Source organism: Bubalus kerabau, chromosome X (assembly GCF_029407905.1).
Source record: "Bubalus kerabau isolate K-KA32 ecotype Philippines breed swamp buffalo chromosome X, PCC_UOA_SB_1v2, whole genome shotgun sequence".
Lineage (NCBI taxonomy): Eukaryota > Metazoa > Chordata > Mammalia > Artiodactyla > Bovidae > Bubalus > Bubalus kerabau.
This window is the reverse complement of record NC_073647.1, coordinates 31234929-31307017: the sequence shown is the minus strand read 5'-3', so window position 1 is coordinate 31307017 and position 72089 is coordinate 31234929.

The window sequence follows — 72089 nt, the reverse complement described above, 5'->3', positions numbered from 1 at the left end:
AGTTTTGCCAAATATCAAAATGAATCCGCCACAGGTATACATGTGTTCCCCATCCCAAACCCCCCTCCCTCCTCCCTCCCCATTCCATCATCAAGCTGTCTTTTATGGCCCAGAATGTAGTCTTGTGAGTGCTCACATGAGCTTGAGAAGAATGTGTATTCTGCTGTGGTTGAGTACTGTGTCAATGTCATTAGACAGTATTGATTAATAATGATGTTCAGGTAAATTCTATCCTTACTGATTTTCTGCCTGTCTGATCTATCAATTATCTATCAGTTTTTGCCTCATATATTTTGTTGTCCTTTGTTAGACGCATGCACGTTAAAGACTGTTACATCTTCCTGGAGAATAGATTCCCTTTATGCTTTTCTTTATCCCTGATAATTTTCCTTGTTCCAAAATCTACTTTGTCTGAAATTAATAGTTATTCCAGTTTTTTTTTAATTAATGAAAGTATAGTGCATCTTTATTTACCCTTTTACTTTTAAAATTTATTTATTTGACTGTGCCAGGTCTTAGTTCAGCACATGAACTCTTAGTTGTGGCATGTGACCTCTCAGCTGCTGCATGTGGGATCTAGTTCCCTGACCAGGGATCAAACTCAGGCCCCCTGCACAGGGAGTGCAGAGTCTTAGCCAGGGAAGTTCCCACCCTTTTACTTTTAGTCTATCTTTGTCTTTAAACTAAGTTTCCTGGAGATAATATGTAGTTAAGGTAATGTTGTTATTGTTTCACTCTGCTGATAATCACCGTCTTTTTGTTATTGGGTTTTGTTCATTTTTTGTTTTTTGTTTTTTTAATTGAAGGATAAATGCTTTACAGAATTTTGCTGTTTTCTGTCAAATCTCAACATGAATCAGCCATAGGTATACATATATCCCCTCCCTTTTGAACCTGCCTCCCATCTCCCTCCCCATCCCACCTCTCTAGGTTGATACAGAGCCCCTGTTTCACTTTCCTGAGCCATACAGCAAATTCCCATTGGCTAGATATGGTAATGTAAGTTTCCATGTTATTCTTTCCATACATCTCACCCTCTCCTCCCTTCTCCCCATGTCCATAATTTTATTCTTTGTGTCTGTTTCTCCATTGTTGCCCTGTAAGTAAATTCTTCGGTACTATTTTTCTAGATTCTATACATATGTGTTAGAATACGGTATTTATCTTTTTCTTTCTGACTCACTTCACTCTGTATAATAGGTTCTAGATTCACCCACCTCATTAGAACTGACTCAAATGCATTCTTTGTATGGCTGAGTAATATTCCATTGTGTATATATACCACAACTTATTTATCCATTAATCTCTCAATGGACTATGTTGCTTCCATGTTCTAGCTACTGTAAATAGTGCTGTAATGAAAAATGGGATACATGTGTCTCTTTCTGTTTTGGTTTCCTCAGGGTATATGCCTAGGAGTGGGATTGCTGGGTCATATGGTGGTTTTATTCCTGGTTCTTTAAGGAATCTCCATACTGTCTTCCATAGTAGCTGTATCAGTTTACATTCCCACCAACAGTGCAAGAGGGCAAGAGGGTTCCCTTTTCTCCACACCCTTTCCAGCATTTATTGTTTGTAGACTTTTTGATGATGGCCATTCTGACTAGTGTGAGGTGGTATCTCATTGTAGTTTTGCTTTGCATTTCTCTAATAATGAGTGATGTTGAGCATCTTTTCATGTGTTTGTTAGCCATCTGTATGTCTTCTTTGGAGAAATGTCTGTTTAGGTCCTTTTCCCACTTTTTGATTGAGTTGTTTGTTTTTCTGGTATTGAGATGTATGAACTGCTTGTATATTTTGGAAATTAATCCTTTGTCAGTTGTTTCAGTTGCTATTATTTTATCCCATTCAGAAGGTTGTCTTTTCACCATGCTTATCATTTCCTTTGCTGTCCAAAAGCTTTTAAGTTTAATCAGGTCCCGCTTGTTTACTTTTGTTTTTATTTCCATTACTCTAGGAGGTGGGTCATAGAGGATCTTGCTTTGATTTATGTCATCAAGTGTTCTGCCTATGTTTTCCTCCAAGAGTTTTATAGTTTCTGGTCTTACATTTAGGTCTTTAATCCATTTTGAGTTTATCTTAGTGTATGGTGTTTGGAAGTGTTCTAATTTCATTCTTTTACATGTAGCTGTCCAGTTTTCCCAGCACCATTTATTGAAGTGGCTGTCTTTAACCCATTGTATATTCTTGCCTCCTTTGTCAAAAGTAAGATACCCATAGGTGCACAGGTTTATTTCTGGGCTTTCTACCTTGTTGCATAAGTCTATATTTCTGTTTTTGTGCCAGTACCATACTGTCCTGATAACTGTAGCTTTGTAGTATAACCTGAAGTCAGGAATCTTGATTCCTCCAGCTCCATTCTTCTTTCTCAAGACAGCTTTGGCTATTCGGAGTCTTTTGCATTTCCATATGAATTGTGAAATTTTTTGTTCTAGTTCTGTGAAAAATATCATTGGTAATTTGATAGGGATTGCATTAAATCTGTGGATTGCATTTGGTAGTATAGTCATTTTCACAATATTGATTCTTCTTACCCAGGAACATGGGTAAGAAGAATCTCCATCTGTTTATGTCATCTTTGATTTCTTTCATTAGTGTCTTATAATTTTCTGTGTACAGTTCTTTTGTCTCCTTAGGTAAGTTTATTCCTAGATATTTAATTCTTTTTGTTGCAATGGTGAATGGGATTGATTCCTTAATTGCTCTTTCTGAATTTTCATTGTTAGTATAGAGAAATGCAAGTGATCTCTGTGTATTAATTTTGTATCCTGCAACTTTGCTAAATTCACTGATTAGCTCTAGTAATTTTCTGATACTATCTTTAGGGTTTTCTATGTACAGTATCATGTCATCTGCAAACAGTGAGAGCTTTACTTCTTCTTTACCAATCTGGATTCCTTTTCTTTCTTTTTCTTCTCTGATTGCTGTAGCTAGGACTTCCAGAACTATGTTGAATAATAGTGGGGAACGTGGACACCCTTGTCTTATTCCTGATCTTAGGGGGAATGTTTTCAATTTTTCACCATTGAGAATAATGTTTGCTGTAGTCTTATCATATATGGCCTTTACTATGTTGAGGTAGGTTCCTTCTATGCCCACTTTTTGAAGAGTTTTGATCATAAATAGGTACTGAATTTTGTCAAAGGCTTTTTCTGCATCTATTGAGATGATCACATGGTTTTATCTTTCAATTTGTTAATATGGTGTATCACATTGTTTGATTTCCATTATATTGAAGAATCCTTGCATCCCTGGAATAAACCCAATGTGATCATGGTGTATGAGCTTTTTGATGTGTTGCTGAATTCTGTTAATCACTGTTTTTTAATGGCTGTATTTAGATTATTCACATTTAAAGTGATTAATGACACATACTAGTTCGAATATTTATTCCATGTGTAGCTCTTTTCTACTTTTTGCCCTCCTAATATGTGCTTTAAGTCTAATCACATTGTCCATTCATTATTAATGGTGAATTGATATTTACTATATCACATATATTTCTTAAAAATTTTTTTTGTAGTGGTTGCCCTCAGTTCAGTTCAGAAGCTCAGTCGGTTCTGACTCTTTGTGACCCCATGAATCACAGCACGGCAGGCCTCCCTGTCCATCACCATCTCCTGGAGTTCACTCAAACTCACGTCCATCAAGTCGGTGATGCCATCCAGCCATCTCATCCTCTGTCGTCCCCTTCTCCTCCTGCCCCCAATCCGTCCCACCATCAGTGTCTTTTCCAATGAGTCAACTCTTTGCATGATGTGGCCAAAGTACTGGAGTTTCAGCTTTAGCATCATTCCTTCCAAAAACCACCCAGGGCTGATCTCCTTTAGAATGGACTAGTTGGATCTCCTTGCAGTCCAAGGGACTCTCAAGAGTCTTCTCCAACACCACAGTTCAAAAGAATCAATTCTTCGGTGCCCAGCTTTCTTCACAGTCCAACTCTCACATCCATACTCGACCACTGGAAAAACCATAGCCTTGACTAGACGGACCTTTGTTGGCAAAGTAATGTCTCTGCTTTTCAATATGCTATCTAGGTTGGTCATAACTTTTCTTCCAAGGAGTAAGCATATTTTAATTTCATGGCTGAAATCACCATCTGCAGTGATTTTGGAGCCCCCAAAAATAAAGTCTGACACTGTTTCCCCATCTATTTCCCATGAAGTGATGGGACCAGATGCCATGATCTTCATTTTCTGCATGAGGAGCTTTAAGCCAGCTTTTTCACTCTCCTCTTTCACTTTCATCAAGAGGCTTTTTAGTTCTTCTTCACTTTCTGCCATAAGGGTGGTGTCATCTGCGTATCTGAGGTTATTGATATTTCTCCCTGTAATCTTGATTCCAGCTTGTGCTTCTTCTAGCCCAGCGTTTCTCATGATGTACTCTGCATATAAGTTAAATAAGCAGGGTGACAATATACAGCCTTGACATACTCCTTTTCCTATTGGAATCAATCTGTTGATCCATGTCCAGTTCTAACTGTTGCTTTCTGACCTGCATATAGGTTTCTTAAGAGGCAGGCCAGGAGGTCTGGTATTCCCATCTCTTTCAGAATTTTCCACAGTTTATTGTGATCCACACAGTTAAAGGCTTTGGCATAGTCAATAAAGCAGAAATAGATGTTTTTCTGGAACTCTCTTGCTTTTTCCATGAACCAGCGGATGTTGGCAATTTGATCTCTTGTTCCTCTGCCTTTTCTAAAATCAGCTTGAGCATCTGGAAGTTCACGGTTCATGGATTGCTGAAGCCTGGCTTGGAAAATTTTGAGCATTACTTTCATAGCATATGAGATGAGTGCAATTGTGCAGTAGTTTGATAATTGCCTTTCTTTGGGATTGGAATGAAAACTGACCTTTTCCAGTCCTGTGGCCACTGCTGAGTTTTCCAAATTTGCTGGGATATAGAGTGCAGCACTTTCGCAGCATCATCTTTCAGGATTTGAAATAGCTCAACTGGAATTCCATCACCTCCACTAGCTTTGTTCGTAGTGATGCTTTCTAAGGCCCACTTGACTTCACATTCCAGGATGTCTGGCTCTAGGTGAGTGATCACACCATCGTGATTATCTTGGTCGTGAAGATCTTTGTACAGTTCTTCTGTGTATTCTTGCCACCTCTTCTTAATATCTTCTGCTTCTGTTAGGTCCATACCATTTCTGTCCTTTATCGAGCCCATCTTTGCATGAAATGTTCCCTTGGTATCTCTAATTTTCTTGAAGAGATCTCTAGTCTTTCCCATTCTGTTGTTTTCCTCCATTTCTTTGCACTGATCGCTGAGGAAGTCTTTCTTATCTCTCCTTGCTATTCTTTGGAACTCTGCATTCAGATGTTTATGTCTTTCCTTTTCTCCTTTGCTTTTCACTTCTCTTCTTTTCACAGCTATTTGTAAGGCCTCCCCAGACAGCCATTTTGCTTTTTCACATTTCTTTTCCATGGGGATGGTCTTGATCCCTGTCTCCTGTACAATGTCATGAACCTCAGTCCATAGTTCATCAGGCACTCTATCTATCAGATCTAGTCCCTTCAATCTATTTCTCACTTCCTCTGTATAATCATAAGGGATTTGATTTAGGTCATACCTGAATGGTCTGGTAGTTTTCCCTACTTTCTTCAATTTAAGTCTGGAATATGGCAATAAAGAGCTCATGATCTGAGCACAGTCAGCTCCCAGTCTTGTTTTTGCTGACTGTATAGAGCTTCTCCATCTTTGGCTGCAGAAAATATAATCAATCTGATTTTGGTGTTGATCATCCAGTCAACAAAAAGATATTGCAATCTAACTCCACCTTCTAACTAATCTAACTCCACCTTCAATACATTATATGGACTCGTGTATAGTGCAGATAACTTATAACCGAAATCTAAATTCTTCCTTCCTGTGCCTTATAAAATTCATTTCACTTACACATGTGCTACAATTGCACAAGAGGTTGTTGCCATTATTAACAGGCATCTATTACAATAACTAAGAAGAAATAGAAAGGTTTTATTTTACCTTCATTTATTCCTTCTCCCATGAAGATTTTGTTTTAAAATTCTGTCCAGGAGAAGTCCACTGGAGTTCTGTCACATGTCTGTTTTATTTTGTTTTTTTGGCTGAAGGGACTATTTATTCCTTCTTCATTTTTAAAAGATAATTTAAGTTGATATAGAACTCTAGGTTATGTTTATGGTTTTCCTTTCATCACTTTAAATATCTTACACAACCCTTTAACTGCTTGCATGGTTTCTAAAAAGAAGCACACTGTCATTCTTATGCTTTTTCCTCATAGATAAGGTGTTTTTCCCCTTTGACTAAAAATGTGTCTTTGCCTTTGTTTTCCTGCAATTTAAATACGATATACTTAGGTATAGATTATTTGATATTTATTCTGCTGGTGTTCTCTGATCTTCCTGAATCTGTGTTTGGGGATCTCGTTAATTTTGGAAAGTTCTTGGCTAATTCTGCTTGAAATATTTTTGTACTTTTCTCTCTCTTCCTTCTCCTCTGGTAATCCAATTACACATTTACATGTTTTGAAATTATAACTACAGATGTTGGTTATTCTGCTGTTTTCACTCTCTTAACCTTATATTTCAGTTTGAGAATTTTCCATTGACGTATCTTTGACTTTGCTCACTCTATTTTTAACTGTGCCCAGGCCATCAAAAGCATTCTTTGTTATCTGTTCAATTTTAGAGTTTTTCCCTCTCTCCTTATATCACCCATCTGTTTGTGTATATTATTTCCTTTTTCCATTAGAGCCTTTCACGTATTAGTCATAGTTAAAGTCTCTGTCAGAAATTGCAACATGTGTGTCATATCTGAGTCTCATTCTGATGATCACTATCTCTCTTTGAATCGTATGTTTTCTTGTTTTTACAGCATGCCTTGTAATTTTTGTTGTTGTTGTTAGAATGCCAGACAATATGAACCAGGTAACAGAAGCTGAGGTAAACATGCCTTTAGTATAAAGTTTTGTGTTCACTTGGCTAGGATTTGGGTTATATTTGCTATAGTTATAGGTACCAGAGCTTTTAAATACCTCTTTGTCTTATTCCCTCTGTCATCTTTCAGATTCTCCTAAAAACTCCTTCACAATGTCTAAGTCTTGCAGCTCTTTCAGGTGCAACTCACTGATATTATACTGCAGCTCCGTTGATATGAGAGGCAGCCAACATTTTACATTGTTTGATTAAATTTCAGTTTTTTAGTGATACATGAATACCTGGGCTGGAGCCTTCAGAGGTGTTTCTTAGCCTTTTATCTTCTCTAGAAAGCCTAGAGGGCCCTAGATTTGGCTAACTGCCCTGCCCCTAAGTTGCATAAAGTCCGATAAAGCCTTTTATCTTGCAGAGTAGATGTTTGAAATATATCCAGAGTATCCAACATAACAACGTTTTTACTTTTCCTGTAACCCTGCCAGGACATGAAGGCACTATTTTCTTCATCTTCATCATGAGAACATGACGGGTTTCCTGCAGCAAAGACCCTTGAAAGTGTCAATATTGGACCCCAGGAGTTTACTTCTCTCATGTTGCTCCATACAAATCCTCCAGCAATTCATTAATATTATCATTTATGATTCTAATATCTTCTGATTCAGACAAGCTCATCTCAGATATGATCCTCTGTATTTACCCATCTCTCCAGATTTCAGGATAGCAGTTAAAGTCTCTTCCACTTCTCAAATGGATGCAAGAATGTCATTGATTTTCAGTTTTCTCAGCTTTTTTCTGTTCCTGTTCTAAGAGTAGGAGTGACAACTTTTAAGCTCCTTAAATGTTGGAGCTGAAACAAGAAGTCCTAATAAAGCTAATATTAGTTTGCATGATTCAAATTTATATTACTGGGTATATACAAATTCATAAATATCTTTTTGGCAGTGTTCATGTGTATCCATATTAATGCCTTTAACTTAAAATTTTTTGAAAATAATGCCACACTACTTTTCATTGGCTATACATTGGTTGGAATGTGTTTGTCTTTTTCTTAACTTTTATGTACGATTTTGCTTTAAGTGCATTTCTTTTAAGAAGAACGTTTCCCACTCATCTGTCATGTAATAGATGAAGTGAAGCATTTTCATTTAATGTGATTAGATATAACTCATTTCTGACTTTCTGATTTTTCTAGTTGTTATCCTTTTCCTTTCTTCTTTATCATCTTCTAGTGAATTTATTAGACTTTCTTTACTTTTGCATTTTGCTCAGTACTACTTTTGAAGTGACCCATTTTATTCTAAATTTGTAGTGATTGTGCTTAGCTTTTCTGGTGTGGTTGTGCTAGTGATTTTTTTGTAGTGTCCTGCCCTTTTTAACATGTATATTTACATTTAGAAAAACTAAAGTTAATATCACTCTCTTCCTCAAAATACACAGACCATAGAAATATTTCAATATAATCAGTCATCTTGGCCTATTCCCACTCACATTTTTTATGATGTAGTTTAGCATTTTTCATACCTTTAGTTCTGGCTTTTGAGGACATGCATTTTCAAAGCCCTTCCTTGCTTTGTGAGCTCATAGCTTGGTAGTGAATCATTATTCATAGAAATTTGATAAGGCAAATATACCCTCCTCATAGTTTGTGGGATTTTGCTCTATGTCCAAGACCCCAATACATACCCTTAACCTAAAGAGGACCATGGCATTAATCAAAATCATTCAATGGTTAAGTAATTCATTTCAGCAAAGTGCAATACAGCAGATTTTCCTGCAGTCCTAGAGATTGTATGCTGACAGAAATTTGGAATATTTCAGGACTTTCTGAATGTGTAATAAGGAATACACTTGATCCTACTTCAATTAAAGACTTCTTTGAGATCCAAGGCAGAGTGTATTTAACTCAGAGTGAAAGTAAAAAAGAGAACACACTGTTCAGAATTAAAAATAAAATGAGTTTGGGGAGATGTTTAAGTTTCTCTGACCTGGAAATGGAATATTATTTATTGGTTCTATTGAATGAAATTGTACTCTTGGTGTGTTTTATGTATTGGGATATGCTTACAGTATGAACTTTCAATAGAACTTGTTTCTACCCTGAGCTGTACTGTGTATTAGTATTTTGACCTCAAGTGCAATATTTAACCTTGCTTTAGCTTAGTTTCTTTTATATGCCAAAAGGTGACAATCCTTGCCCTAGGTACCTTCATAGCATTGCTGTGAGAGTCAAAAAGAATAGTGAAAAATAGTGCTTTCTGGATTATAAAAAAACATTACACAAATATAAAGGATTGCTTAGAAACAGGAAAATATTTGAAAAGTGCTTTATGGGATATAAAATATTATGCAAATATAAAGGATTGTTCAGAAAAAAAAATACTGGAAAATTGTATGTGACTTTTGTCATGGTACTGGTGAGTCATTTTGTCAGGAAAGCAGAATTCTTATAAAATCATAGGATTCTGAAGATGTTTGGTGTCTTCCAAACATAACATATTTGAAGTAGAATAGTAATAAAAGCTGAAAAATACCAATGTACCAAAGATGCTAGGTCATTTCTGACTGCTTTATAATTTATGTCTGACATAAAATGCTGAGCATGAAACGTATTTCATTATAGACTGCAAATCTAGACAGATGAAAGATCTGGGGGAAATCTAAATTTAGGATAATTCTTTTTTATGTTGAAAGAATGAGAGGGAAGGTTTTCTCTAATGTGGTGCCACTTAAGAAATGAGATACAAAGAAAATTGGGTCAAACACAGTGATCAAACAACAGTGGTGCATACAGCAAGCAGAAGCAGGACCTTGACCACTCCAATCTGAGCCACTGAGTAGTTCCTTAGTTTTCCGGGACTCTGATTCAGTGATTAAATGGGTTGTTAAGGATTTTTTTTTTCCTCGTATGCATCTCTTATACCCTTTTCTCCTGCCTTTCACCACAGGGCTAAATATAGCAGAATCCTTTCTTATTTTTGAGCAATAGAAGACACATACATTTAGTGAGGAAGAGCTTCCTCACTAAAGTATCTTCACCCACAGTATCTCATTTCATCTCCTGAACAATCATATCAAGTAGGCATTATTATTCTCACTTTGCCTGTAAGGAAGGTAAGACTCAAAGAAGTTCAATAACCTTCCCAGGATCATACCTTCACTTATAATGCTTAAATTTAAACCCATGTCTATCTGATGCAAAATCTTCTCATTCTACAACTGAGAGACTTCAACAGAAAGATGAGGACTTGTTCAAGGACATATGTGTTTTATACACATGGAATATGAACAGCTATCTATATGGCATGGTTTCAGAGGGAATGACTTTGTTTCCAAACACCTATATCAGCTGTACTTCCTAAAGCCCCAAAAAGTTTGATTCAGGCAGCCAATACATTTCAGTTTAAACATCAATTCAAATTAGTGAGCAGTCACTTCTTGAAGCACTGTTTTAAGAAAGAATCTAAGGAGAATGTTTCCTGTTCAGAAGCAAAGAGTATTATAATCAATCAGCAATAATTATACAGAAGTGGGAGGAAAGAGGTGGTGGCCCAAGTGCAAGTTTCTGTCATCATGGAACTAGACATGTTTTATCTTGATTTAAGTGAAGTGAGCTTCGGCTATTAGTCTTCTAGTTCCCTTGGGAGGAGGCCCACATTCCTCATTTCTCACACCTTACTTTGTGAGAAACTCAATGGATTCTTAAGAGAAATATTTGCCAGTCAGAAGGGAAAGGAGATTGTGGGCTCCATGCATTTATGTGGAAGAAGGACAGAAGCTTTGTGGAGAATGGTGGGAAAAGCCAGGCATGTCAGTAAGCTCTGTCTATTTCATGAATGTGTCCAAAGAAATGTTGTTTAGAATCACTAAAGGTTAATCACAAAGCTATCTTGGATAGTTTCATTGTTGGTTCATTGGTATTGTTTAGTGGTTTATAGGTACTTATAGTCTCATAAAACTGAAAATTAGCATATTAATTAGAATTAGTTTCCATTTGAGAAAAAAATCACTTTATAGTCTGCTAGGATTGGTAGGAATGAATCTGAACAGTGATATCTTGCTATAGGAAAATTATAAAACTCTGTCTTGTTTTCATGAGATGGGGTGGGGAAGAAGGAAATCTATTCTAGGCGGAAAGGGTACCAAAATGAGTTTAAAGCAGTTAGTTAGTATGGATCAGAGAGCACCTCTTAATGACAGTGCAGGAGAAAAATAGGTGACTTGGAGTGAAAGCCAAGGACAGTGACTGGAGATCAGGATAAAAGCAAATATCAATTAAGAGCCAATCAAGGAAATAAATGTACCTACTGGCTGTTTTATTCACATTTAAGGACTGACAAACCAGACACTATCAGTTCAGCCAACTTTGTCTGCATATCTGTTGCTTCAATTAGAAAGCAGGTTAGACTGACATTTTCCGCTAGCTGATGGACTGGGATGAAGGCAACATTGACCTGGATTTGATCCCCGCACAGCCTAAGTCACGCTGTAAATCTTAATTTGCTGCTTGTCTTCATTTTCTAGTGCTAATAGCATTTCACATTTGAAAATTATGTTTTCAATAGAATCATTCAAATAATTCACATAAGCAAAATTAAACTTGATATGATTTCCCATGGGAAATAAGAATATGAAGTGAGCTACCATATACTCACTTCCACTGTATAATCATAAGGGATTTGACTTAGGTCATACCTCAATGGTCTAGTGGTTTTCCCCACTTTCTTCAATTTAAGTCTGAATTTGGCAATAAGGAGTTCATGATCTGAGCCACAGTCAATTCCCAGTCTTGTTTTTGATGACTGTATAGAGCTTCTCCATCTTTGGCTGCAAAGAATATAATCAATCTGATTTCAGTGTTGACCATCTGGTGATGTCCATGTGTTGAGTCTTCCCTTGTGTTGTTGGAAGAGGGTGTTTGTTATGACCAGTGCATTACCTTGGCAAAACTCTATTAACCTTTGCCCTGCTTCATTCTGTATTCCAAGGCCAAATTTGCCTGTTACCCTAGGTGTTTCGTGACTTCCTAGTTTTGCATTCCAGTCCCCTATAATGAAAAGGACATCTTTTGGGGGCATTAGTTCTAAAAGGTCTTGTAGGTCTTCATAGAACCGTTCAACTTCAGCTTCTTCAGCGTTACTGGTTGGGGCATAGACTTGGATTACTGTGATATTGAACAATTTGCCTTGGAAACGAAGAGAGATCATTATGTCGTTTTTGAGATTGCATCCAAGTACTGCATTTTGGACACTTTTGTTGACCACGATGGCCACTCCATTTCTTCTGAGGGATTCCTGCCTGCAGTAGTAGATACAATGGTCATCTGAGTTAAATTCACCCATTCCAGTCCATTTTAGTAGGCTGATTCCTATAATGTCAACATTCACTCTTGCTATCTCCTGTTTGACCACTTCCAATTTGCCTTGATTCATGGACCAGACATTCCAGGTTCCTATGCAATATTGCTCTTTACAGCATCGGACCTTGCTTCTATCACCAGTCACATCGTCAACTGGGTATTGTTTTTGCTTTAGCTCCATCCCTTCATTCTTTCTGGAGTTATTTCTCCACTGATCTCCAGTAGCATATTGAGCACCTACTGACCTGGGGAGTTCTTCTTTCAGTATCCTATCATTTTGCCTTTTCATACTGTTCATGGGGTTCTCAAGGCAAGAATACTGAAGTGGTTTGCCATTCCCTTCTCTGGTGGACCACATTCTGTCAGACCTCTCCACCATGACCTGCCCATCTTGTGTGGCCCCACACAGCATGGCTTAGTTTCATTGAGTTAGACAAGGCTGTGGTCCGTGTGATGAGACTGACTAGTTTTCTGTGAGTATGGTTTCAGTGTGTCTGCCCTCTGATGCCCTCTTGTAACACTTACCATCTTACTTGGGTTTCTCTTACCTTGGATGAGGGGTATCTCTTCACGGCTGCTCCAGCAAAGTGCAGCCGCTACTCCTTACCTTGGATGAGGGGTATCTCCTCACTGCTGCCCCTCTTGACTTTGAACGTGGAGTAGCTCCTCTTGGCCCTCCTGCTCCCATGCACCCAATGCTCCTTGGATGTAGGGCTGCTCAGTGGAAGTGAGGAATAGATTTAAGGGACTAGATCTGATAGATAGAGTGCCTGATGAACTATGGACTGAGGTTCATGACATTCTACAGAAGACAGTGATTTTGGAGCCCAGAAAATAAAGTCTGACACTGTTTCCACTGTTTCCCCATCTATTTTTCATGAAGTGATGGGACCAGATGCCATGACCTTAGTTTTCTGAATGTTGAGCTTGAAGCCAACTTTTTCACTCTCTTCTTTCACTTTCATCAAGAGGCTTTTTAGTTCCTCAACTTTCTGCCATAAGGGTGGTTAATTGGCCTCAATAATGGCAACTTCATTATATCCATAGGATCCCCCTTCAAGGTGGTGAATATCCTAAGAGAGGTCAGTAAAATACAGGGTATGCTTCAGAGAGCTGTGGTAGACAGAGTGAACCAGTTCTCATAGATCTGGAATCACATCCGAAATCCATAGCAAGTAACCCCAATGCTTATTTTTCCAAGGCTGGAGGCATCAGAGAATTCTGCAGCATGCCTCATAGTGCAGCAGTGTTCTAGTTTACCTACAGATAAGTCCCAGGGTATGGGCAGATACCTCTGAGCCCTGAGGTGACAGCAGACAAGGGAGAATGACATTTACATAACATTTTACTACTCCCAAGACTCTTTTCATAATGTTTTGTTTTATGCATTATCAGAGATTTGGAAAAAAATGCTAAATAAAATAATGTTGAATGAAATTTTTAAAATTTAAGGGCAAAATGTCAGCAAATATCCCTGAAAGATAGATAGTCTCATAAGGACCTGGTGGAGGAATCAAATGGTTTATTTTTTTTTTTTCTAACTTTACAATATTGTATCGGTTTTGCCATATATCAACATGAGTCCACCACAGATATACACGTGTTCCCCATCCTGAATCCTCCTCCCTCCTCCCTCCCCGTACCATCCCTCTGGGTCATCCCAGTGCACCAGCCCCAAGCATCCAGTATCATGCATCGAACCTGGACTGGCGACTCGTTTCATATATGATATTATACATGTTTCAATGACATTCTCCCAAATCATCCCACCCTCTCCCTCTCCCTCTCCCTCTCCCACAGAGTCCAAAAGACTGTTCTATACATCAGTGTCTCTTTTGCTGTCTCGTATATTGGGTTATTGTTACCATCTTTCTAAATTCCATATATATGCGTTAGTATACTGTATCGGTGTTTTTCTTTCTGGCTTACTTCACTCTGTATAATAGGCTCCAGTTTCATCCACCTCTTTCTGTGGACAATATGGCACTGTGCATGATCATTTAAAAAGTGTTCCTAGTCTTTGAACCACTTTCAGAAAGTGGCCTAGAGAAATAATCCAAAGTTCAGTGAAAGATTTATACATAGTGGTTTTCACTGAATCATTATATAGAACAACAACAACAAAAAGACCTAAATAACAAAATATTAGTTAAACAAGTATATTAATTAATGGGCTTCCCTGGTGGCTCAGCTGGCAAATAATCCACCTGCAATGCAGGAGGCCTTGGTTCAATCCCTGGGTTGGGAAGATCCCCTGGAAAAGAGAACAGCTACCCACTCCAGTATTCTGGCCTGGAGAATTCCATGGACTATATAGTCCATGGGGTCACAAAGAGTCAGACACGACTGAGCAACTTTCAGGGGAAGTATATTAATACCATAAATATATGGCCATTAAAATTATGTAATGAAATATTTTTAAAGTCTTAAGAAAATTATTATCATAACCCATTAAATCAAAGTACAGAACTGTTTTATATTCTTATTTCAATTATATTAAAAAATACATCAAAAATGAGAAATGCATTAACATCAATAGCAGTTATCAACGAGATGATATACAATAGATCGTTTTCAATTTTGTCTCTATAGAGGTCCCTCTTTACTGATATCATGTAATATCAATAAGAAATAGTTCAGTAAAAAAATAAGTAGTTTGATATATATTATTACATTTGAAAAAAAAACAGACTGAATGATTATTAAATTCTTCTTTCCACTCTATAGATATGAGCACAGACATGCAGAGAAACTAAATGGGTTATCCACAATGTCTGTAATTGGCAGAATTAGCATTAAAGTCCACTTTTTTCTGATTTTTCATTCCATATTCCTCCTTCTGTCCCATGCTACTTCTTTAAGAAAGAGACTACAAGGGAGGAAAGTGCAGTAATAGTAGTTTATGTCACTTAACAACAGAGAAGTCTAATAAGATGCTCAATACAAAGCCGTATATGAGCCCATTACTCAGAGCAATAGCTTTGAGCAATAGCTCAATTAAAGCCCTAGTTTTCAAGTCAACCCCATATGTGATCTTCTTATACAATTTAAGCTGTCTCTAGTGTATAAGTTAAAGCAAACAATCTCCCATGTTGTACTTTTTTACTTTTTCAAATATAATTATTTTGGTGGCTTCCCCATATTGGGGAGTTTTTTCCAAACTAAATATATCAAAATACAGAGTGAATTCCTTCTTTTTAAATTGTTCTATTTCTTCACACCCTGGGTTACATGCATTCACTTCCCTTCCCTGACGATAAAAGTTTTAATGGCACATTAAATGCCTTGAAGTATGTTTTAAACCATTCCTTATAATACATTCCTGTTAAAAGCACTTTAAGAAAACATCATGTGGATTATTTTGGACTCTGAAGACATGGTTCCAATGCCTAAATTTGCAATGTATGACATGTCTTTTCAGTTTAGAGACTTCTGCTTGCATTGTAGAGGTTATAAGGCATAGGCTTTAAACTTGTTCAATTCTAACCTTGGTCTTATTTTCCTGAAATATGTCACCTGAGTTAATTTTAAGGTCTGAGCTAAGCCACATCACATATATCAGACCACTCTAAATCATCTGCCTACCTGTAAGCCAATCATTATGACCAGAACTGCTTGGCCTAAGCCAGCCAACTCAGCTATATTTCCTTGCTGTCCATGGCCCTTCCCAATGGCTGTTTCCCCACTATAACCACCTGCAAATGGAGAAGGCAAATTTGAACCAAACACCTCCATAAACTAAGACCTAGAGTAGGTAAATGAAGTTGCTCCTAACGTTAATGAGTTCATACTATGTTCAATCTAGAAACCTAAATCAGACCCATCCTTCTGGTTCTCCATCAGAAAGACCTACATTTTAGTGAATTCAATCTCTCCATAAATCCAAGCAGTAAAAGAACTGACCTTAACCATATTTCTTTAAATAAATACCTGTTCAATAAATGGACACAACTGGTCTATACTTCAAGATCCCTGAAAAGGTTAAGCATGATATGCAGGAGAGCAGTGCGACTGGGCATGAATGTGTAAGTGTGGTTTCAGGATAACTGCTATGCATGGGTTCTCCAATTCATTGTCTCAATGCTCTGTCTTCCTTTTTCTTCATTTCAGTGTTTGCACGTATCTGTCATAAAGCCCGCTATTATATGTCTGCCTGTGAATTATAACATCAGGCAATTAAGATTCACAAGGTGCTGAAAGATTTATAAACAAAAGGAAAGAAAATGTGTTCTATTAAAAAGCTAGGAAGTAAGCATCTTCTCAATGAATTATCTGAAGCCTACATTGTTCATGCAAAGGAAACTCAAAAGTTCCTCTACAAAGTTCCAACATATGTAAGGAATTACCTTTATGAACTGGTTATCTCAGAGAGCATGATTTTCAGATACTCTTGAGGGCTAGTGAAAATGGTGTGTCTATTGGGATTTCTATGCAGCCAAATGGTAGAAATGATGAAAGGGGATTCAGTTTGCAGTAACAAGGCGTATGATTTTCCTGTTAGAACATTTCTAAGATCAATAAAGGGAAAGCTTAAAGAATAAGCTTTTAAAACGCAGTCATTTTTAGCCAATATATTTGAGGTTGCATTATGTTACCTAAAGCTGGGGGATTTTTATGCCCAACGTCTGCTGCATCCATAAGCACATGGCTTCATTTTTTTAAAGCCCGAGGAGGAATCTTACTGTCATGAAGGGATTCACTGCTTTGTTGACAAGAGTCTACATTCCAGTTACCGTGCACATTTACTTTTAACACTAAGGGAACACCTCTCTGTATCTTTCTTGCACTCATTCCTTTGGAAAGAGGATTAGAAGATAATGTCCATTACCAAGTGTCTTGTAAGCCTTTCCATTCAGCACAAAGTAGTCCCTTTGTCTTATTTTGACCATATTCTCAGGGACAATAAGCCACTGAAGGTTGGCCCAATACTACCATTTCAACAGACATTTCTTTAGTGTCTGTTCTAGACCAGACTTAGCTTACAAGGGACATGTAATATTCAATGGGCAAATAGTAACAAATTTGATCAGATCCCTGCCATAAGGAAAATCTTATTTGAGAGGAGAGAGGGCCTTCTTAAAAAAGTGACTATTGTACATTATCACATAACACTAGAAGTTGGTACATTTGAATGTGAATGTCAAAGGGACTTCCTGAGTGTCCAGGAAATGTTATAGGGGAATTCACATCTGAGCTATGGTTGGGTCTTAAAGGATGTATCTGAATTTGCCAAAATTAGGAAACTAAGAAAGGGAGAAGAAGGATAATGTTATACAAGGGCAGCTACATGCACAAACTTAGCAAGAACCCTGGATATTCTCTAGAGCAGCACTCCCCAACCTTTTTGGCACCAGGGATCAGTTTCAACAATTTTTCCACAGACCAGGGTAGGGGAGCTGATGACTGCTTTGGGATGATTTAAGCCACTACATATTTGTACACTTTATTTCTATTATTATTATACCAGCTCCACCTCAGGTCATCAGGCATTAGATCCCAGGGGTTGGGGATCGCTACTCTGGGAGGTCTAATAATCCTTATATTGCAAATAGGATGGTTGCACTGGACAGGACTACAGACTGGAATGTGGCTTGTCCAATTTGACAAAGTGGAGCCAGAGACTTTCAGTCAAACAGTCTTTCCAGTCCACACTGCCTCTGTTTATGCAAAGAGAAAATGTCAAGACATTGAGAATTTCTGGAATGCTCCATTCCCATCCACATCCCCCTTTACCTGTATGGATCCATGCATTTCTAATCAGGACTGAATGAAAGCCCTATAATTCTGACACACTAGCATACTCTAATGCACTAGCACGCTCTGCCTCATGGAGCAGTGGGAACAGACATACGCAGCAGGAGGTTTCCTTCCCCAACCACTTCTTCAAGTGCATGCCCTTCATTTTCAGATCCCTGCCCTCACCCTGATCTAAATATCTACTCATTTAGTATGTGTCACTACCTTTTCAAATACACAATGCTGAAAACATAGCAAAAGAAAGAGCAGGCAAAATCATGGTAGCAGGAATCCACCCAGACATGCACAGCCATTGCCATTTATTTTGTCATATTAATGAGATACATTACAATCAATAATAATCAGTAAAGTGAAACAAAATTTCCATTTAAAATACAGAAAAGCTAGCATATAGGATGTCCATATATCTTAGTTAAAACCATCATAATGCTTAGTACAGTGATTTAGGGACTTGGGAAAACTCATTTTCACTCCAGTTCTGCCATTTACCAGCAGTGATATGCCAGATAACCTCTCAAAAATCTCCATTTTCTCATCAGTAAGCCAATATAAAGAACCATACAGGGTGAGTATGAAAATCAAATAGAGTAATGTCAGTGGAAATTTTTTTAAAGTATGAAGTGTTCTCCTGATATAAGGTGTTAATATAATTCAGATTCATTCTTTAAAATGGTGTACTTAGAATTTTAAGTACCAATTTCCTTACGTGTGATCTATATTTATTTTATTTCTACTTCTTGAATATTGCTGTATTAAATGCTAGTCCATTTTTTCAAAGTTCTCTGGCTAATATCCATAGATATATTTTAAAATATAATGATACAAAATAGAAGTTTGCATAAGTTCATGGGAAAATAAATGCACTGATATACAATCATCTGAAAAATGATTTTACTTTCTGTGGGCCTAACCGGACTGACCATACAGTGAAGGATGGTTGATTTGCATTTCTGTTGCCTTTTTCAATTATTCCTCTGAAAAATATATTAAGTTAGTAGAGGAAGACCGCCTCTTCATAAAATTGAAAGATAATATTCCATTCATGTAATTTCACAAATTGCAAAGTACTTTTATATCTACTATCAAACTGATCCTCAAAATAATCATGTATATTGGAAGAAGATGTACAGTGTGAAGTAGCTGTTACCTCTATTTTACAGAGGAGAATGATGATACTGTGAAAGGTGAAATGATTTACTGAGGCTTATAAAACTAACTGGGTCTAGCACCCAGGCCTCTCATTTTCTTGTTTGATGCCCTTTCACTTCTACTATGACTCTCTCACAATAGTTCAGCCTGATTTCATATTCAGTATCCTATAAAAATGAGGACTGTGTTCCCTCCCCAATGTTTCAGGTGCCCTTCTTTTCAGAATTTAGGATTCAACACTCCTGTATGAAAAATGCTGACCACCAAACACAGATAAATTCATTTGAGGGGCTCTATGTAAGGCAGCTTTCAAATATGAGAGCACAATTAGTGATTCTTATTATCAAACATTTAAAGTCATTTTCAACAAGTGACACTGGAATACAGCTTGTAGGGTTTCTATTCAACAATAGTCCTTATAAATATGAAAATTTTGTATATCGATTATACTTCAATAAAGCTATTTAAAAAGGACAGAAAAAAATATAAAAATATGATATCAAGTGCATTTTATTAGCAGATGTTAAAGGAATTTTATAATGAGTCACACAAAGCTGATTAACCATCTCCTGGTGATTCATTTGTTTATGCAACTTCTTCCCTCCTTAAATCAAGTCAATTTTTAACAACAGTCTCCTTGAGCATGCTTTTTGCTTTTAATGGAAAATAATAAATCTTAATGGACTCTCCCCAATCCAGAACACCACAGATTTTCATATTATAAATATGAGAAACTTGCAATTCCCCCTAAAAGCCTGCTATTTCTATTCAATTTTTTTGTTCTTTTTTAATATACATTTATTTATTTTATTGGAGGCTAATTATTTAAACTTTTAACAGTAGACTGCTTTCAAAAGACCTATTTTATCTACAAGGACTTTCTGACTTTAGCGTAATATGCTGTGAAGTCTTGCCATAATTAATACAAAAGTATACACACAAAAAAGTGAATAAGGTATAATATGTAAGGGAGTGGATTTAGTGGGCTTTGTTACATTATTATAATTATCTAAATCTTCAAAACAAATATGTACATTTCTGTTATTGACTTAACCGAGTTTAGTTAAATTGTATACAAAACTCTAATATGAAGCAATAGAGATCAAATATGAACTGAAAAGTACTGTCTAAATTCATTACCTACACAAACGGTTGCTAATATAAAATTTTAGTGTATGCAAATATATATTTTTAAATTGTCAGATTTTTTCCAGCATTTCCTAAGCCATTGTGACAAACGGCCACAATCTGGGTGAGTTAAAACAACAGAAATGTATTGCCTCACAATTCTGGAGGCTAGAAATCTTAATGTTAAGGTGTTGTCAGAACTAGCTCCCTCTGAAGTTTCTACTGGAGGATGTTTCCTTGCTTATTCCAGCTTCTGGTAGCCCCTAGGTATTCCGTGGCTTCTGGCAGCATAATCCCACTCTCTGCCTCCACTGTCAGATGACATTCTCTCTGTCTGTGTCTCTGCACCTCTTCTCTTCTTATAATGACAGCAGTCATATTGGGTTAGGGGCCCATCCTGCTATGACCTCCAGTATGAGCTTATCTTAATTAATTATGATCTGCAATGACCCTGTTTCCAGATAACATCACATTCAGAGGTGCTGGGAGTATATACAGCTCAACCCCTTCACATAGTTTCAAATTATGGCTTACAAATAATATAATGAAATTACCTCTTCCACTCCTGAATCTCATTTGCCCAATGTTCACTCCAATTTCAGACGCAATTACTATTTCTTATATAGACATTAATGTGGTTATTCTAATTTCTTAGGAATTCCATTCATTCTCTCTCTCTCTTGCATAAATCCTTTGATCCAGCAATTCCACAATAGGAATGGAACCCATAGATATTCTTGTGCATATGTAAAATGATATATGTTTGTGTGTGTGTCTAAAATGGTATATCCATAACATTGCTCACTGCTGGCTTCCCAGGTGACTCAGTAGTAAAAAATCCACCTGCCAAGCAGGAGTTGCGGGTTTGATCCCTGGGTGAGGAAGTTCCCCTGGAGAAGGAAACAGCAACCCATCCCAGGATTTTTGCCTGGAAGATCCCATGGGCAGAGATGCCTGGCAGGCTACAGTCCATGGGGTCACAAGGAGTCAGACATGACTTAGTGACTAAACAGCAGCAACAGCAGCAATCACTGCTGAGTCATTTTTAAAAGCAAAATTTTCAAAGAACCTAATGTGAATTGACATGGAAATGAATAAATAGTGCCAAATCCATACAGTAGAATATGAACCTGCCTTAAAAAAAATGAGAAAGCTCTTTAAAGAGACACTTCAGTTCAATGTTAGGACACTGACACCAGAACTCTTTCTGGATTCTTCTCACAGTTCAGTTCAGTCACTCAGTCGTCTCTGACTCTTTGCAACCCTGTGGACTGCAGCATGTCAGGCCTCCCTATCCATCACCAACTCCCAGAGTTTACTCAAACTCATGTCCATCAAGTCAGTGATGCCATCCAACCATCTCATCCTCCATAGTCCCCTTCTCCTCCCACCTTCAATCTTTCCTAGCATCAGAGTCTTTTCAAATGAGTCAGTTCTTCGCATCAGGTGGCCAAAGTACTGGAGTTTCAGCTTCAACATCAGTCCTTCCAATGAATATTCAGGACTGATTTCCTTTAGGATGGACTGGTTGGATCTCCTTGCTCACAAATCTACCATTTACTGTGTAATCTTGTGCATTTTGGTCAGTTTGTATTAAATTTATAGATAAATTTAGAAAAAAATAACTTTTTAAAATAATTCCTATTCAGTTGAGTATATCTTGCCCACCCTCATTTGTGTCCTTTGAGGGTAATTTTAAAGTGTTTACTTTTTATAGAACTTCTTGTGAATTCTTTATGTTACTTATTTCATTGTAATGACAACCTTACTGGTAGTTGTGTAAACATATGAAAGGTATTGCTGTAGTTGTTCAATCACTAAATCGTGTCCAACACTTTGTGACCCCATGGACTGCAGCACACCAGACTTCCCTGTCCTTCATGATCTCCCAGAGTTTGCTCAAATTTATGTCCATAGAAGGACTGATTTCTGTTTATAATTTTTCACATCACTAGTTTACTATGATGATTTTTGTTTTTCAGTTGATTTTCCTGATTTTTCTATGAACGAAATCACATCATTCATAAACAAGGATAGCTTTACCTCACTCTAACAAATTTATTTCACTAAGCTATTGCTTTAATTAGTATCTCCAATATAACATTAAATGATAATAAGGATAGCAGATATTTATATCTAGTTCCTTACTTCAGAAGGAATGCATCTATATGTCTCCATTAAACACTTTGCTGCCTTTGGAGTGAAATAGATATATGTTATTATGTTAAGAAAATTGGCAAAATTAATACAGTTATGTAAAGTTTAAAAATAAAATAAAATTTAAAAAAAATATCCATATATTCTTATTTTCTTAACTATTTTTTAAATCAAGAGATTGTTATTTGTAGACGATGTGACCCAAAAGGGCTCAATTTCCAAAATATGCAAACAGCTCATGAAACTTGAAAAAAATAAAACCCAATCAAAAAATGGTCAGAAAACCTAAATAGACACTTCTCCAAAGAAGACATCCAGATGGCCAGTAGGCACATGAAAAGATGTTCAACATCACTAATTATTAAGGCTTCCCTGGTGGCTCAGATGCTAATTATTACACAAATGCAAATCAAAACTACAATGGATATCACCTCACACTGGTCAGAATGACAGTTATTAAGAAGTCTACAAATAACAAATACTGGAGAGAGTATAGAGAAAAGTGAACACTTCTACATTATTGGTGGGAATGTAAGTTGGTGCAGCTATTGTGGAAAACAAAATTAAGTTTTCTCAGAAAACTAAAAATAGAATTACCATATGATCCAGCAATCCCACTCCTGGGCATTTATCTAGAGAAAACCATAATTCTAAAAGATACAACACACACTCCTATGTTCACAGCAGCACTATTCACAATAGCCAAGACATGAAAGCAACCCAAATGTCCACTGAAAGATGAATAGATGAAGAAGATGTGGTACATACAGACAATTGAATATTATTCAACCATGAAAAATAATGAAATCATGCCATTTGTAGTAATCTGGATGGACCTAGATATTACCATACTAAGTGAAGTAAGTTAGAAAGATAAATACCGTAGGTTACCACTTATATGCAGAATCTAAATATGACACAAATGAACCTATGTACAAAACAGAAACAGACTCACAGACATAGACAACTAACTTGTGGTTGTCAAGAGGGAGAAAAGTGGGAGAGGGAAGGCCTGGGAGCAAGGGATTAGCATATGCAAACTGGTATATACAGAATGGGTAAATAACAAGGTCCTACTGTATAGCACAGGGAACTATATTCAAAATCCTGTGATACAATTCATATGGAAACAGACAAGACCAAGAATATCCAAAGCAGTCTTGAGAAAGAAGAATAGAGCTGGAGGAATCAACTTTCCTGACTTCAGACTATACTACAAAGCTACAGTCATCAAGACAGTATCATACTGGCACAAAAACAGAACTATAGACCAAATGAAAAAGAGAGAAAGCCCAAAGATAAAACCATGCACCTATGGGTATCTTATTTTTGACAAAGGAGGCAAGAATATACAATGGGACAAAGATTGTCTCTTCAATAAGTGGTGCTGAGAAAACTGGACAGCTACATGCAAAAGAATGAAATTAGAACACTTCCTAAAGTCATACACAAAGATAAACTCAAAAGGGATTATAGACCTAAATGTAAGACCAGAAACTATAAAACTCTTAGAGGAATACATAGGAAGAACACTTGATGACACAAGTCAAAACAGGATCTTCTATGATGCACCTTCTAGAGTAATGGGAATAAAAACAAAAATTAAAAAATAGGGCCGAATTATACTTAAAAGTTTTTGCAGAGCAAAGGAAACTACAAACAAGGTGAAAATACAACCCTCAGAATGGGAGAATAGCAAAGGAAACAACAGAAAAAGAATTAATTTCCAAAATATACAAGCAGCTCATACAACTCAATACCAGAAAAACACCCAATTAAAAAGGGGGAAAAAGACCTAAACAGACATTTCTCCAAAGAAGACATTCAGATGAGCAAAAAACACATGAAAAGATACTCAGCATCACTCATTATTAGAGAAATGCAAATCAAAACCACAATGAGATATCACCTCACACCAGTCAGAATGGATATCATCAAATAAATGCTGGAGAGGGTGTGGAGAAAAGGGAACACTCTTGCAATACTGGTGGGAATGTAAACTGATACAGCCACTATAGAAGACAGTGTGGAGATTCCTTAAAAACTAGGAAAAAAAACCATCATATAACACAGGAATTCCACTCCTAAGCATACACCCTGAGGAAACCAAAATTGAAAAAGACATATGCATCACACTGTTCATTGCAGCACTATTTACAATAGCTAGATCATGGAAGCAACCTAGATGCCCATCGACAAATGAATGGATAAAGAAGTTGTGGTACATATACACAATGGAAGGCTACTCAGGCTTAAAAAGGAATGCATTTGAATCAGTTCTAATGAGGTGGACAAGTTCAGTTCAGTACAGTTCAGTCGGTCAGTCGTGTCTGACTGTTTGTGAACCCATGAACCACAGCATGCCAGGCCTCCCTGTCCATCACCAACACCCAGAGTTCACTCAAACTCACATCCATTGAGTCAGTGATGCCATCCAGCCATCTCATCCTCTGTCATCCCCTTCTCATCCATCCCTCAATCTTTCCCAGCATCAGGGTCTTTTCAAATGAGTCGGCTCTTTGCATCAGGTGGCCTAAGTATTGAAGTTTCAACTTCAACATCACTCCTTCCAATGAACACCCAGGACTGATCTTTAGAATGGACGGGTTGGATCTCCTTGCAGTCCAAGGGACTCTCAAGAGTCTTCTCCAACACCACAGTTCAAAAGCATCAATTCTTCAGCACTCAGCTTTCTTTATAGTCCAACTCTCACATCCATACATGACCACTGGAAAAACCATAGCCTTGACTAGACAGACCTTTGTCGGCAAAGTAATCTCTGTGCTTTTTAACATGCAATCTAGATTGGTCATAACTGTCCTTGCAAGGAGTAAGCGTCTTTTAATTTCATGGCTGCAGTCACCATCTCCAGTGATTTGGGAGCCCAGAAAAATAAAGTCTGACACTGTTTCCACTGTTTCCCCATCTATTTGCCATGAAGGGATGGGACTGGATGCCATGATCTTAGTTTTCTGAATGTTGAGCTTTAAGCCAACTTTTTCACACTCCTCTTTCACTTTCATAAAGAGGCTCTTTAGTTCTTCTTCACTTCCTGCCATAAGGGTGGTGTCATCTGCATATCTGAGGTTATTGATATATCTCCTGGCAATCTTGATTCCAGCTCCAGCCCAGCTTTTCTCAAGATGTACTCTGCTTATAAATTAAATAAATATGGTGACAATATACAGCCTTGACGTACTAATTTTGCTATTTGGAACCAGTCTGTTGTTCCATGTCCAGTTCTAACTGTTGCTTCCTGGCCTGCATATAGGTTTCTCAAGAGGCAGGTCAGGTGGTCTGGTATTCCCATCTCTTTCAGAATTTTCCACAGTTTATTATGATCCACACAGTAAAAGGCTTTGGCATAGTCAATAAAGCAGAAATAGATTGTTTTTCTGGAACTCTCCTGCTTTTTCGATGATCAAGCAGATGTTGCCAATTTGATCTCTGGTTCCTCTGCCTTTTCTAAAACCAGTATGAACATCTGGAAGTTCACGGTTCACATATTGCTGAAGCCGGCTTGGAGAATTTTGAGTATTACTTTAATAGCGTGTGAAATGAGTGCAATTGTGCAGTAGTTTGATCATTCTTTAGCATTGCCTTTCTTTGGGATTGGAACGAAAACGGACCTTTTCCAGTCCTGTGGCCACTGCTGAGTTTTCCAAATTTGCTGGCATATTGAGTGCAGCACTTTCACAGCATCATCTTTCAGGATTTGAAGTAGCTCAACTGGAATTCCATCACCTCCACTAGCTTTGTTCATAGTGGTGCTTTCTAAGTCCCACTTGACTTCACATTCCAGGATGTCTGGCTCTAAGTGAGTGACCCCACCATCCTGATTATCTTGGTCATGAAGATCTTTTTTGTACAGTTATTCTGTGTATTCTTGCCACCTCTTCTTAATATTTTCTGCTATTAGGTCCATACCATTTCTGTCCTTTATTGTGCCCAACTTCTCATAAAATATTCCCTTGGTGTCTCTAATTTTCTTGAAGAGATCTCTAGTCTTTCCCATTCTATTGTTTTCCTCTATTTCTTTGCATTGATCACTGAGGAAGGCCTTCTTATCTCTCCTTGCGATTCTTTGGAACTCTGCATTCAAATGGGTAGATCTTTCCTTTTCTCCTTTGCTTTTCACTTCCCTTCTTTTCTCTCCTATTTGCAAGGCCTCCTCAGACAGCCATTTTGCTTTTTTGCATTTCTTTTTCTTGGGGATGGTCTTGATTCCTGTCTCCTGTACAATGTCACGAACCTCTGTCCATAGTTCATCAGTCACTCTGTCTATCAGATCTAGTCCATTAAATCTATTTTTCACTTCCACTGTATAGTTATAACAGGTTTGATTTAGGTCATACCTGAAAGGTTATGTGTTTTTCTCCATTTTCTTCAACTTCAGTCTGAATTTGGCAACAAGGAGTTCATGATCTGAGCCAGTCAGCTCCTGGTCTTGTTTATGCTGACTGTATAGAGCTTCTCCATTTTTGGCTACAAAGAATATAATCAATCTGATTTCAGTGTTGACCATCTGGTGATGTCCATGTGTAGAGTCTTCTCTTTTGTTGGAAGAGTGTGTTTGCTGACAGAATATGGTCCACTGGAGAAGGGAATGGCAAACCACTTCAGTATTCTTGCCTTGAGAACCCCATGAACAGTATGAAAAGGCAAAAAGATAGGACACTGAAAGATGAACTCCCCAGATCGGTAGGTGCCTAATATGCTACTGGAGATCAGTGGAGAAATAACTCTAGAAAGAATGAAGAGATGGAGCCAAAGCAAAAACAACACCCAGTTGTGGATGGGACTGGTAATAGAAGCAAGGTCCGATGCTGTAAAGAGCAATATTGCATAGGAACCTAGAATGTTAGGTCCTTGAATCAAGGCAAGTTGGAAGTGATCAAACAGGAGATGACAAGAGTGAACATCGACATTGTAGGAATCAGTGAACTAGGATGAACTGGAATGGCTGAATTTAAGTCATGACCATAATATCTACTACTATGGGCAGGAATCTCTTAGAAAAAATGGAGTAGCCATCATAGTCAACAAAAGAGTCTGAAATGCAGTATTTGGATGCAATCTCAAAAACAACAGAATGATCTCTGTTTATTTCCAAAGCAAACCATTCAATGTCAAGGTAATTCCAGTCTATGCCCAGATCAGTAACACTGAAGTAGTTGAAGTTGAACAGTTCTATAAAGACCTACAAAACCTTCTAGAACTAACACCCAAAAAAGATGTCCTTTTCATTATAGGGGACTGGAATGCAAAAGTAGGAGGTCAAGAAACACCTGGAATAACGGGCAAATTTGGCCTTGGAGTACAGAATGAAGCAGGGGAAAAGCTAATAGAATTCTGCCAAGAGATGGACAAACCTAGAGCCTATTATACAAAGTGAAGTAAGTTAGAAGGAAAAAGATAAATAACATATACTGATGTATATATATGGAATCTAGAAAGATGATACTGATGCATTTTTTTCAGGGCAGCAATGGAGACAGACACAGAGAACAGACTTATGGACACAGTGGGAGGGGAGGAGAGAGAGGGTGAGATGTATGGATAGAGTAACATGGAAACATAAATACGATATGTAAAATAGACAGCCAATGGGAATTTGCTTTGTGACTCAGAGAACTCAAACAGGGGCTCTGTGACAATCCTGAGGGGTGAGATAGGGGAGGAGATGGAAGAGAGGTTCAGGAGAGGGGGGACATAGGTGTACCTATGGCTAATTCTTATTCATGTTTGACAGAAGACAACAAAATTCTGTAAAACAATTATCCTTCAATTAAAAAATAAAGTGGCAAAAAAAAATCCTGTGATAAACTGTAATGGAAAAGAATATAATATATATATATAACTGAATTACTTTGCTATAAAGCAGTAACACAACATTATAATTCAACTATACTTCAATTAAAATAGTTTGTTGAAGTTTTCCATACGTGTTTCAGTATTTATGGAGTAAAAATCTTTTTTCTTCTTAGATCTACTATGATGAATTGCTTAATTTCCTATTCCTACACCATCCTTGCATTCCTGAAATAAACCATTCATTCACTCTAGATTTATTCTTTTAATATCCTGTTGAATTATTAATATCCTATGTTGACTTTTTATATCAATTTTCCTAAATTAGCTTTATCTCTAGTTTTCTATGTGTACTATTTTTTGAAATTTGGATATCAGTATTAAAATAGTTTCATGGAAAATAAGTGGCTTTTAGCTCTGTTTATTCTCCAGCCTCTGAAGGAAAATAGTTACTGTTTAAAAGCTAGATAGAATTTTCCAGCTAAATCATCTTAATTGCATATTTTTTGTGTTTGTGTTTTGGTCCAGTGAGATAATCTGTGCGATAATTTTCTCAAGTTTTCTGCGGAAATTAGTCTGTTGTGATTTTCTATTGATTTTCTGGTCAGATTTGGTAAAGCACATTTTCCTAGGAAACTATGCATTTCATCCAATTTTCATATTTATTAGCATAAAGGTGAAAGTAGTTTATTATAGTTTTAATTGTATCTGTTTATATGATTATTTTCCTATTATCATTAGTTATTTCATGCATTTGTGCTTTCCCTCCTGATTAGGTTAGCTAAATACTCTAATAATGGCTAGCTAGCTTCTAATTCACATGGTGTCTAGAATTTACTGGTTATGTTGGAAAGAGCATAGACAGCCAATGGGAATTTGCTTTGTGACTCAGAGAACTCAAACAGGGGCTCTGTGACAATCCTGAGGGGTGAGATAGGGGAGGAGATGGAAGAGAGGTTCAGGAGAGGGGGGACATAGGTGTACCTATGGCTGATTCTTATTCATGTTTGACAGAAGACAACAAAATTCTGTAAAACAATTATCCTTCAATTAAAAAATAAAGTGGCAAAAAAAATCCTATGATAAAGGATCTTTATCTTCAGCAGTGGCCACAGGACTGGAAAAGGCATTGCCTTTCTTTGGGATTGGAATGAAAACAGGCCTTTTCCAGTCCTGTGGCCACTGCTGAATTTTCCAAATTTGCTGGCATATTCAGTCCAGCACTTTCACAGCATCATCTTCTAGGATTTTAAATAGCTCAACTGGAATTCCATCACCTCCACTAGCTTTGTTCGTAGTCATGCTTCCCAAGGACCACTTGACATCACATTCCAGGATGTCTGGCTCTAGGTGGTAGGTGATCACATCACCATGATTATCTGGGTCATGAAGATCTTTTTTTGAGTGACTCAGAAGTTACATTAATTGCTTCCACTAGGCTTTCTTTGGTGATAAATTACTGTTGTGGCCACACATAATTAAGAGTGAGGGTGGGAAATTGAACATTTAGCTGTGTGTTCGTGTGCTCAGGTAAATTCACTGACATTTAAAGAAAAAAGATACGATTTTCATTGGCAAACAGTAGTCAATTCCACAGTATGTTCAAAATCCAGTTTCACAGTTTTAAATTTAAATTGTAAATACCTGATGAAGTTTCTGTTTTTTTGGTGTCCAGTGTCTTCTAGCCTCTAGATGCAACTGCCTGTGACCCAGAATTTTTAATTATAGGAATATCCCTTTATTTGATAAATAGATATTAATCAAATGTCTAATGTATTATATTCTTTGCGGCCAAAGATGGAGAAGCTCTATACAGTCAGCAAAAACAAGACCAGGAGCTGACTGTGGTTCAGATCATGAACTCCTTATTGCCAAATTCAGACTTAAATTGAAGAAAGTAGAGAAAACCACTAGACCATTCAGGTATGACCTAAATCAAATCCCTTATGATTATACAGTAGAAGTGAAAAATAGATTAAAGGGACTAAATCTGATAGATAGAGTGCCTGATGAACTATGGACTGAGGTTCATGACATTGTACAGGAGACAGGGATCAAGACCATCCCCATGGAAAAGAAATGCAAAAAAGCAAAATGGCTGTCTGGGGAGGCCTTACAAATAGCTGTGAAAAGAAGAGAAGCGAAAAGCAAAGGAGAAAAGGAAAGATATAAGCATCTGAATGCAGAGTTCCAAAGAATAGCAAGAAGAGATAAGAAAGCCTTCCTCAGCAACCAATGCAAAGAAATAGAGAAAAAGAACAGAATGGGAAAGACTAGAGATCTCTTCAAGAAAATTAGAGATACCAAGGGAACATTTCATGCAAAGATGGGCTCGATAAAGGACAGAAATTTTATAGACCTAACAGAAGCAGAAGATATTAAGAAGATGTAGCAATAATACACAGAAGAATTGTACAAAAAAGGATCTACATGACCCAGATAATCACAATGGTGTGATCACTCACCTAGAGCCAGACATCCTGGAATGTGAAGTCAAGTGGGCCTTAGAAAGCATCACTAAGAACAAAGCTAGTGGAGGTGATGGAATTCCAGTTGAGCTATTTCAAATCCTGAAAGATGATGCTGTGAAAGTGCTGCACTCAATATGCCAGCAAATTTGGAAAACTCAGCAGTGGCCACAGGACTGGAAAAGGTCCGTTTTCATTCCAATCCCAAAGAAAGGCAATGCCAAAGAATGCTCAAACTACTGCACAATTGCACTCATCTCACATGCTAGTAAAGTAATACTCAAAATTCTCAAAGCCAGGCTTCAGCAATACGTGAACCGTGAATTTCCTGATGTTCAAGCTGGTTTTAGAAAAGGCAGAGGAACCAGAGACCAAATTGCCAACATCTGCTGGATCATGGAAAAAGCAAGAGAGCTCCGTAAAAACATCTATTTCTGCTTTATTGACTATGCCAAAGCCTTTGACTGTGTGGATCACAATAAACTGTGGAAAATTCTGAAAGAGATGGGAATACCAGGCCATCTGACCTGCCTCTTGAGAAATTTGTATGCAGGTCAGGAAGCAACAGTTAGAACCGGACATAGAACAACAGACTGGTTCCAAATAGGAAAAGTATGTCAAGGCTGTATATTATCACCCTGTTTATTTAACCTATATGCAGAGTACATCATGAGAAATGCTGGGCTGGAAGAAGCACAAGCTGGAATCAAGATTGCCGGGATAAATATCAAGAACCTCAGATATGCAGATGACACCACCCTTATGGCAGAAAGTGAAGAGGAACTTAAAAGCCTCTTGTTGAAGGTGCAAGAGGAGAGTGAAAAAGTTGGCTTAAAACTCAACATTCAGAAAACGCAGATCATGGCATCTGGTCCCATCACTTCATGGGAAATAGATGGGGAAACAGTGGAAATAGTGTCAGACTTTATTTTGGGGGGCTCCAAAATCACTGGAGATGGTGACTGCAGCCATGAAATTAAAAGACGCTGACTCCTTGGAAGGAAAGTTATGACCAACCTAGACAGCGTATTCAAAATCAAAGACATTACTTTGCCAACAAAGGTCCATCTAGTCAAGGCTATGGTTTTTCCAGTGGTCATGTATGGATGTGAGAGTTCGACTGTGAAGAAAGTTGAGCGCCGAAGAATTGATGCTTTTGAACTGTGGTGTTGGAGAAGACTCTTGAGAGTCGGAGATCCAACCAGTCCATTCTGAAGGAGATCAGCCCTGGGATTTCTTTTGAAGAAATGATGCTAAAGCTGAAACTCCAGTACTTTGGCCACCTCATGCGAAGAGTTGACTCATTGGAAAAGACTCTGATGCTGGGAGGGATTGGGGGCAGGAGGAGAAGGGGACGACAGAAGATGAGATGGCTGGATGGCATCACTGACTCGATGAAAGGGAGTCTGTGTGAACTCCGGGAGTTGGTGATGAACAGGGAGGCCTGGCGTGCTATGATTCATGGGGTCGCAAAGAGTCAGACATGACTGAGCGACTGAACTGAACTGAACTGAACTGAGTGTATGTCCAGAATGCTAAGGGTATAGATTTCAATAAGACAAATATAATCCCTACCCCCATGGAGCTCATGCTAGAGGAGGGTGTGTCTGATGACAACATTAAGGCAAGATAGTACAAAACAGGGATAGATTTTAACAAAAGTAGAAGCAGACATTCCCCTATTAAATACTTTCAACTCAAAGCAAAATTGTAAACAAAGGTATCCTGTATGATTATTAGATATCTATGTATTTTTAAGTGTTCTGGAATAACCACAAATACTACAAATTAAGCCTTTCAATTCCAAAGAAGAAAAAAGAGATAGATGATATTCTCTTGTTGATTGTAGAAGACACAAAGAAGCTTTGTCTCAAATATAGAGAAACAGTAAAGAATTTTTAAGGAATTCTTGGATAAGAGGCAGTATACAGAGGAATTTCATAATTCATAGAAATATAATAAAAATGATAAACTTCATAACATGTAGTGTACAGCTAAATCAGTGACTATGGAAAAACCCATAACCTGAAAAGTGTGTGTCAGTAAAAAAAAAAAAAAAAAAGGCAAGAATACAAGATAATTGGAATAAGTATCTGACTGAATTAAATAAGGAACAATAAATGGAAAATCAAAAGTATTATTAAAGATATAAGCATAAATGGGAAAAACATGGGCTTCCCAGGTGCCACCAGTGGTAAAGAACCTGCCTGCTAATGCAGGAGACATAAGAGATGAGGGTTAAATCCCTGGATCAGGAAGATCCCCTGGAGGAGGGCATGGCAACCCACTCCAGTATTCTTACCTGGAGAATCCCATGGACAGAGTAGCCTGGTGGTCTACAATCCATGAGGTCGCAGAGTCAGACACAATTGAAGCAACTTAGCTCGCACATATGCACAATGCACAGTGAATAACAGGGACAAAGGATGGGAGGATGGGAGATTATCACACTTAGGATAAGATGATGGTAGGACAGAAGGTCCACACTACCTTAAACCAAGGGACATGTAATATCAATCTTTCTCTCTCTCTCTCTCCACATCAGCTACTCCTGCTGATGGTGTAAATATCAGACATTTGGTATTATCAGGGAAGAACAACTTGCAAAAGTTTCCTGAAACCATCACATGGTTTCTAAGAGACATGATGGGGTAGGAATGCAGATGCCTGGCTCCCACTATAGCTTGCCAATTAGCCTGCTGAACAAATATTTTGTAAATATTTCTTTAGTAGAACACATGTAATATCATGATGGGACCAAACTGGGTGTCACCAGTGGGTGGCCATTTTAAAGACAGCATAGCTATTGACTTAGGGTGGCATGATTGTAAATTGTAATTTGATCCTTCAATTCCTTTAAGCAACTATAAGCAACTCTTAGTTCCATCACTTATCCCATTCAGTTCAGTTCAGTATTTTAATGTGTAACTAGCTTACTTGCTGTCTAATATTTGACAAATATTATACATGCTGTCCATGTTTTACAAGTTGCTTGCTCACTCAGTATCAATATTTAACATATGCATATGATTTTTGCCTATAATTGTAAACTATTCTCTTACTATCTATCCTTAACACACTTGATGGATTTTATTCATTATTTTGTTTGCTTTCTATTCAACCCATTGGTCAGGGAGAGATTCCCTTCCTAGAGTTATTGAAAAGGCTGAGCACACAACACCTGACACTGGACAAATTACATCAAGAACAGGTTATTAGTCACAAATACTCACAGTCCAAGAGAGAAGGATACATACCATGCAGGAACACATAAAGGTTACAATAAAGAACAGAGTAAGCAAATAGGGACCATGGGGGGCAGATTTTATAGTACCAAGTGGGTGAGGTGCTCCAGCAGGAGGATATGATTGATTTGTTTGAATAATCTCATCAAGAAAATAAAATCTGCAACTCAGGGATAAGTAGGATCTGACCCTTGATAGGACCTTTTTTGGTTAAGGGACCTTATTCACAGGAGTAAAGGAGGTAGTTTTCAATGGAAATGTATTAATTCCATTCAGTAACCCAAACAATGTATTCAATATATAAAATATTTTGCACTAATGTTAAACAATTATCCACATAATAGTTTAAGAGCAATAAATATAGATACACATTTTTATTCATCATTTCCCTAGATGTTGATTCAGTTCAGCTCAGTTGCTCAGTCGTATCCAACTCTTTGTGACCCCGTGGACTGCAGCATGCCAGGCCTCCCTGTCCATTGCCAACTCCCGGAGCTAACTCAAACTCATGTCCATTGAGTCGGTGATGCCATCCAACCATCTCATCCCCTGTTGTCTCCTTCTCCTCCTGACTTCACTCTTTCCCAGCATCAGGGTACTTTCCAATGAGTCAGTTCTTCACATCAGGTGGCCAAAGTATTGGAGTTTCAGCTTCAGCATCAGTCCTTCCAATGAATATTCAGGACTGATTTCCTCTAGGATGGACTGGTTGGATCTCCTTGCAATCCAAGGGACTCTCAAGAGTCTTGCATTTGCCTAGTATTCTTATCTAGGAAGTTTCTGGCCTTGTAAAATTGAAGATGTTTTTTTAAATGGAAACAACATGCTTCTAGCTCTACTTCTAAGAAATTTTGTTCATAAAAAATGGATAATGAGATAAAAAGAATAGAAGGAACCATATATCTATATGAAAATGTCATTTGCAAATATAATTATAGTCAAATTTTATATGGTCAACTTCCTGGTAGAGTGATCTTATACAGTTTTCTGTTGCTTAACATTTTCATTTCCTCAAGAGTTAAGAGGTTGTGAAGCATGTTTCCTTTGGAGAAGAATAGAGACTGATTTACTTGAGTTAAACAAAGAATGAAATGTAAAAACAAAGTCTATCAAAAAGTTATTCTATTGTAATTAATGGCAATTACAATCATCTGATTCAAGCCAAGATGCAAAAGCCATATTCTCCCTTTAAATCTATGGAACCCCTTGAAATCTTATAGTATTTATTTAATTGCATTATTTTAAAGGAATGGAACACCAAGTGATTACTGACATAGTTGTGGTCTTCATTTTGTTAAAATTTCAAGCTTAAACATTTACAACAAAATAAGACCAGAGACAACAAATCTCAAGGTGGAAATACTTGTCAGACATGGTACGGGTTTGCATGCTGGTTTCTTTTTTTCACTGATACCCCTTGCAACATCAGGAAAAAGAAAAGTGATGCTCACAAACTGAGTTGTTCTAATTATCTCTTTCCTTGGAGTTCAATACCTCTCAGATCCTTCATTCAACCATCAGTTTATTATGTGCAAATGTGAAGGAATCTAATAGGCAGTGGTTCTGTCAAATAGTCTTCTGTATTTAAGACTGTTTATATGTACTCACTGTTTCTCTACAATAGTGGTGGATAAAAAGTGGTTGCCCTAGTTTTCAACACGGAGTGTCATTTTAAAAATTGTTTTTAGCTATTTTCCCAGCTAAAAAGTACAGTTTATAGTGTTTTAATTTGTACTTCTGATACTACTACTGACTGATGGCATATTTCAAATATGATCTTTCTGATGCCTTCCTCTATTTGTTTGTTGAAGACAACTGTAAAGTGAAAATTACTCAGTCGTGTCCGACTCTTTGTGACTCTATGGACACAAAGATATGTTAAACCAAATGAGTTACAGTCCCTGGAATTCATCAGGCGAGAATACTGGAGTGAGTAGCCTTTCCCTTCTCCAGAGGATCTTCCCAAACCAGGGATCAAACCCAGGTCTCCCACATTGCAGGTGGATTCTTTACCATCTGAGCCACAAGGGAAGCCCAAGAATACTGGAGTGGATAGCCTATCCCTTCTCCAGCGGATCTTCCTGACCCAGAAATTGAACTGGGGTCTCCTGCATTGCAGATGGATTCTTTACCAACTGAGCTATCAGGGAAGCCCTGATACAACGGACTTCTAATTTATTGCAGCATTTTCTAACTTATTGCAAAATTTTCATTTTAATATAAGTAGAGCAAGTTCCTTCCAATTAATGTTTGATTTATTCTTAGCTAAGGTTAAGAATTTATTTTTTTCAGATATTCCTTACAAGCTTTTAATTAATTCTCAATTGTGGTCTCGATTTTGTTAAAATTGCAAGTTTAAACATTTACAAAGAATTTATTTTTCCCAGGCAAACCTTACAACCTTTTATTTAATTCTCAGTTGTGGTCTTTATTTTGTTAAAATTGGAAGTTTAAACATTTACAACAAAATAAGACCAGAGACAACAAATCTCAAGGTGGAAGTACTTGTCAGACATGGTATGAGTTTGTGTGCTGGTACTGGGATTTTTATTAGTTTGTGTACTGGGATTTTTTATTAGAATTTTTTTTATTTATACATTAATTATGGTTGAATTGAAATCTTTAAAAAATTCAGTCCTCCCATTCTGGGAGCATATGTTTGACTCTGCCTTCAAGTTATTTGAATATATATATATATATATATATATATATATATATATATACATACATACATACATACACACACACACAAATCTTCCTCAGCTTACAATTGGGTTACATCCTAATAAACTCACTGTAAATTGAATATGTCAAAAATTCATTTAATATACCTAACCTAAGAAATTAAGTTCATTATATCTTCACTTATCTTAAACGTGCTCAGAGTGCCTACATTAGCCTACAGTTAGGCAAAATACTCTAACCCAAAGCCTATTTAAAAAAAAAAAAAACCAGTATTGGGTATCTCATGTAATTTATTGAATACTGTAGGGAAAGTGAACAACAGAACTGTTGTGTGGGTACAGAATGGCTGTAAGCATATGGGTTGTGACCACACAGCTGACTGAGAACTGCGGTGGGTACCATTGCCCAGCATCAAAAGAGAGCATGGGGCCACATAGCACTAGCCCAGGAAAGAACCAAAATTCAAAATTCGAAGTACGATTACAATTGAATGAGTATTACTTTCATACTATCTTAAAAAGGGGGATTTAATAATAAAAGATATAAATTTGTTACAGGTTTAAAAATTTATGAATAAATCAATAAATGGTAAAGAGACATCTAATAAATTTTAATACCACTTCCTGCATAAAATCCCTCTTAAAGTAGAAGATGATTTTTTAACAGAATCAAGGATATCTGTCTTCAAAAAGAAAATATATAAATTTTGTCCTAGAAATCAAAGACAAGATACAGATTTTGAGAATCACTGATATTATTTTACACTTTTTGGTTAGTTCTGATCAATATAATCAAAAGGAAAATGAGTCATTTGGAGAGGAGAAAATACTACTTCCTATAGTCCGGATTTAATGGGCTATAGTTTCCAAAACTTTGGGGAAAACTGGTTGTGGAAATACTCTGGTTCCATCACAAAGAAGTGTTTGTGAAATAATGATCACTAACCAGTTTGCAAAATGGAACACTTTATGAATGAGTGGAATAGAAAAAAAAAATATTTTCAGGCATTTAAAAATGTGGTTATATTTCATGAAGATGAGTCCGAATAGATAATGAAGTGAATTCCAGGTCATTTTTTCTCAATGGACTCCTATAAGCTCTATACTAACTGGAAGATACTCTCATATTTGTCAAAAGGTTTTTCCAAAAGAATCACGGTTCAATGATATTGTCAGTTTTCAGCATTTTGCTTTTTATTGTTCTAGGTTATGTCAGGAGCTGTTAATCAAATCTATTTTTAAATGTGAATGTCAGTTATACACTGTTAAATACACTGCTGCTGCTGCTACTGCTGCTAAGTCGCTTCAGTGATATCCAACTCTGTGCGAACCCATAGACGGCAGGCTACCAGGCTCCTCCATCCATGAGAGTTTCCAGGCGAGAGTACTGGAGTGGGTTGCCATTGCTTTCTCTGGTTAAATACACTAGAAACACTTAAACTGCAGCAAAAGGCAACATGAAACCAGGGAGTGAAATTCATGTACAGTGTCAACAAGAATGATGCTTATGCATTCACTCAATAACATTTTCGAGAAAAATTTCAACATCACATTGATCTATGTTTTGGAATGTATGAGAAAAATAACTAGAGGCTCACAACCATTACATCAAGAGTCTTCACTAAAACTCTTTATCTATGACATCTATGTCTCAGCAGTTTTTTTTTACAATAATATTTTCCACTTCTCTTCAATGTTTTGTGTTCATTGATTCTCTCATCATGACTACTCGGTCTAGTTTCACAGATTTAATGTTTTCTTGATTTTCTTTTGTGTCTTCAAATAAATCTCTTCCAGATAAAAGTACTGTAACTTTTCAATGTAGTTTTTGAATTAAAATCTATTTCCTTAGGTCTATTGATTTTTTTCTAATTATGTTTCCTTACAAAGAAGTCCAATATGCTATTCTTTTTTTATCAAGAAAGTTCATTTGAAATGGATCTCTTGGAAAATAAACTGAGAATCTTGGAAAATACTCAAATTTTAAGGCAAGGGAAAATGGAAAAAAAAATCTTTTTTTGTATTTTTATTTTTTAATTTATATATTTTAGTTTTAGGCTAAATACTTTACAATATTGTAGTGGTTTTTGCCATACATTGATATGAATCAGCCATGGGTTTACATGTGTTCCCCATCCTGAAACCCTCTCCCACCTCCCTCCCCATCCCATACCTCTGGGTCATCCCAGTGCACCAGCCCTGAGCACCCTGTCTCATGCATCAAACCTGGACTGGAGATCTGTTTCACATATGATAATATACATGTTTCAATGCTATTCTCTCAGATCATCCCACCCTTGCCTTCTCCCACAGAGTCCAAAAGACTGTTCTATACATCTGTGTCTCTTTTGCTGTCTCGCATACAGGATTATCGTTACCATCATTCTAAATCCCATATATATATATATATATATATATATATATATATATATGTTAGTATACCGTATTGGTGTTTTTCTTTCTGGCTTACTTCACTCTGTGTAATAGGCTCCAGTTTCATCCACCTCATTAGAACTGATTCAAATGTATTCTTTTTAATGGCTGAGTAATATTCCATTATGTATATGTACCACTGCTGTCTTATCCATTCATCCGCTGATGGACATCTAGGTTGCTTCCATGTCCTGGCTATTATAAACAGTGCTGCAATGAACACTGAGGTACACGTATCTCTTTCAATTCTGGTTTCCTCGGTGTGTATGCCCAGCAGTGGGATTACTGGGTCATATGGCAGTTCTATTTCCAGTTTTTTAAGGAATCTCCACACTGTTCTCCATAGTGACTGTACTAGTTTGCATTCCCACCAACAGTGTAAGAGGGTTCCCTTTTCTCCACACCCTTTCCAGCATTTATTGCTTGTAGACTTTTGGATAGCAGCCATTCTGACTGGCGTAAGATGGTACCTCATTGTGGTTTTGATATGTATTTCTCTGATATTGAGTGATATTGAGCATCTTTTCATGTGTTTGTGAGCCATCTGTATGTCTTCTTGGAGAAATATCTGTTTAGTTCTTTGGCCCATTTTTTGATTGGGTCATTTATTTTTCTGGAATTGAGCTGCAGGTGTTGCTTGTATGTTTTTGAGATTAATTCTTTGTCAGTTGCTTTGTTTGCTATTATTTTCTCCCATTCTGAAGGCTGTCTTTTCACTTTGCTTATAGTTTCCTTCATTGTGCAAAAGCTTTTATGTTTAATTAGGCCCCATTTGTTTATTTTTGCTTTTATTTCCAATATTCTGGGAGGTGGTCATAGAGGATCCTGCTGTGATTTATGTCGGAGAGTGTTTTGCCTATGTTTTCCTCTAGGAGTTTTATACTTTCTGGTCTTACATTTAGATCTTTAATCCACTTTGATTTTATTTTTGTGTATGGTATTAAAAAGTGTTCTAGTTTCACTCTTTTACAAGTGGTTGACCAGTTTTCCCAGTTTTCTCTCTTGTTAAAGAGATTGTCTTTTCTCCATTGTATATTCTTGCCTCCTTTATCAAAGATAAGGTGTCCATAGGTGCATGGATTTATCTCTGGGCTTTCTATTTTGTTCCATTGATCTATATTTCTTTGTTCCAGTACCATATGTCTTGATGACTGTAGCTTTGTAGTATAGCCTGAAGTCAGGCAGGTTGATTTCTCCTGTTCCATTCTTTCTCAAGATTGCTTTGGTTATTCGAGGTTTTTTGTATTTCCATACAAATTGTGAAATTATTTCTTCTAGTTCTGTGAGAAATATCATTGGTAGCTTGATAGAGATGGCATTGAATCTATAGATTGCTTTCAGTAGTATACTCATTTTCACTATGTGGATTCTTCCAATCCATGAACGTGGTATATTTCTCCATCTATTTGTGTCCTCTTTGATTTCTTTCATCAGTGTTTTATAGTTTTCTATATGTAGGTCTTTTGTTTCTTTAGGTAGATATATTCCTAAGTATTTTATTCTTTTCGTTGCATTGATGAATGGGATTGTTTCCTTAATTTCTCTTTCTGTTTTCTCATTGTTAGTGTATAGCAATGCAAGGAATTTCTCTGTGTTAATTTTATATCCTGCAACTTTACTATATTCGTTGATTAGTTCTAGTAATCTTCTGCTGGAGTCTTTAGGGTTTTCTATGTAGAGGATCATGTCATCTGCAAACAGTGAAAATTTTACTTCTTCTTTTCCAATCTGGATTCCTTTTATTTCTTTTTCTGCTCTGATTGCTGTGGCCAAAACTTCCAAAACTAGGTTGAATAATAGTGGTGAAAGTGGGCACCCTTGTCTTGTTCCTGACTTTAGAGGAAATGCTTTTAAATTTTTCACCATTGAGGATAATGTTTGCTGTGGGTTTGTCATATATAGCTTTTATCGTGTTGAGGTATGTTCTTTCTATTCCTGCTTTCTGGAGAGTTTTTAACATAAATGGGTGTTGAACTTTGTCAAAGGCTTTTTCTGCATTTATTGAGATAATCATGTGGTTTTTATCTTTCAAATTCTTAATGTGGTATATTCCATTGATTGATTTGTAGATATTAAAGAATCCTTGCATTCCTGGGATAAAGTCCACTTGATCAAGATGTATGATCTTTTTAATATGTTATTGGATTCTGTTTTCTAGAATTTTGTTAAGGATTTTTGCATCTATGTTCATCAGTGATATTGGCCTGTAGTTTTCTTTTTTTGTGGCATTAAGGTGATGGTGGCCTCATAGAATGAGTTTGGAAGTTTACCTTCCTCTGCAGTTTCTGAAAAAGTTTGAGTAGGATAGGTGTTAGCTCTTCTCTAAATTTTTAATAGAATTAAGCTGTGAAGCCATCTGGTCCTGGGCTTTTGTTTGCTAGAAGATTTCTGATTATAGCTTCGATTTCCCTGCTTGTGGTAGGTCTGTTAAGATCTTCTATTTCTTCCTGGTTCAGTTTTGGAAAGTTATACTTTTCCGAGAATTTGTCCATTTCTTCCAAGTTGTTCATTTGACTGGCATATATTTGCTGATAGTAGTCTCTTATGATCCTTTGTATTTCTGTGTTGTCTGTTGTGATTTCTCCATTCTCATTTCTAATTTTGTTGATTTGATTCTTCTCCCTTTGTTTCTTGATGAGTCTGGCTAATGGTTTGTCAATTTATTTATCTTCTTAAAGAACCAGCTTTTAGCTTTGCTGATTTTTGATATGGTCTCTTTTGTTTCTTTTGCATTTATTTCTGCCCTAATTTTTAAAATTTCTTTCCTTCTACTAACCCTGGGGTTCTTCATTTCTTCCTTTTCTAGTTGCTTTCAGTATAGAGTTAGGTTATTTAGTTGACTTTTTTCTTGTTTCTTGAGGTAAGCCTATATTACTCTGAACCTTCCCCTTAGCACTGCTTTTACAGGATCCCATAGGTTTGGGGTTGTTGTGTTTTCATTTTCATTCGTTTCTATGCATATTTTGATTTCTTTTTTTATTTCTTCTATGATTTGTTGGTAATTCAGAAGCGTTTTCTTTAGCCTCCATATATTGGAATTTTTAATAGTTTTTTTTTTTTTCCTGTAGTTGAGATCTAATCTTACTGCATTGTGGTCAGAAAAGATGCTTGAAATGATTCCAATACTTTTTAATTCACCAAGGCTAGACTTATGGCCTAGGATGTGATCTATCCTGGAGAAGGTTCCATGTGCACTTTAGAAAAAGATGAAATTCATTGTTTTGGGGTGAAATGTCCTATAGATATCAATTAGGTCTAGCTGGTACATTGTGTCATTTAAAGTTTGTGTTTTCTTGTTTATGTTTAGTTGATCTATCCATAGGTGTGAGTGGGGTATTAAAGTCTGCCACTATTATTGTGTTATTGTTAATTTCCCCTTTCATACTTGTTAGCATTTGCCTTACATATCGCGGTGCTCCTATGTTGGGTGCATATATATTTATAATTGTTATATCTTCTTCTTGGATTGATCCTTTGATCATTATGTAGTATCCTTTTTTGTCTCTTTTCACAGCCTTTATTTTAAAGTCTATTTTATCTGATATGAATATTTCTACTCCTGCTTTTTTGTGGTCTGCATTTGCATATATATATATAGGGGTCTTGTTTTTTTATCCATTCAGCCAGTCTTTGTCTTTTGGTTGGGGCATTCAACCATTTACATTTAAGGTAATTATTGATAAGTATTGTCCCATTGCCATTAACTTTGTTGTTTTGGGTTCGTGTTTATACACCCTTTCTGTGTTTCCTGTCTAGAGAATTTCCTTTAGCATTTGTTGAAGAGCTGGTTTGGTGGTGCTGAATTCTCTCAGCTTTTGCTTGTCTGTAAAGCTTTTGAATTCTCCTTCATATCTGAATGAGATCCTTGATGGGTACAGTAATCTGGGGTGTAAGCTTTACTCTTTCACCACTTTAAGTATGTCCTGCCATTCCTTCTGGCCTGAAGACTTTGTATTGAACGATCAGCTGTTATCCTTATGGGAATTCCCTTGTGTGTTATTTGCTGTTTTTCCCTTGCTGCTTTTAAAATTTGTTCTTTGTGTTTGATCTTTGTTAATTTGATTAATATGTGTCTTGGGGTGTTTCACCTTGGGTTTATCCTGTTTGGGACTCTGGGTTTCTTGGACTTGGGTGACTATTTCCTTCCCCATTTTAGGGAAGTTTTCAACTATTATCTCCTCAAGTATTTTCTCATGGCCTTTCTTTTTGTCTTCTTCTTCTGGGACTCCTATGATTTGAATGCTGGGGCGTTTAACATTGTCCCAGAGGTCTCTGAGATTGTCCTCATTTCTTTTAATTCTTTTTTCCTCTCTGTTTCATTTATTTCTACCATTCTATCTTCTACCTCACTTATCCTATCTTCTGCCTCCATTATTCTCCTGTTGGTTCCCTCCACAGTGTTTTTTATCTCATTTATTGCATTATTCATTATTAATTGACTTTTTTATTTTTTCTAGGTCCTTGTTAAACATTTCTTGCATATTCTCCATCCTTGTCTCCAGGCTATTTATCTGAAACTCCATTTTGTTTTCAAGATTTTGGATCATTTTTATTATCATTATTCTAAGTTCTTTTTCAGGTAGACTCCCTATCTCCTCCTCTTTTGTTTGGTTTGGTGGGCATTTATCATGTTTCTTTACATGCTGAGTATTTCTCTGCCTTTTCATATTGTTTAGATTGCTGTGTTTGTGGTAGCCTTTATGTATTCTGACAGTTTGTGGCTCCTCTTTATTGTGGAGGTTCCTCACTGTGGGTGGGGTTGGACGAGTAGCTTATCAAGGTTTCCTGGTTAGGGAAGCTTACATCGGTATTCTGATGGGTGAAGCTGGATTTCTTCTCACTGGAGTGCAATCAAGTATCCAGCCATGAGTTTTGAGATGTCTATGGGTTTGGTGTGACTTTGGGCAGCCTGTATATTGAAGTTCAGTGCTATGTTCCTGTGTTGCTGGAGAATTTTTGTGGTATGTCTTGCTCTGGAACTCATTGGCCTTTGGGTGGTGCTCGGTTTCAGTGTAGGTATGGAGGCTTTTGGATGATCTCTTATCAATTAATGTTCCCTAGAGTCAGGAGTTCTCTGGTGTTCTCAGGTTTTGGGCTTAAGCCTACTGCCTCTGGTTTTCAGTCTTATTCTTACAGTAGCCTCAAGATTTTTCCATCCATACAGCACTGATAATAAAACTTCTAGGTTAATGGTGAAAAGATTCTCCACAGTGAGGGACACCCAGAGAGGTTCATAGAGTTACAAGGAGAAGCGAAGAGGGAAGGAGATAGAGGTGACCAGGAGGAGAAGAGGGGGAATCAAAAGGGGCAAAAGCAACCTAGCCAGTAAACAATTCTCTATCTGCTCTCTACAGTTGGAACCCTCAGAGAGGTTCATGGAGTTACATAGAGCAGAGAAGAGGGAGGAAGGAGATAGAGGTGAGCAGGAGGAGAAAAGGGGGAATCAAAGGAGAGAGATAGATCTAGGCAGTGTTCTGTTCCCTAAGTGTTCTCTGCAGCCTGGAACACCCACAGAGATTCACAGAGTTGGGTTGAGAAGAGAAAGGGTAGGGAGGAGATATAGGTGACCTGGGGGAGAAAAAGGAGAGTCAAAAGGGGGAGAGAGTAATCAAAGCAGTAATCACACTCCTGAGTAAAAATAGGTACTAAATATTGGACTCTTAAATGTACAAAATTGATAGCAAATACTATAAAGCAATGTGAGAGTTGGACTGTGAAGAAAGCTGAATGCCAAAGAATTGATGCTTTTGAACTGTGGTGTTGGAGAAGACTCTTGAGAGTCCCTTGGACTGCAAGGAGATCCAACCAGTCCATTGTAAAGGAGATCAGTCCTGGGTGTTCTATGGAATGACTCATGCTAAAGTTGAAACTCTGATACTTTGGCCACCTCATGTGAAGAGTTGACTCATTGGAAAAGACTCTGATGCTGGGAGGGGTTGGGGACAGGAGGATAAGAGGACGACAGATGGATGAGACAGTATGGCATCACTGACTCGATGGACATGAGTCTGAGTGAACTCCGGGAGTTGGTGGACAGGGAGGCCTGACATACTGAGATTCACGGGGTCACAAAGAGTCAGACACGACTGAGCGACTGAACTGAACTGAACTATAAAGCAAAGATTAAAAATATAGAGTAGAGGTTAGACTCTCAAAAATACAATAAAAAAAATCACAAAAAGTGTAAGAAATATATATGAAGTTTGCTTTAAAAATAGGGTCTTTTTTTTTTTTGCAAGGTAATAGTAGGTTATAAAAATGAAAATTAAAGGCATAATACAGGACTTAAGAAAAGGAAAAAACATTAAAAATCTTAAAAAAATTGATAATAGTAAAACTATATCTAGGAATTTGTCTGGAGCTGTTGCAGGCAGTGTGGGGTCAGTTCAGTTTCATATACATCCTTGTTCCAGCTTATACTTCTCAAGATCTATAGGCCCCTTCCAATGTAGTTGGTGTTAACTACAGGGATTTTAATCTGTTGCACCTGTCACTTACAAAGCAGTTCCCTCTGTTTATTTGGCTTCTTCTGTTTGCAGATGTCTTCAGTGTCTAATTTCCGCCCTGACACAAGGGGGCGAAGGTGGTCTCTTGTTGAGGCTCACTTGTTCAATAATGCTGTGGGGAGGGAGGAACACTGCAAACAAATATCACTGGCATGTGTGGGAAGTGCTTGCAGTGTCTCGGCCACACTGGGTTTGTTCCCACTCATGGCGTGTGTGCTTTCCCAGTCTACACTGTTCAGGCTTCAGGTTGCTCTCCAGGGAGTGGGCCCTGGGTTGTGTGCACTTCCCAGGTCTAAGCTGCTCAGGTTCAGGTTCTTGGGTACTCCAGAAAGGCACACACTCGGTTGGGCCTGCGTTTTGTGTCATTCCCTAGTCCGACCAGCTCAGGCGACCAGGTGGTTGGTGAGTGCACTCTCCTAAGGTGAAGTGCGTCTTATCACCTCCCCAGTCCCAGCCACTCAGGTTTCCGGGCCTGCCCGTCTCTGGTGTGCCATGCGTCTCTTCTGTGGAGCTGATCTCTGGCTGTGACCCTCCTGGCGGATGTCAACCATCCAGAATCTCAGGAAGTCTTTGGTTAGAAACTGGAAGCCTGTTCGCAGTTTGGTAGGAGATTCTTTACTATAAATTCTTCCTTGAACTTCAGAGACCTAGTTTGCTGGTAGAAGTACGGAGAGAGTCAGAAACAAGATGATGACCAGCAGGGAGGGTTGTTTTTTTGTTTTTTTTTTTTTGGCTATATGAGGTAACATTCACCAGTGCCAGGAATGATTACCAGGATATATTTGGGGGGTATTTTTAGTATATCACAGTCATTAAGATGGGAATACAGATGAGCAAGAATTAGATTCTGTTGCTAAAGTTGCCTTCTTGCTTAGAAGTCTCTCATACAAAATAACAATTATTCCTTTATTTTATTTAGCACATATTTATTTAGGTTTACTATGTCTTAGGTACTTTTCGCTTTCATGCATTGGAGAAGAAAATGGCAACCCACTCCAGTGTTCTTGCCTGGAGAATCCCGGGGACAGGGGAGCCTGGTGGGCTTCTGTCTATGGGGTCGCACAGAGTCAGACATGACTGAAGCGACTTAGCAGCAGCAGCAGCATGTCTTAGGTACCATTCTAAGCTCTTCACAAATATCAATCCATTTGTCTCTCATAACAGCTCCATTTTACAAATGTGGAAAACAAGGCAAGGAGAGGTTGAGTTGAAGGTAATTGACAAAGGCTATACAATGTTTATATTGTAGGTTCATAATTAGAAGAGAAGCGATTTGAACACAGGCACTCTGCCTCTAGATACTAAGTTTTTAATAAATGCATTCTTGATAATAAATACTGCCCCTTTTAGCAGGGTGAATGTGACTTCCTGATTTCATCCACGTTGAAAAAAAATTAAAAGGTACCTACATCAGGTAGAACGCATGAACACTCACATAATTCCTTCATAAATTAATTAAATAGATTTCCTCATATTTTTATATTTCTTTGGTCTTTTATATTTTCTTTTGTATTTCAATGGGTATCTGGAAGAAAGAGTGATGAATACATATGCTCACATTTTGATCTTAATGGTGTCAACTTGAATCTATTTTTGTCTCCCTTTGACCTTGAATGGCCAAAGCAACACAATGTACCAGAATGAAAAATAATGGAATTAGAGATATCTGATTTTGAATACTGCCTCAAAGAATTTAGTGATCTGTGAAGCATTGGGCAAGATGCTTCATTTCCCTCAGCTTCAGTTTCTTTTTATGTAAAACAAGACAACTGAATCTAACCTCTCAGATTTGTTGAGAAACTGAAACTAGAATAATATCCATTGCCTACTGACTATGGTGCTTGGGATATCAAAGTCATTATTAATATTATTGGGTTGGTCAACCCAATACTTGTCATTCTTAGATCCCTCTTCTTTATATGCACATATATGGATATGTATGAAAGTTCTCTTCCATCTCTTTGCTAACATTTTAACATTGCACAATATCCCATGCTCTTCTTATTCACTTCTCTATGGCTTCTCAGCCTATGGGCTGTCTGCCAAGCCAAGCGTCCATGATTAGAAACTCCACAGAAGGTGTTCCTGCTCCTCTTCTCTGTACTTAAGTATCAAGCCCTCCTCCAACTTATGATGCTGCCAGGTAGTCAGTGAACAACTGATTTTATTTCTACCTCTCCTGAGAGACTGGATGATCAGTTCAGTTCAGTCACTCAGTCATGTCCGACTCTTCGTGACCCCATGAATCGCAGCACGGCAGGCCTCCCTGTCCATCACCAACTCCCGGAGTTCACTCAGACTCACGTCCATCAAGTCAGTGATGCCATCCAGCCACCTCATCTTCTGTCGTCCCCTTCTCTTCCTGCCCCCAATCCCTTCCAGCATCAGAGTCTTTTCCAATGAGTCAACTCTTTGCATGAGGTGGCCAAAGAACTGGAGTTTCAGCTTCATAATCATTCCCTCCAAAGAAATCCCAAAGAAATCCTTCAGAATGGACTGGTTGGATGTCCTTGCAGTCCAAGGGACTCTCAAGAGTCTTCTCCAACACCACAGTTCAAAAGCATCAATTCTTCGGTACTCAGCCTTCTTCACAGTCCAAGTCTCACATCCATACATGACCACTGGAAAAACCATAGCCTTAACTAGACAGACCTTTGTTGGCAAAGTAATGTCTCTGCTTTTCAATATGCTATCAAGGTTGGTCATAACTTTCCTTCCAAGGAGTAAGCATCTTTTAATTTCATGGCTGCAGTCACCATCTGTAGTGATTTTGGAGCCCAAAAAAATAAAGTCTGACACTGTTTCCACTTTTTCCCCATCTATTTCCCATGAAGTGATGGGACCAGATGCCATGATCTTCGTTTTCTGAATGTTGAGCTTTAAGCCAACTTTTTCACTCTCCACTTTCACTTTCCTCAAGAGGCTTTTGAGTTCCTCTTCACCTTCTGCCATAAGGGTGGTGTCATCTGCATATCTGAGGTTCTTGGTAATTCTCCCGGCAATCTTGATTCCAGCTTGTGCTTCTTCCAGCCCAGCATTTCTCATGATGTACTCTGCATAGAAGTTAAATAAGCAGGGTGACAATATACAGCCTTGACGTACTCCTTTTCCTATTTGGAACCAGTCTGTTGTTCCATGTCCAGTTCCAACTGTTGCTTCCTGACCTGCCTATAGGTTTCTCAAGAGGCAGGTCAGTTGTCTGGTATTCCCATCTCTTTCAGAATTTTCCACAGTTTATTGTGATCCACACAGTCAAAGGCTTTGGCATAGTCAATAAAGCAGAAATAGATGTTTTTCTGGAACTCTCTTGCTTTTTCCATGATCCAGCAGATGTTGGCAATTTGATCTCTGGTTCCTCTGCCTTTTCTAAAACCAGCTTGAACATCAGGAAATTCACGGTTCACGTATTGCTGAAGCCTGGCTTGGAGAATTTTGAGCATTACTTTACTAGCATGTGAGATGAGTGCAATTGTGCAGTTCTTTGGCACTGCCTTTCTTTGGGATTGGAATGAAAACAGACCTTTTCCAGTCCTGTGGCCACTGCTGAGTTGTCCAAATTTGCTGGCATATTGAGTGCAGCACTTTCACAGCATCATCTTTCAGGATTTGAAGTAGCTCAACTGGAATTCCATCACCTCCACTAGCTTTGTTCGTAGTGATGCTTTCTAAGGCCCACTTGACTTCACATTCCAGGATGTCTGGCTCTAGATGAGTGATCACACCATCGTGATTATATGGGTCGTGAAGATCTTTTTTGTACAGTTCTTCTGTGATAGGCAGGGTTAAAGAGAAACAGACAAGAACTCAATGGGAGACACCAAATTGCATAGTTTTCTGAGATTCCCAGTGACATATCAAGTGTTGGTTCCTAACATCTTTCTCAGAAAGTTAAAATGAGCTACAGTTCCAGTCTCAGAACATGTATCAAGTGAGAATAAAACAGGGGCCAGCTCACCTCCCACCAATGAATAGAAATACCTTTTCCACATCTACCCTATCTGATCACATACTGCCCCTTCAGCTCCTTTAAAATGCCCATGATGAGTTAAAAATAGCTGCAGCTCCTTCCACTATCAGGCCTACTTTGGTATAATGAGATGCAATTTCATCTAGTGATGTCAGATTACTATCTGTGCTATATGTGTAAAAGTAATAAGACGAAACACATTCCATAGTCTACTGCTTTCTTTCCTTAACAATCTACCATGGAAATTGTTGTTCCATGTCAAGGTTTTGAGTGACTACCTACTTTTCTGTTGTATCGATGTTAATAACTTACCTAATAAATTCCTGTTGATAACATTGAGATCATTCCAAATACACGGTTAATTCAAAAATCCTTTGCTCCCCTTTTCATTTATTTCTTTAGGATGAGTATCCTGAAATTGTCTTATTATCTCTGAGAGATATACCTATATTACATTTTAATAGATATTATTAAACTTATCTTCATAAATGTTATAAAAATGCCAACGTTAGTCACTCAGTTGTGTCTGACTCTTTGTAGACTCCATGGACTATAGCCTGCCAGGCTCCTCTGTCCATGGAATTCTCCAGGCAAGAATACTGGAGTGGGTTGCCATTGCCTTCTCCAGGGGATCTTCCCAATGCAGGGATCAAACCCGGGTCTCCCACATTGCAGGCAGATTCTTTACCGTCTGAGCAGCCAAGGTTTACTCATACTCTGATAAAACTAAATATTTTCACAATCATAAATCTTGGCAAACTTTAAATTACCTATGCTGGTCAGCCATCAGGAAGTATCTGCTTTGAGTTTCACTGCTGTTAGGAATGATTTGAAGCTTAACTCTCTGGCCTCTTTTTATTTGTGAGACCATGGTTCATGTACTAGTCTCTGGCCATGATAGAATTGGAGGCAGGAAAACATGCTTGCTAATATTAATAAGAATGTACATGAGGGGGAAGTGTTTCAAGGAAAATTCTATTTTCAGAGTTTTGAAACTAGGTTTTGATAAGGATGCTGTGCTTAGTCACTCAGTCGTGCCCAACTCTTTGCAACCCTATGGACTGTAGCCCACCAGGCTCCTATGTCCATGGCAATTCTCCAGGCAAGAATCATGGAGTGGATCACCATGCCTTCCTCCAAGGGGTCTTCCAAACCCAAGGATTGAACCCAGGTCTCCCACATTGCAGGATGATTCTTTAATGTCTGAGCCACCAGGGAAGCCCATGATAAGGATAGAAGGATGGAATTGACAAAGATATTCCAGAAGTAGAAATGCTATATAATGAAGGGTTTTACAGGCAAAGGTAAGAAAGAGTAATATAACAAAGTGGAATGATAAGCCACTTGTATTAGTTAGCTACTGCCACCAAACACCCCAAAACTTAGTATCTTAAATTATAATGATGTATCATTTCTCCTCATCCTGTAAGTTAACTGGGCAGATCCTTTGCTGGTTTTCCCAGGGTTAATTCATGTGGATGCATTCAGCTGTAGGAATTGATGGGTTGCAAGTTCCAAGAGAGCCTCACTTGCAAATCTTGCTAGTGGCTGTGAAGATTCTGTTATACTCAACATGCCTCAACTCAGCCTCTCATCATCCAAAAGGCTAGACCAGTTTCTTTAACTGACAAATTCAGGAGCATTCCAAGAGTTTGAAAACAGAAGCTGTAAGGCCACTTGAAGCCAAGGCCCTGAACTTGCATTAGTGATGTCTTTCCTACCATACTCTTTGACACAAAATGAAGCAGAAAACTATTTCACATTCAATGAGGTAGGGAAACACCCTTTATCTCGTCATAGAATGAGTATAGTCCTGAAAAGGAAGTATGGACTGGGATGTGAGAAATTTGTGGACCTTAATCTACCATATACTAAATCATTTTATGAATGGGAATCACCCAATCTGAATTTTTAAGATTCAGCCATTTACCTGGCTATTCTGAGGTAAATGGATATTACTCATAATAAGAAATAAGAAACAGAAACAGAAGGTAGAAGGTTAGTATCAAACGAAAGACCAATTCCTTAAATATTTTTAATAAATATCACTAGACATTTTGGAGTGAACACTGTCATGGACATTGTTACAAATGTAGACAAAGTGGTGTACTATAGTTTGGACTGGTTGTGTGTCTGGATTCAAGCCATGACAGCTAAGAATGAATGTACAATGATAAATTTCTACTGGAAAAGGGCTTTAGAAGAAAATGTCCAGAATCATAACTTCAAAAATGTAATCATCAAGTTCACAGAGTATATATCTACAGTGGAGAAAGTCAAATGTGCTTTAGTCACTATTTAGAAAGTATTGTAATAAAAGCAAAAATGTTTAAAAATGCAATTTATTGTCCATCATTTTTCTCCCTAAATTTCATAAAAGTTAGATTACTACTTTGCAAAGGAACTTTAATCTGTACTGCTTGAAAGTCAAAAGATATTCTTGTGACCTAATTAAAATTTAAAACTTACGAATTGGATGAATCAATTTACAGTCATGAAGAACTGATAATGAGAATGCTGTTTCTAAAGATGGCTCCATTAGAAAGATAAAGGGGGTTGATGTTGTGCGTGATGACGTGAAATGATTTCTTATTCTGCTGCAAGAAGAGGTAATGAATGGAGTAGCTAAGGAAAAGGGAAAGAATCCATTAATTCTAAATAAAGAATTACAGAGAGTTGAGATGAATAAAGACTTTTGGAAAAGCAATTCAAAAAAATGCTGGATCCTTTCAATTATCCAGTTACCAAAGCACATCTATTTTTAATAATAATCCCAATATAGGTGAGAGTATATAGTATGACAAACACTCTCCTACAGTGTTGGAGAAAGCAGAAATTCTTATGGTCTTTCTTGAAATATTTTGGCAAGATGAATTCCTAACGTTTAAAAAATTATATTTTTGAGTCAATAATTCCAATTATAGAAGTGGCTTAAGGAAAGAGAGATTCACACATAAAAATATTCCTGGCATTTCATAAAGGCAAAAAAAAAAAAAAAGAACCCAATTGCCAACAATAGCTGCTTAAATAAATAAATAAATCATGATGCCTTAATACAAAGAACTATAGTGCTGCTATCAATTATGAGAGAAATACACTCATAGTGGGGAGGGTACTTATGACTATAGAGGAATGAACAAGTTGAAAAATTCTATTCCCCAAAAAACTACAAAATTGGACAAATAATTGATAACAACATTTAAGGATTATGGAAATTGACCTAAAGCAAACAGCATACTGAGGCAAGTTTATTCATAAAAATCTGCTGAAATTCAGTAAAAACTGTCTGAGTCTCTGATCTTCTGGCCCTAGGCTGTCCCCATCCCCTATGAGTTCAGTCAGAACAGTGATGATACCAGGGTTGTGTTGACTGTGAGAAACAGCAGCTTTATTGCTAATGAGGGCCTACTTGATTTATTGCAAAGGATGGAAAACATACTCAGGGACAAACAGGGAAGATCTGAAGCTCTCTGCTAACCAGAGGTTGTAGTCCCTGTTGGGGTGGGCATTCAATTGGAAGCACAGTTAGAAATTTAACAGGGAGATTCTAGAAATGAGCAAGCCAGGGTAAGGCTTAATAAGCATTCTGCCCATACTTGGCTGACTCATCCAAGTACACAAAAGATCTAAGAAAACCCAAGTTATCTAGACAATCCTGGCTAACTGAGGAACTATATGCTTGTGAACTTCAAGGTGTACAAACTGGATTTAGAAATGGCAGAGGAACCAGAGATCAAGTTGCCAACATACACTAGATCACAGAAAAAGCAAGAAAATTCCATAAAAACATCTACTCCTGCTTCACTGAATATGCTAAAGCCTTTGACTGTGTGGATCACAACAAACTATGGAAAATACTTAAACAAATGGGAATACAGACCACCTTACCTGCCTCCTGAGGAATCTGTATGCAGGTCAGAAAGCAATAGTCAGAACTGGACATGGAACAACAGACTGGTGCCAAATTGGGAAAGGAATATGTAAAGGCTATATAATCATCCTGCTTATTTAACTTCTATGCAGAGTATATCATGGAAATGCCACACTGGATGGAGCACAAGCTGGAATCAAGATTTCCGGGAGAAATATCAATAACCTCAGATATGCACATGACACCACCCTTATGACAGAAAGCAAAGAGGAACTAAAGAGGCTATTGATGAAGGTAAAAGAGGAGAGTAAAAAAGCTAGCTTAAAATTCAACATTCAAAAAACTAAGATCATGGCATGCAGCCCCATCACTTCATGGCAAATAGATGAGGAAACAATGGGAACAGTGACAGACTATTTTCTTGGGCCAGGTTGCATGAATCACAAACTGGAATGGAGTTTGCCAGGAGAAATATCAACAACCTCAGATATGCAAATGATACCACTCTAATAGCAGAAAGCAAAGAGGAACTAAAGAGCCTCTTGATGAGAGTGGAAAAGCTGGCTTAAAATTCAACATTCAGAAACCTAAGATCATGGCATCTGGTCCCATCATTTCATGGCAAATAGATGGGGACAAATTGGAAACAGTGACATATTTTATTGTCTTGGGTTCCAAAATCACTGTGGATGGTCACTGCAGCCATGAAATTAAAGGCACTTGCTGCTTGGAAGGAAAGCTATACAAACCTAAACAGCATATTAAAAAGCAGAGACATCACTTTGCCAACAAAAGTCCATATAGTTAAAGTTATGGTTTTTCCAGTAGCCATGTACAGATGTGAGAACTGGACCATAAAGAAGACTGATCACCAAAGAATTGATGCTTTAGAATTGTGATGCTGGAGAAGACTCTTAAGGGAACCTTGGACAGCATGGAGATCAAACCAGTCAATCCTAAAGGAAATCAATCCTCAATATTCATTGGTAGGACTGATGCTGAAGCTGAAGCTCCAATAATTTGGCCACCTGATGCGAAGAGCCAACTCATTGGAAAAGACCCTGATGCTAAGAAAGACTGAGGGCCGGAGGAGAAGGGGGCAACAGAGGATGAGACAGTTGGATAGCATCACCTACTCAATAGGCATGAGTTTGAACAAACTCTAGGAGATAGCGAATGACAGGAAAGCTTGGCATGCTGCAGTCCATAGGGTTGCAAAGAGTCAAACACAACTTAGTGACTGAACAACAACAATGCTTGTGTAGGGAGACTTGAATACACAAAGTTTTCATATATTCTTAGTTGACTGAGAGGATATGAAATGTGAGCAAAAAAACTAAGGTGACCTTGAGGAAAGTAAAAGCTCAAAACATGAAAACGTCCTGAACTTTGAAATGTATCCCTCAAGACAGACACAAATCCACTGTCAAAAGATGTAAGACTTAATGACTTAAGCTGTTTGATTAAAAATTCTGACCAATGGTTGCCAAATCACTAAGCTATGTGGAAATATGAGTTACCTATAGGAAGTCTGGCAGAGAAAATATAATACAGTACAGTACAATTCAATATAATATGATGAAATTAAGTTATAAAAATGAAGTAAAAAGAAAAAAAAACATCATAAATATCAGTGACTACAGAGAGCAGAGGAGAGAGATACGACAGATATAGTCCAGGAAAGCCACTTTAAAAAGCATGAATAAAATAAAAACAATAATTATTAGAGGAAAAAACAAAGAAAATAAAAATCCAGAATTGCTAAATATATTATATGGGATATCCACTAGTCTAAGAAAAATTGCAAACAATAAAAAAATATAAATGATATTGAAGAAAAATGCAAATAGTTGCCAAAATGTTGAAATCCAAAGACAAAACAAAAAGCTTTAAAGAATGAGTAAAAATGTGACTCTTTATGTACAAGGGAACCTCAATAAGAATTATATTTAACTTCTCATAATAAGCTATGGTGACCAGAATACACTGGGGTGACATACTCAAAGTGCTGGACATAAAGGAACTATGGCACAAGAATCTTACAGCCAAAGCAACTACAAATGAAGAAGGAAAAAAGATATCCCCCACTAAACAAAAACCATGAGAGATTTTACAAAAAGTTCTTCAGGATGAAAGCAAGTGATTCTAGAAGGAAATTTAAATCCACACACAACATCAGATCAGATCAGATCAGTCGCTCAGTCGTGTCCAACTCTTTGTGACCCCATGAATCGCAGCACGCCAGGCCTCCCTGTCCATCACAAACTCCCAGAGTTCACACAGACTCATGTCCATTGAGTCTGTGATACCATCCAGCCATCTCATCCTCTGTCGTCCCCTTCTCCTCTTACCCCCAGTCCCTCCCAGCATCAGAGTCTTTTCCAATGAGTCAACTCTTCGCATGAGGTGGCCAAAGTAATGGAGTTTCAGTTTTAGCATCATTCCTTCCAAAGAAATCCCAGGGCTGATCTCCTTCAGAATGGACTGGTTGGTTCTCCTTGCAGTCCAAGGAACTCTCAAGAGTCTTCTCCAACACCACAGTTCAAAAGCATCGTCTTCAGCGCTCAGCCTTCTTCACAGCCCAACTCTCACGTCCATACATGACCACTGGAAAAAACATAGCCTGGACTAGACGGACGTTTGTTGGCAAAGTAATGCCTCTGCTTTTTAATATGCTATCTAGATTGGTCATAACTTTCCTTCCAAGGAGTAAGCGTCTTTTAATTTCATGGCTGCAGTCACCATCTGCAGTGATTTTGGAACCCAGAAAAATAAAGTCTGACACTGTTTCCACTGTTTCCACTGTTTCCCAATCTATTTCCCATGAAGTGATGGGACCGGATGCCATGATCTTCATTTTCTGAATGTTGAGCTTTAAGCCAACTTTTTCACTCTCCACTTTCACTTTCATCAAGAGGCTTTTGAGTTCCTCTTCACTTTCTGCCATAAGGGTGGTGTCATCTGCATACCTGAGGTTATTGATATTTCTCCCGGCAATCTTGATTCCAGCTTGTGTTTCTTCAAGTCCAGCGTTTCTCATGATGTACTCTGCATATAAGTTAAATAAGCAGGGTGACAATATGCAGCCTTGACGTACTCCTTTTCCTATTTGGAACCAGTCTGTTGTTCCATGTTCAATTCTAACTGTTGCTTCCTGACCTGCCTATAGGTTTCTCAAGAGGCAGGTCAGTGGTGTGGTATTCCCATCTCTTCCAGAATTTTCCACAGTTGATTGTGATCCACACAGTCAAAGGCTTTGGCATAGTCAATAAAGCAGAAATAGATGTTTTTCTGGAACTCTCTTGCTTTTTCCATGAACCAGCGGATGTTGACAATTTGATCTCTGGTTCCTCTGCCTTTTCTAAAACCAGCTTGAACATCAGGAAGTTCACAGTTCACGTATTGCTGAAGCCTGGCTTGGAGAATTTTGAGCATTACTTTACTAGCATGTGAGATGAGTGCAATTGTGTGGTAGTTTGAGCATTCTTTGGCATTGCCTTTCTTTGGGATTGGAAGGAAAACTGACCTTTTCCAGTCCTGTGGCCACTGCTGAGTTTTCCAAATTTGCTGGCATATTGAGTGCAGCACTTTCACATCATCTTTCAGGATTTGGAATAGTTCAACTGGAATTCCATCACCTCCACTAGCTTTGTTCGTAGTGATGCTTTCTAAGGCCCACTTGACTTCACATTCCAGGATGTCTGGCTCTAGGTCAGTGATCACACCATTGTGATTATATGGGTTGTGAAGATCTTTTTTGTACAGTTCTTCTGTGTATTCTTGCCATCTCTTCTTAATATCTTCTGCTTCTGTTAGGTCCATACCATTTCTGTCCTTTATCAAGCTCATCTTTGCATGAAATATTCCTTTGGTATCTCTGATTTTCTTGAAGAGATCCCTAGTCTTTCCCATTCTGTTGTTTTCCTCTATTTCTTTGCATTGATCGCTGAAGAAGGCTTTCTTAATGAAAGGGGGTGATAATTAACAATTGCACAGGTGCATGAGGTAATATTAGTAAATGTCATATAGAAAAAGCCAAATAACTCCCTGCCATCTAGTATAGGCTCATAGTCTAGTGAATATTTTTACTGTAATCTTAAGGTTCAGTTGTTTCTTGGTGGTGCCAAATGCTCTTGCTTTCCAAAAAACAGCTGGAACTTTTTTTTATAACTGCTGCTCGTATGCTGTACCCTCCTTCCCAGGTCCTGACATGTGGCTTTGAGGCTATTGGCTTGTCCTGATGTACCTGAGCCAACAGCAAGAGTTGAAAATCAGGACTGTGCCTTTCCATAGCCAAGCAAAGCCTCTGGATAAGCTTGCCTCTTTTGAAAGGTTTTCACCTTGAAAAAAGTTTCAGCAGTCAAGCTGCATGGCAGTGCAAGGAGCAGATGAGGCAGAAGGAAAAGTAGTAAATCCTCTTGAGGACAGGGATAGAAGGTCTGGGGAAGAAATTTCAGTCAGCCAGTGATTTCCTGCTTATACAATCGTCTCCCAGAGTAAAAGTAGGGCTGGAGGGGTGGTAGTCTATGTATTGCCACTTAAATCTTTTGTGGCATCCTTGGTTTCCCATGTCCCTTATTTCATAGGAGCTTAAAAACTGTCACTTAATTTGTTCGGGACAATTAAGATTCCAAAAGTATCACACAACTGCAGGGATCCAGAAAGTCCTAGGCAGGATGATATAAACACCGGAGGCACAGTATCAAACCACAGGTATGATATCATACCATATCAAACCAAAAGTTCCTGGGCTTTAGTAAAATTGATTCCATGTTAAATTTTAGTATAAATATTGAAAACCTGTCTCCATAGGAAACTATGGAACTGTAAAGTCAGACCACCCCTACATTACTAAAGTGGAAAGACATTCATAATGGTCACTCCCCTTCATGGGTTAAAAAAGTTAATTGAGATATAATTCATATACAATAAAATTCACAATTTTAAAGCACAGAATTAAGTGGTTTTTAAGCATATTCACAGTTGTACATTACCTCTAATGTACGACTGACTACTATCTATGTTCAGAACATTTTCATCACCCCAAAAAGAAACCCCATAACCCCATTTGTGATTGTTAAATACAGTGGATTCTCTTAGGTAGCAAGGATATTAAAGAGACGGGCAGTCAATAGCCCAGTTCCAGAACTTTGCCTCAAACCATTCTCTTCCTTGTTCATAAAATCCTTGGTTCCAAAAATATATTCATGACTCTGTTCATTCACTGAGGATGTATCAAGCGCTTGCTTTTTGCCAGGTCCTGTATTGAGAATATAGCGGTAAAACAGTCAGCCATAATTTCTACACTACTGGACCTTATAACCTAGTGACAGAAAATTTCATCATCCATATTAACAAGGAGATTATTTAAATTATGATAATTTCTAAAGGAAAGAAAATACATAAGAATCAGGGGGTAGCTTAGAATTGGGATTGAGGGAAGATTTCTCCAGAGTGTTAGGCATTTAAACTAGCCTCTCCAGAGTGTTAGGCATTTAAGCTAGCATAGCCCTTGTCCAAGGTAAGGAGCAGCAGCTGCGCTTTGCTGGAGCAGCCATGAAGATACCCGACATCCAAGGTAAGAGAAACCCAAGTAAGATGGTAGGTGTTGCGAAAGGGAATCAGAGGGCAGACACATTGAAACCATAATCACAGAAAACTAGCCAATCTGATCACACGGACCACAGTCTTCTCTAACTCAATGAAACTAAGACATGCTGTGTGGGGCCACACGAAACGGACCAGTCATGGTGGAGAGGTCTGACAGAATGTGGTCCACTGGAGAAGGGAATGGCAAACCACTTCAGTATTCTTGCCTCGAGAACCACATGAACAGTATGAAAAGGCAAAATGATAGGATACTGAAAGAGGAACTCCTGGGTCGGTAGGTGCCCAATATGCTACTGGAGATCAGTGGAGAAATAACTCCAGAAAGAATGGAGGGATGAAGCCAAAGCAAAAACAATACCCAGTTGTGGATGTGACTGGTGATAGAAGCAAGGTCCAATGCTGTAAAGAGCAATATTGCATCGGAACCTGGAATGTTAGGTCCGTGAATCAAGGCAAATTGGAAGTGGTCAAAAAGGAGATGGCAAGAGTGAACATCGACATTCTAGGAACCAGCAAACTAAAATGGACTGGAATGGGTGAATTTAACTCAGATGACCATTATATTTACTACTGTGGGCAGGAATCCCTTAGAAGAAATGGAGTAGCCATCATGGTCAACAAAAGAGTCTGAAATGCAGTACTTGGATGCAATCTCAAAAATGACAGAATGATCTCTGTTCGTTTCCAAGGCAAACCATTCAATATCACGATGATCCAAGCCTATGCCCCAACCAGTAACACTGAAGAAGCCGAAGTTGAACGGTTCTATGAAGACCTACAAGACATTTTAGAACTAACACCCAAAAAAGAGGTCCTTTTCATTATAAGGGCCTGGAATGCAAAAGTAGGAAGTCAAGAAACACCTGGAGTAACAGGCATATTTGGCCTTGGAATACGGAATGAAACAGGGCAAAGGCTAATAGAGTTTTGCCAAGAGAACGCACTGGTCATAGCAACCACCCTCTTCCAACAACACAAGAGACGACTCTACACATGGACATCACCAGATGGTCAACACTGAAATCAGATTGATTATATTATTTGCCAACAAAGATGGAGAAGCTCTATACAGTCAGTAAAAACAAGACCAGGAGCTGACTGTGGCTCAGTTCATGAACTTCTTATTGCCAAATTCAGACTTAAGTTGAAGAAAGTAAGGAAAGCCACTGGAACATTCAGGTATGGCCTAAATCAAATCCCTTATGATTATGCAGTGGAAGTGAGAAATAGATTTAGGGGATTCCTTATGATAGATAGAGTGCCTGATGAACTATGGACTGAGTTTCCTAACATTGTACAGGAGACAGGGATCAAGACCATCCCCATGGAAAAGAAATGCAAAAAAGCAAAATGACTGTCTGAGGAGGTCTTACAGATAGCTGTGAAAAGAAGAGAAGCACAAAACAAAGGAGAAAAGGAAAGATATTGGCATCTGAATGCAGAGTTCCAAAGAATAACAAGGAGAGATAAGAAAGCCTTCCTCAGAGACCAATGCAAAGATAGAGAAAAAGAACAGAATGGGAAAGACTAGAGATCTCTTCAAGAAAATTAGAGATATCAAGGGAACATTTCATGCGAAGATGGGCTTGATAAAGGACAGAAATGGTATGGACCTAACAGAAGCAGAAGATATTAAGAAGAGGTGGCAAGAATACACAGAAGAACTGTATAATAAAGAGCTTCACGACACACAGAATCATGATGGCTCACCTAGAGCCAGACATGCTGGAAGGTGAAGTCAAGTGGGCCTTAGAAAGCATCACTATGAACAAAGCTAGTGGAGGTGATGGAATTCCAGTTGAACTATTCCAAATCCTGAAAGATGATGTGAAAGTGCTGCACTCAATATGCCAGCAAATTTGGAAAACTCAGCAGTGGCCACAGGACTGCAAAAGTTCAGTTTTCATCCCAATCCCTAAGAAAGGCAATGCCAAAGAAGGCTCAAACTGCTGCACAATTGTACTCATCTCACATGCTAGTAAAGTAATGCTCAAAATTCTCCAAGTCAGGCTTCAGGAGTACATGAACCATGAAATTCCAGATGTTCAAGCTGGTTTTAGAAAAGGCAGAGGAACCAGAGATCAAATTGCCAACATCCGTTGGATCATGGAAAAAGCAAGAGAGTTCCAGAGAAATATCTGTTTCTGTTTTATTGACTATGCCAAAGCCTTTGACTGTGTGGATCACAATAAACTGTGGAAAATTCTGAAAGAGATGGGAATACCAGACCACCTGACCTGCCCCTTGAGAAACCTATATGTAGGTCAGGAAGCAACAGTTAGAACTGGACATGGAACAACAAACTGGTTCCAAATAGGAAAAGGAGTTCGTCAAGGCTGTATAATGTCACCCTACTTGTTTAACTTATATGCAGAGCACATCATGAGAAACGCTGGGCTGGAAGAAGCACGAGCTGGAATCAAGATTGCCGGGAGAAATATCAAGAACCTCAGATATGCAGATGACACCACCCTTATGGCAGAAAGTGAAGAGGAACTAAAAAGCCTCTTGATTAAAGTGAAGGAGGAGAGTGAAAAAGTTGGCTCAAAGCTCAACATTCAGAAAACTAACATCATGCCATCCGGTCCCATCATTTCCTGGCAAAAAGATGGGGAAACAGTGGAAACAGGGTCAGACTTTATGTTTTTGGGCTCCAAAATCACTGCAGATGGTGACTGCAGCCATGAAATTAAAAGATGCTTACTTCTTGGAAGGAAAGTTATGACCAACCTAGGTAGCATATTAAAAAGTAGAGGCATTACTTTGTCAACAAAGGTCCGTCTAGTAAAGGCTATGGTTTTTCCAGTGGTCATGTATGGACGTGAGAGTTGGACTGTGAAGAAAGCTGAGCATCGAAGAATTGATGCTTTTGAACTATGGTGTGTAGAAGACTCTTGAGAGTCCCTTGGACTACAAGGAGGTCCAACCAGTCCATCCTAAAGGAGATCAGCCCTGGGATTTCTTTGGAAGGAATGAGGCTAAAGCTGAAATTCCAGTACTTTGGCCACCTCATGCGAAGAGTTGACTCATTGGAAAAGACTCTGATGCTGGGAGGGATTGGGGGCAGGAGGAGAAGGGGATGACAGAGGATGAGATCGCTGGATGGCATCACCAACTCGATGGACATGAGTTTGAGTGAACTCCAGGAGTTGGTGATGGGCAGGGAAGCCTGGCGTGCTGCAATTCATGAGGTCACAAAGAGTCGGACACGACTGAGCGACTGAACTGAGCTGAACTGATAAAATGAAAAGTAGGAACTAGCCAGATGAAGAGTTTGCCTTAAGGTAGGAAAGAGTTTGTTTTCTTTAAGGAACTAAAACCATAGTAATAATCATACTCTAAGTTTCCCTGATTTTTATATGCTCCACATCTCCCAATCATTTATTCTTCTTTCTTGACATCAGCTTCTGTACTTCCTTGCTTGCTCATCCATGTAGACAATATGTTCAGTAGACACATGTGTATCAATGTAGACAATGTGTATCAAATTTGATGACCTTGGAAAATATTCATAAGCATTTTTTTTTAAACCTGAAACACTGTATTAGTTTTGCCAAACATCAAAACGAATCTGCCACAGGTATACATGTGCTCCCCATCCTGAACCCTCCTCCCTCCTCCCTCCCCACACCATCCCTCTGGGTCGTCCCAGTGCACCAGCCCCAAGCATCCAGTATCGTGCATTGAACCTGGACTGGCAACTCATTTCATACATGATATTACACATGTTTCAATGCCATTCTCCCAAATCTTCCCACCCTCTCCCTCTCCAACAGAGTCCATAAGACTGTTCTATACATCAGTGTCTCTTTTGCTGTCTCGTATACAGGGTTATTGTTACCATCTTTCTAAATTCCATATATATGCGTTAGTATACCGTATTGGTCTTTTTCTTTCTGGCTTACTTCACTCTGTATAATAGGCTCCAGTTTCATCCACCTCATTAGAACTGATTCAAATGTGTTCTTTTTAATGGCTGAGTAGTACTCCATTGTGTATATGTACCAAAGCTTTCTTATCCATTCATCTGCTGATGGACATCTAGGTTGCTTCCATGTCCTGGCTATTATAAACAGTGCTGTGATGAACATTGGGGTACACGTGTCTCTTTCCCTTCTGGTTTCCTCAGTGTGTATGCCCAGCAGTGGGATTGCTGGATCATAAGGCAGTTCTATTTCCAGTTTTTTAAGGAATCTCCACACTGTTCTCCATAGTGGCTGTACTAGTTTGCATTCCCACCAACAGTGCAAGAGGGTTCCCTTTTCTCCATGCCCTCTCCAGCATTTATTGCTTGTAGACTTTTGGATCGCAGCCATTCTGACTGGCGTGAAATGGTACCTCATAGTGGTTTTGATTTGCATTTCTCTGATAATGAGTGATGTTTAGCATCTTTTCATGTGTTTGTTAGCCATCTGTATGTCTTCTTTGGAATACAGCTCAAAAAAAAAACAGTGCTTCAAAATAGTGATTCTTCCTACAATACCTAAGGTGTGATAATAGATGTAAATGAAACTCTAGGTCTTTTCTGACTGAAGAACAATTTCATATGTCATCTTCAATGAGTTTCCTGAGTAATTCAGAAGTATAGGTTCTCTTCTTTCTTATACTTCTGGATGTCAATTTCGCAGTGAAAGGACCTTAAATGTGATGTCACAAGTGAACACCATTTGAAAAACTACTCTCAAAGAATGAGTCTGGAAAATATGAAACATGTATTCATGCACTTGCTAGAAATGAATAGAAATGAAAAACATGCACTGTTGCACACATATAAGCTGACATACACACATATGCACATACTAAAAAGCCCCTGCTACTCAGGGAAGGGGAATAGCTAACTTAAAGCAAAAAATCTAGAAAGAACAACAAAGCTGTTTGCAGAAACAATTTCGGGTTGCTACAGATGCCTGAGATGAGTAGGGATATAAAATTAGTGAACTCTGTATGTCTATGTGGGAGTGGCAAGGGATATTTGTTTACATTTATAACTTTTTTTAATATAGCACCTAATCCTTATGCCAACAATTATACTTCCATGTATTATATACTTTCCTCAATAAATATTTTCAAGAACCCCACATGTGTAAACCGCAATGCTGAGTTAAGGAAAACACTATATCTGTGATTTGTTAACTTCCACAGAGAAGCCTTCCTGAACTCTTAGACATGGTAAAGTCCCCCCATTTCACACTTTCACAGTGGCACCAAATTTCCCTGTCATTACATTCATTGTACTGTACTGCACTTACTTCTTCAAAGTCTGTCTTCCCTACTAGGCTGTAAGTGACTTGAAGTAATGCATAAATAAATGCTAAGAAATGAGAGAGAAGAAAAAAAAGTGAGACCCTAATTGTGAGGGGCTTGGCTTCTTGAAGTGATTTCTAAAAGATCCCTCTTGGTATAATGCTACCTTTTTGTTTATTCAATTTAGAAAGCCTTTGGCCTACTGACTCATTTGATTTTAGAAAAGTTCATGGTACACTGCCGAATGACTGGAAACCTGATCATTCTAGTGTCAAATCATTGAATGTCTCCTCTGTGCCAGAAATACTGGCAGCACAGCAACAGAACAACATAAAGGAATAGTACGTACAATGCAGCTAGGGAAGAGTCTAAGAGGGGGAGTATAAGGCGATATGAGGTTTCATAGCAGGGGCACTCAAACGAGACTAAAGTGTGCTCTGCTAACTGAATGTTGTTCATTATGCTTACACATACCTATGAGCAATAATAGTAAACCGGAAATTAAAACCATTAGCCTAGCATGCTAACCAATTAATACATTTCTATCTGGCCTTGATACCCCTCAGAAAAGTCCTATGAATGAAGGGAAAATTGTGCTAGCAATTTTTTAGAAAAAAAAAATGCCTCTGTACTTTTTTTTCTATCCCTAGAGGTACTTAGTGATCATGAGTCTTGATACTTTAAGTATAATATGGAAAAAGTAGTCTCTCAAACTGAATTCTCACCTTTCAAACGTTTTCAGGTTCTTTCAATAGATCACTTTCCAACAAGCAATCTGTACTAACTTCAGGAATTGTGTCAAACACCGACTTGGTATTAAACTGGGGGAAAAAAAATAACAGCTATGGAGAACCCTGGGCTCATGTAAAATATTGCCTTTTGTAGAGCACTGTGTGTGCTTCCACGCTTTCTCACTCGCTGCACATATGGGCCTCTGGTTGAGGCAAGAGGAAGGGATAGTTTTCAAGAGATCATTAAATCATGGTAAACATTCACAGATTTCTCCGTTCCTCTCCATTCATCTGCATCACCATGTGCCCAAAGCTGTTTGTTTTTCATGTTTCTGGGAATCAAGCATCATGTCTTGGTTAACAGTCCATGTCATCACCTCCCAGGAATGAAACTTTCCAAATCAAAGAAAAATTTAAATGATGCAGCTGAAATGAAGAAAATTCTAGGACTAATTTGTGATGGAAACACATTCATATAAATGTATAGTCTTGAAAGAAATTACAGTGTAATTATTCCAAATGTTAAAATTTTAAAAACCATGATTTGGTGCGAATTAAATTTTAAAGACATTGTAAACACCAACAAATCGAAATACACAAACTAAAACAGTATGAAAAACTCAAATGATTGTTTAAAATATACAGCTAATCTGTACTTTCTGTATATCTAAATGGGAATAATAAATATGGGCATTCCATTTTTGATGATGAATCTTTGGTCTTCGAGTTTTGAAATATAAACTTTATGGAGAAACAAGGAAAGCAGATGCATATATTTATAAATGCATATGTATTTGTGTGTATGGAGAGATAAAAAGGCCTTCTTAAATGAAAATGCAAAGAAATAAAGGAGAACAATAGAATGGGAAAGACTAGAGATCTCTTTAAAAAATTGGAGATACCAAGGGAACATTTCATGCCAAAATGGGCACTAGAAAAGGCAGAAAAGGCAAGGACCTAACAGAAGCAGAAGAGATTAAGAAGAGTTGGCAAAAATACATAGAACTATTTAAAAAAAAATTCTAAATGACCCAGATAACCACAATGCTGTGGTCACTCAGTGACGTAGAGTGTGAAGTCAAGTGGGCCTTAGGAAGCATTTCTATGAACAAAGCTAGTGGAGGTGATGCAATTCCAGATGAGCTATTTCAAATGCTAAAAGATGATGTTGTGAAAGTGCTACATTCAATATGCCAGCAAATTTGAAAAACTCAGCAGTGGCCAAAGGATTGGAAAAGGTCAGTTTTCATTCCAATCCCAAAGAAGAGCATGCCAAAGAATGTTCAAACTACCCTACAATTGCACTCATTTCACATCCTAGCAAGGTAATTTTCAAAATATTTCAAGCTAGGCTTCAGCAGTACATGAACCAATAACTTCCATATGTACAAGCTGGGTTTAGAAAAGGCAGAGGAACCAAAGATCAAATCGCCAACATTCATTGGATCATAGCAAATGCACGGGGATTCCAGAAAAAAACATCTACTTCTACTTCATTGACTATGCTAAAGCCTTTGAATGTGTAGATCAAAACAAATGGTGGAAAATTGTTTAAGAAATGGCAATACCAGACCCCTTTACCTGTCTCCTGAGAAACCCATATGAAGGTCAAGAAGCAACAGTTAGAACCAGACATGGGACAACAGACTGGTTCAAAATTGGGAAAGGAGTACAACAAGGCTGTATATTGTCACCTTTCTTATTTAACTTATATACAGAGTATATCATGCTAAATGCCAGGCTGGATGAAGCACAAGCTGGAATCAAGATTGCCAGGAGAAATATCAACAACCTCAGATATGCAGATGATGTCACTCTAATGGAAGAAAGCAAAGAAGAACTAAAAGTGGCTCTTGATGAGGGTGAAAGAGGAGAATGAAAAAGCTAGCTTAAAACTCAACATTCAAAAAACAAAGATCATGGCATCCGGTCCCATCACTTCATGACAAATAGAAGGGAACAAAGTGGAAACAGTGACAGACTATTTTCTTGGGCTATAAAATCACTGCAAATGGTGACTACAGCCATGAAATTAAAAGATGCTTGCTCCTTGGAAAGAAAGCTCTGACAAACCTACACAGCTAATTACAAAGCAGAGACACCACTTTGCCAATGAAGATCCATCTAGTCAAAGCTATGGTTTTACCAGTAGTCGTGTACAGATGTGAGAGTTGGACCTAAAGAAGTCTGAGCACCAAAGAATTGATAGTTTCAAATTGTGCTGCTGGAGAAGGCTCTTGAGGGCCCCTTGGACAGCAAGGAGATCAAACCAGTGAATCGTAAAGGAAATCAACTCTGAATATTCACTGGAAGGACTGATGATTAAGCTGAATTTCTACTACTTTGGCCTTCCTGTGAAGAGCTGATCCACTGGAAAAGACCCTGATGGTGGGAAAGATTGAAGGCAAAAGGAGAAGGGGGCAGAAGAGGATGAGATGGTTAGTTAGCATCACCGACTCAATGGACATGAATCTGAGCAAACTCTGGGAGATAGTGGAGGACAGAGGAGCCTGGCATGCTGCAGTCCATAGGGTTGCAAAGAGTCAGACATGACTTAGTGACTGAACAACAACAATACATAAACACTACAGAATACATATGTATGCATATGTGAGTATGAAAAGAACTAGGAAGTTGTACTACTTGCAGTGAGAATTTTTAATTATGATTTTCAATTCAAGTAATTGAATATGATATATTTAAAAACCAGTTATGTATACTTTAGGATAAATTTATGTGTATGATTTTTATTGTTTATAATCATAAATCTAGAGTATTACAGATGCTTTGTGTTTCATAGGACAGAATATTTTAAAATGGAAGACACATTTGTCATTTCAGCATTGTGCCTGGTAATACTGTCAAAAGACACAAAATTTGAGAATCTTTCTGATGTTAGTGTTTTGCTATATAGGACAACATAATTCTAATGTTGTAATTGAATAAAATGTCATTCAACTTCAGAATATGAGGCAAACAGCCCCAAGTTGCAAAAGGACAGAACTAAGTGTGGTAAGCCAAGACATTTATGTGACCCACTACACATTAATGGGAGTTCTGTCACAGACTAATGACAGATTGCCCTTTAAATCTTTTTAAATTATTCATATGTATACATGGAATAAATACAGTCAGGTGGCTTCTTCAGTGATGTGTTTATATATGATATGCCATGAGTGTTTTGTAATTTCATTTTTGCTACTCAGCTTCCATTTTCCTTCCTTATTTCTCTGAGTGTTATGTTAAAGTGTTATATTAACAAGAGAAAAGTGTTATGTTAAAAAGACAACTGGGTAGGCACTGACATATATTTTCCTGTTATGAACTAGAACAGTTATATCAGAAAACCCTGACTCTTAAACTGGCTTAACCATAAGAAAAGGCATTACTTCTTACCGCAAGAAATCTTGAGGAAGTGCCAAGGATTGGCTCAACTTCTTAGCAATTCTAGCTGTCCTCTTCCCTAAGCTGCCCTGCTTCCCTTGGGATAGGAGCAATATGTCAGATCAAAGCATCACATCCAGACAAATCAACACCAAAGGAAGAAGAGGGACCATCTCTCTGTATCTCCTTTAAAAGAGGGAAATCCTTGCTAAAGACTTCCTGGCCAGAAGACCAGGCCCCACAAGTCTCATTGGCCAGCACTAGATCACATGTCTACTCCTGATGATCACTGACAGGGGAACTGGACCTACTCTGGGAACTTTAGATCATCAGGCTCTACTCCTGAACAGACAATAGGTTGGCCATCTTCTGTCACATTACATGGGGTTTCACTGGTAGCTTAGATGGTAAAGTATGTGCCTGCAATGCAGGAGACCCAGGTTTGATCCTTGGGTCAGAAAGATCCCCCAGAAAAGGCCATGGCAACCCACTCTAGTATTTTTGCCTGGAGAAGTCCACGGACAGAGGAGCCTGGCAGGCTACAGTCCATGAGGCCGCAAAGACTTAGACACAACTGAACGACTAACACACACCATGTTACATGGGATGAAGGATAGATCTCTGAACAAACTGATAGTGCTTTTGGCAAGAAATAAGGAAGGAAAATGGAAGCTGAGTAGCACAAAGACTGGAAAACACTTCATAGAGTATTCTGAGTAGCAAATTAAACCATATATTACATAAAATCCATCCTTATGTGTCTGAAATAAACACTAAATAAAAGCTTCTGATACCTATCATTTTTGTCATCGTTGTTAAACTCTAAGGTGAAACACTATAATAGGAGCTATGCTTGCATCTTGGGATTCAAAAGGACCCTACTGTTCATAGGAACACTATTCACAATAACTAAGACATGGAAGAAACCTAAATGTCCATCAACAGATGATTGGCTTAAAAAGATGTGTTATGCATATACAATGGAATATACTCAGTCATTAAAAAGGGAATGAAATAATGCTGTTTGCAGCAACATGGATGGACCTGGAAATTGTGATATTAAGTAAAGTAAGTCAGAGAAAGACATATATCATATGATATCACATATCTGTGATCTGAAATATGACACAAATGAACTTACTTACACAACAGAATAGACTCACAGATATAGAAAACATACTTATGGTTACCAAAGAGGACAGCAGAGGAGCATAAATAAGTAGTTTGTGATTAACATATATAAACTCCTATATATAAAATAGATAAACAACAGGGATCTACTGTATAGCACAGGGAATTATAGCCATTATCTTATAGGTAACTAACCTATAGTGAATTATAATCTGAAAAAATACTGAATCACAATGCTAAACATATGAAACCAATATAATATTGTAAATCAGCTATACTTCAACCTTAAAAAAAAGAATATGCCTTGATTTTACTATTTACTATCCCCATGATTTAGACTCTATACCAGGGATTGGAAGGCGTTTCCTCTAAGGGAAAGTAATATTTTAGGCTTTGTGGGGGACATAGTTCTTTTTTGTCACATACTTTTCTTTGCTTTATTTTCTCCAACCCATTAAATATGTCAAAACCATTCTTAGCTACAAGTGGTACAAATACAGGCCACAGGCAGGCTTACCAACCCCTAACTTAATGCAAGTACTCCTTAGCTTCTCTGTGCTCATTATTTCATCTGTAAACTGGAGATACTTATAGGACTTTCTTTGGAGTGTTGTAGTGAGGATACAATCATTTATATGCACAAGTTAGAACTATGACTGACACATGGCATTCAATAAATACTAGTTATGGGGGTTATTGTTATTTCTGTGGTGGCTGTTGTTTTGATGCACCACACATATTCATCCATTAACTGACATATTCAGACACAAAACACAACAAAAACTGCAACCAAGTACATTAGAGGCAAATAAAAAATTTGGGGGGGTTGTTGATGTTCAGTCCCTCAGTCGTGTCTGACTCTCTGTGACCCCATGGACTGCAGCACACCAGGCTTCCCTGTCCTTCACCATGAGTTTGCTCAAACTCATGTCCTTTGAGTTGATGATGCCATCCAACCATCTCATCCTCTGTTACCCTCTTCTCCTTAAGGTAGATAGATAACAAGTGACACAGAAATGGCTTCAAGTGAGAGGAAGCTCAGCATAGTACTACAGCATGCATTTCTGAGTCAGTTAGACCTGGGTTCCAATTCTGCATCTACCTTTTTACAGCTGTAGTGACCACAGGAAACTTCTTTCACCTCTCTGTGCCTCACTTTCCTCCTCTACAAAGACGAGATGCTAATAAGACCTGCCTCATACGACTGATCTGAGCGCTAAGAGAAGATGCATATCAGGAGACTGGCAAGTCACAGGAGCTCAATACAGGGCAGTTCTATCATTTTTCACTTCCTTTTCATTTATACTAAATCCTTCTGAGACCATGTCTCCAAAGCAGCCAGTTAATTACTCAGGGAAAAATAGCAAGGGCTTAATTGTGATTTGAAGACTTTTTTGACTGCCATGACCAACTCAGTAACTCAGAACAACCAATGTATGCAGAAAAACAAGAACTGAGTGGTTAATTAAGCCTAAAATGTTGGTCCAATAGCCCTGTGTATACACACAGCTCAATTATGATCTCTTTCAGTTATCTACTGCCTTTCTTAATATATCTGACAGAAAATGATTGAATTTTAATTATTCAATTTTAAAGTTTATGCCCAGAGGCTACCAAGCTTCAATTTAGTCCTGCTACTGAGTTGATTGGGCATTGCCACCCCTATCAAGCTAGCACTAGATTTCCCCTTCTTGTACTAGGTGTCTGCTAATACAGATACTAATCTGAAGCAAATTTTCAGGCTCCTTCTAGAAGCCACCCGTCTCTGCAAAAAGAAGTCAAATCATACTATGGATATGATGAGCAGCTTAAAGACATGGAGAGAAGGATGCCATTTATAAAGAGATTGAAAGGAGATATGCATAGTTCTGATTTTCTTTCAAGTGCCAAATTTGAGTTTTAACAAAATATGGACATTTCAAGACTACCTACTATGCACCACAATAGTTCTGAGAATTGAGACACAGAGAGGCCAAGCAACTTATTCAAAGTATTGTTGTTATTTTTTAATTTTACCTGAATATAGTTGATTTACAATGTTTCTGTCACTTTCAGGTGTACAGCAAAGTTAATCAGTTATGTATATACATATATCCACTCTTTTTTTTTAGATTCTTTTTCCATATTACAGAGTATTGAGTAGCGTTCCCTGTGCTATAGGGCAGATTCGTATTAGCTGTCTATTTTATGTATATGTCAATCCCAATCTCCCAATTTATCCCTCTCCATCCTGGTAACAATAAATTTGTTTTCTACATCTGTGAGTATATTTCTGTTCTCTTGACTTTGTATTTTAAATTATGTTTCCTGAACAGAATCATCTACGTTGATCATTTTACTCCCTCAAAAGTTGTCTCTTAAAATTCTTATTGCACTTTGCTATTGAAGTTTTTTCCTCTGTTACAGTCTTACAATTCAAAAACACATGATTTGCTAATTCCATATAATATTGAATACATTATTGCCAGCATGCTGTATTACATTAAGCCAATTTGCAATCATAAATACTTGAAAATTTATAAATACTAAAGTTT